Raw genomic sequence first — 72,089 nt, 5'->3', positions numbered from 1 at the left:
AGCACCAGTTCACATGATCATTAGAAGGAGTAGTTATCAAATCACTTTATTACACTATGCACAGGATAATTTACAATCTGTGTTAATTAATCCAAAAGAACTATTACACCCTCTTGTTCTGCATTTATTTCACATAACAGAGTGGCTAACTTGGCAAACCTACATATGCCTACTTAGAAGTAAATCCCATTAAGATCAATTTATGCTTCAAAGGTCAACACCAGTACCTTAGACTCATGGAAACTAACAGGCAGCCAATGTAACAAGTGTAGGTTAGATGCAGCATGAGCATCTTGCTCTCACAAACATTTCAGTTGCTGTGCTCTGCACAAACTGTAGTTTCCAAACCAACTATAATGACAAGTGCGTACAGCACATTGCAGTAGTTTCATCTGGGTGTGGCTAAAGCATGCATCACAGAGGCAAGACCTGCCTGCTTCTGATAAGGCCACACTTGGTGAATGAGTCAAATCTGGTAAAAAGCACTTCTGGCTACCAACACATTTGAAGATGAGTCTTTTGTTCCTCAGTCAGTGGCTGTGTTGGTGTAAAATGCTGCACATCAGTGGGCTGTGGAATGGACCAAAGGCCTTTTAAGCACCACATACGTCGTGTGGAGTTCCTATGCACTATCTTTTGGCAAATCCTTTTGGTGGCTTCCAATTAACATGCACAGGATTTGGTTGCATGTCCATGTACTTAATATGTGCTGTAAAATTCATGGCACATTGTTTGTGCAATTACTCCTGACATTTCTAAAGAGAAGACTGACACACTATTGCCTCATGCTAATAAGCTGGGTAACTATTTGTACACATCACAGAAAGCTAGACAGATCTGCATCATTCTCTTTCTTATAAAAAAGTAATCAGAACATGATTTGTGCTATCAGTTTAATAGATTGCTAACTTGATATGTCTCCACACAGCTGTAGACTAGAGAACATATATACCCAACAAATCACTCTAACTTGTTCAATATCAATAAAAATTACCGCAGTGTTTCCTGGCACAAGTTCCTTCCCTCCCACCACCAAAAAAATCAAGAGCATTATGCCCTCACTTTACTCCTTAATTTTCTGTTCTCTTTTAAAGCCATTTCAGCGTCAAGAGATAGGGAAACCTGCCAGATTGCAATGTTGTAAAATGTGTTCTTCGTGCAAATGATCCCAAGAACTTTCCGAGAATGATACATGTTGTGGCTAATGGCTATATGTTCCTAAGGAACATCAGGTTGCTAAAAAACTATCAGATAATAGCTCCAGGCTTTCACAATTTGCTGCATTATCTATTAGCCAGATCAAGATTCAGCTTCTCAACTCAAGTAAGTAGTTGTAGATAAGGTCTCTTCTCTCCCGCTTCCTCATCCTTGCGTAATGGCTTTATAGCTTCCCAACAACTCTGTATGATTACTTTCTAAGGCTTTAAGATTAACTCTTCATATCACAAAACATTTCAGATTTAGCCCAAAACACGGACGGTGGGATTTTCTGGAATAAGCATGCATTTGGGAAGTGAGCAAAGTAAGAGAAAACAGATACAATCCTAGTCACTTGCTCATCTCCCAATCATTCCATCGCCCCAGATTTGTATTTACTTCATGTAAGCGTGAGCCTGGACCTGAGGCATGCATGTTTGGGGTTGATTCTTGGATAATGTAATGAAGTCAGTATGTCTGAAAATGGGGTTGCACTTGCAAATCCCTGCAATGCGCACAAAAACATAATATAGCTACTTACTAAGCAGATTTTCATTCTGGGGCCGGATTGCAGTACCTGGCAGCTTGTCTGCTGATGTCTCTTTCATGATTCTGTGAGGGACTGGAGAAATATGCATAGGCATATATAAAAACCAACAGGAGAAGAGGAAACCTTTGAAAGAGCAATAGGAGAAGACTACAACTCCCATCAACCCTAACCATAGGTAATGCTAGCTGGAAATGACAGGAGTTAGAGTTCAACAACATTTAGAGGACCAGACATTAGACACCCTGATGTAGATTGTGAGATCAATAAATAATGGTGAGGATTGGTGTTTATACATTCCAACCAACATTAATGTTGGCATTAGTTGAGCTATACAGTGGTACCTCAGGTTACATACACTTCAGGTTACAGGTTACAGGTTAAGTACTTAACTAAAGGTAAAGGGACCCCTGACCATTAGGTCCAGTTGTGACAGACTCTGGGGTTGCGGCGCTCATCTCGCTTTATTGGCCGAGGGAGCCAGGGTACAGCTTCTGGGTCATGTGACCAACATGACTAAGCCGCTTCTGGCGAACTAGAGCAGCACACGGAAATGCCATTTACCTTCCCACCGGAGCGGTAACTATTTATCTACAGTGGTACCTCGGGTTAAGTACTTAATTCGTTCTGGAGGTCCGTTCTTAACCTGAAACTGTTCTTAACCTGAAGCACCACTTTAGCTAATGGGGCCTCCTGCTGCTGCTGCTGCGCCGCTGGAGCAGGATTTCTGTTCTCATCCTGAAGCAAAGTTCTTAACCTGAGGTACTATTTCTGGGTTAGCAGAGTCTGTAACCTGAAGCGTATTTAACCTGAGGTACCACTGTACTTGCACTTTGACGTGCTTTCAAACGTGCTAGGTTGGCAGGAGCAGGGACCGAGCAACAGGAGCTCACTCTGTCGCGGGGATTCGAACTGCCGACCTTCTGATCGGCAAGTCCTAGGCTCTGTGGTTTAACCCACAGCGCCACCCGCGTCCCTTTTAACCCAAGGTACCACTGTACAAATGTTATTGTGTTAATGGTTATTAGAGGAACTTTTCTCATGAAGCCTACCAGGAAATCTGTAAGAACTTCATCCTCCAGGGATCATATGTTTGCAGGCATGTCCAAAGTCCATTTCGGGGGCCTAATCTGGCCTGCTGGTCGGTAATCCAGTCGCTGTGGCAGTTTATTTCCTGGGGTAAAATCCTGAAAAAAACCTCAAGAACTTCAATCCTAAAAGAAGCTCAACAACTGCAACCCTTAGAAAAGCTCAACAACTTCGGGGTAAAATCCTAAAAAAGGTCAACAACTTTGGCTGGCCCCATGGCCCTTCACTTTATCAAATCTGGCCCTCTTTGAAAATAGTTTGGACACCACTCTATGACTACCGAATGTCTAGAGTCTAAAACTCACCCTGGAGTCGTCTTGAGCTGAAAAGAATTTGGACATGCAATAACGCACTAAGACTGTATGTAGAACAAAATCTTTTGGAGACACACAAATAGCTGCACTCGTTTCATATATAGTAAACCTGCAATAGTTTCCTGGTCTGGGCTTGAGCCATGCAGTTCTATACCCTCCAGTCCAGTGTGTTGACTTGTTCACAACTGCTGCTGCCCTTTACAGCACAATCCCATGCTGTTTGCTCAGAGGTGAGTCCCACGACATCCAAAACACATTAGTCCCTAGTAAGTAGGTATAGAATTGCTGTCCTGGCACTTACTCCAAAGCAGCATCAATAAACTTAGTGCAATGAGTAAAGGGCAGTGGTTAAGTGACCTTATACAAGCCATTCAAAAATTGTATGTAGCAGGCTTTTCCCATGCATTAAAAAGTAAAACTTCCTGTGCAGATGACTGTAAACAGGGTCAATCAGTGTATGCGGTAATTGCCACTCGATGGAAAACAGACCAAAATGTTCCCATTGGCTACTCTAAGTATGATTCTCTGTATTTTAAAGCTCCTCCAACCATCTTTTACTGAGCAAGAAAAATAATCTGCTATCTTGTTTGAAACTTGTAAGGAGTGGGGGGAATCGGTGGTCCATCATAAGTTGCTGAACTACAGCTACCATCAGCCCTAGCAAGCATTGCCAATGGCCAGGGATGATGCGAGTTGTATTTCAGCAACATCTGGAAAGCCAAATGTTCCCCACACCTGTTATAAGTAGTTTCTAACTAAGCGACAATTTGAATAGTTCCCTGCAATAGAATAGAAATGAAAGTAAGGCTCCTATTGTGTGGTCCTGAACATGCCTATTTAGAAGTAAACCTCCCTGAGGGACGTGGGTGGCGCTGTGGTCTAAACCACAGAGCCTATGGCTTGCCGATCAGAAGGTTGGCGGTTTGAATCCCCACGGCGGGGTGAGCTCCCGTTGTTCAGTCCTTGCTCCTGCCAACCTAGCAGTTCGAAAGCATGTCAAAGTGCAAGTAGATAAATAGGTACCACTCTTGCGGGAAGGTAAATGGCGTTTCCGTGCACTGCTCTGGTTCACCAGAAGCGGCTTAGTCATGCTGGCCACATCACCCGGAAGCTGTGTGCGGACAAATGCTGGCTCCCTCAGCCTATAGAGTGACATGAGTGTGCAACCCTAGAGTCGTCTGTGACTGGAACTAATGGTCAGGGGTACCTTTACCTCCCTGAGTTCAATATACTCTAGAAAGATTGCAACCATCATTTTCCCATCGCAGCAGAAATGAAACCAGGCTCACATTCTTGGGATTAAAACTCCAGGATTACAAAAATAATCAAGCAAACATCTTCCTCTTATGTAGTACTAATATTGTCCCAATAGTATTACAGCTCATATCATGCCAGAAAACCTAGTTCTCATTTCCTGCTGGTCCCCTCGGGGCAAGAAAGAACATCCTGTTCTTCTAATAGCATGAGCCAAGCAACAACTATTTTTTAGGGGAGAGGGGGAAGGAATCAAATCAATTTGAAAGTATATGAAAAGACAAGACAATGCTAATCCTGGATTCAGATTACATAAATGTAATAAGAGCAAAACAGATCTTTTCGAATCCATTATTTATAAACTCCAGCCTCACAGAAGCTTAGCAGGGAGTTCATATCAGTTCAACAGTGAAAATATCCAGGTGTTATCATATGAGCGATAGCTTATGATGCAGAAGGAAGGAAACACCCAAAGTTTAGGGTGTGTTTTATGCAGTCCTTCACCCAGGGACCCATTTTTGTCTTTTTGGAGAGGGAGTACATTACAACTTTAAGTGGGGTGAAGGAGGTGATAACAAATACTGTTCCAGTGTGAAAGGTTGCAGGCTGGGTAGTCAAATTCATGCTATTTCAGTGACTTCGCAGGGGAAGTGTTAAAGTTCAATTTAAACACTTTTGTTTTCTATATGTTTGCAAAGAAAAGGGTGAATTCTTTGGAGGCTACATTTGTCTCTCTTACACACAATATGATTCTTTAAGGGTACTTCCAGTCATGAGTTTATTGAGGGAAACACGCTGCTCAGGCATGCAAGTTTTTCACAGTGTCTTCACAATGTTGGCAGCATAAAAATGACAACCAGTATTTCCCCACACCACATTTAATTTGGATTTACCCATTCCACGGACAATCCGATAAGTTTTTTTATTAAAAAAAACCTGTTGCCATGTACAAGAAGTATGCTAGCTAAATGGTCTGTTAGCGATTTTATGCACCATCTGGAAGCACCCTAAAAAGATAGACTAAATCACTCTTAATTTTTGCCAGCTACATAGTGGGAGGGTGGGAATAAACTGTTCAAGGAATAGGTCATCTGGATCCTCTGGCCAGTTCTGGCCTCACCATAATTTGAGGATGGAGGTGATTAGCTATTCCAGGTTGGGAAAATGCTCTTCCAGGAGTTTGCAACAAGGTAAGTAGCATGGTTTGGAGGTGAGGGGTTCACGGCACCTGTGTAAATATGTGAGCAATGTTGGATAGAAAATGGAAGAGAAGTTTAAAATAATTTACTATTTGAGCCATTATGAGATTTACATTCAGATTACATAAGCATGAAATTCAAAAAGCATTTCTAGTATCATTTGTAAACATGCCCTGGAATACAGCTCTAAGCTGCTTCCTTGGGAACTCAGCACATTGAAAGCACTGGTGTATACTTCTACATATTAAGTTCAGGTGGCAGACTGCAAAATGAAGTTCTAGATTATTCTAAACATAAATTCCAAATTGGCAAGTATTTAGATTATCTTTCTCCTTAAATATGCTTAAGTATTTGCACACAATCTGCTAATCTAAGTATATTTATAAATATACATGTAGACAATTACTGAGAGAATAATTCTCTGTCTGTCTACATACTGTATTTATAAAGAAATACCATTTTTGTTTATCTTGCTGGATTTCACTTCAATCAATAAGGTTTGTCTTCCAAGAAGAAATTACCTCACGCCCTACTATAAAGCAACACTTGCTGTGGATTTTTTGCCTCTGTAACATAGGAGGCATGGTGTACTTCCATGTTGAGTTGAGTTGTATTCTCTGGGTGCTTTCAGGGGAGCGGTTTATTGAGCATTCATCTTGATGCGTTTGCAGGGAGATTAGATGATGTGGGCTGCCTAATGAGCCTAGTCACTCTGGTGTTTTGTTTTGTTTTGTTTTGTTTTGCAGGAAGGCTAGATAGCCTTGCATCAGAGCAAGTGTTACCCTACACTTTCCAGTGCATTTCCCTATCAGTTTCATAACTGCAGAAAGACCAATATCTTGAGGGAGTGGATTTGTTTCACAAGACCTCCCAATCAACTATAACTGCGCAACCTTAATTTGCTGGTACATGATTGAATCCCACCCCAAAATAGCAACAGCCTACAAGAGTCCTATTATTATTATTATTAATGACTACCGATTATTGTTAGCAACAAACCTTCGACTCTTGATTCATCAAATCATTTGAATACAGTGTAAAAGTTACTCTTTATGTAATCATAAACCTTGGTGAGGCAGGCAAGGGTCCCTTCTCTGTAAAACTGACCAGTATGAGGAGGAAAAACATTTAACTGCACAGATTACTAACGGACATACCCACTGCCACTGTGAACCTGGTTATATGAATCCTGAGCACCTTGTCTACCAAGCTGGGATTCTCTTATCTTCCATTACTTTGGTTATTTCTTTGCAGAATCTAGTCACATTCTTGGCTTTCACCACAATCTCCATCAACGGGTCTTAGAGATCAGTTTTGCTTTATTTGTTCCATGATTTCTTTTTCTGTTCATCCCATGAGTTCTAGTCAGGGGTCCAAGGGGTAGTATTTTTGTCCCATCGCTTTATCCAGGAAAACTTGTGAAATCAGCAGTTTCAGACCTAGAGATCCAGGCTTGCTGTGTTTTCTAATGCTGCAATCCATGTTTACCTGGAAGCAAGCCCCACTGAAGTAAATGGGTCTTACTTCTCATTAGATATTATAGGACTGCATCACAACTTTCAGTTTAATGTCATCCCTTGCTAATTAAAACTATATTGCTTTTCTCTACTGATTGATCTACAGACTGAACCCATTAAAGCTTGCAGAATGTGTTTATAGTTAGCACACAGTATGACATATTTCTTCCAACAGGATCCATAGAGCTCCTTTCAATACCAATATCATCTTTCCAGTTTCAAAAGTTACCACATTTCAGACGAATGAGGAACATTACACATTTTCCTTAAAGGGTTTACATCACCTAATATCTGCCTAGTCTCTGCTTTCTTTTCTCTCTTGATAAAAAATCCCACCTCATTTCCTCCTCCCATTCCTGTTATTGCTCTCTTTTGATTACTACTTCTTTTAACACTTCTCTTTCCAGCCGGCTAGATGGTACTGTCACAAGCCATCTGTGGTATTCGTTTCAGTCAGGTCTAGCCTTCTGTTGCATTGCCTTGGCAACAAGATTTTGCAGTGAGGCAGCAGCTTTGAAGTTCTCCAGGTTTATAACAATATGCACCCAGCATGTTTTACTCACTAACACATCAGGTTGCCATGACAACTGTTCACAATATAACCTCACCTCCCTTGCTGCAGCATTTACTAGTTAGTACTGAGATGATCTCAGTCTGCAGACTGTCAATTCTGAGTTCATTAGTCTTTTCTAAATGAGACCAATTGCAAAGTTGCCAAAGAATCAGGAAGGAGCTAAACATATAATGTGGCCATCATTTCAGCTGATAGAAAAGTAATGTTCATAGAAGAGGAATGAAGAGTGGAAGGAAAGAGCAAATATTTCAAAGTCTAACTGGGTATTCATATGACAGAATGTGGATTGGTTTCTTTACCCTTGCCTTTACCTTCCTGGTATGTTTTAAAGGGCAATCCTTAAGCCCCATTGTGTCCAAACAGGCTTGCTCTTAGATAAGTCTGTATAGGGTTGAGGCTTAAGTTTCCTTTTAGGGAACACTCTTGGGGCATTTTAAGAGTCATGAAATATTGGATTTACACCAATGGATATTCATTAAATTATGGCTGCAATGGTAACTTTAATATGTTATTTTAAATATGGGAATTGTGCTTATTTATTCAGATGGATCAATCTGGAACATGAAGATGTTGATTTATGGGAATACTCCAATTGCCTTTCAGACAGATATAACTGTGGTCCAATCTCTCCAACCATGAGACCCACTTCAATTTAAAAACAACCAAGCAGCTTTCTTCTCTTTCGCCATCTTTCTCCTACTTTCCTTCTTACGCAGATTAGCCAAGATTTACACAACAACAACAGACACACAAGTCTCCAACAGCATCCACATTAGATCTGATATGTGAAGGATCCTGCTTTGCTTTGTAGCTTTAGCCCTGATAATGGTCTAATCCCCCTTGTGCCTTTGAACCCATAGCTGCATCTAGCTGGCAAATCCTCCCAGGCTGACTTACCACCAGCTTTTCAATCTTTTTTTATTGCCGTATATGAAACTCTATTGACTTCTCTGCCTTGAAACTGCCCTTCATGTCTGCTATGCAATCCTCACAAATTTCAATGAATTATGGGAATGTTCTAGGAGAACTTGTCCACCATTCCTGATCATCTATTTGTGGAGTTCTGAAAAACTTCAAAGCAGCCTCTGGATTCCCTAGAACCCAGAAAGCCATGGCTTAGAGGATAGAACAGGTGTAAACAATGTGGTATCGTCCAGATGTTGTTGCACTCCGAACTCCCATCAGCCACAGGAAAAATTGTTGATACATTGTCAAGGATACTGGGAGCTGTAGTCCAATGGCATTTGGAGAGCATCACGTTGGCTATCCCTGGTATAGAGGATATACAGAAGTGGAACCTGAAACCAAATGTTGATATGTGGAATTCTCTTGGTCATAGTTTCAGCCAGCTGCAGACTTTTCTCAATTCCACCTCCACCAGTTTTCTGTCCCTGCTCCAGAGACATTAGTATTCTATGGTCATTGAGGCTGTTCAGTCTTCTCTCAGCTGTTTTGAGAGGTGGGGTGGTTTTATTTGCCCCATTAGAAATGTTTTCTACTGCTGCAAACCTTAGGTTTCCCCTCTTGTGCACTGGTGGTACTGTTCTGGTTGCATAATAATTGGCACTCACCCTACCTAGAACACCTCCAATAGAAGAAATGATGGCTAAGGTTCAAACTGGCAATTCCATACATGCATTGGAGGTTTGGGGAAGTACTTATTCCCTGGCAGTGGCCAACAGCAGAAGCACTACCCTACCTGTGGCCCCAGTTTTGCTGTATAAACCTGAGCACACACCTCTCCCTTTCACTAGGAAATAATAGCTCATGTATGGCTCTAGTCTTCTGCATCACAGCCTGGACAACAAAGAAGCTTCTTAAGCTCCTCTCTCTCTCTCTCTCTCTCTCTCTCTCTCTCTCTCTCTCTCTCTCTCTCCTTTCATGGTCTTCCTGTGGTTTTATTCACTTGAGTTGTATAAAATAATGCTTTCACTACTTTTCATAATGGCTAATCCTTATACTTATTTTCCATCTCGATGACCACAGTCAGACTTTTCTTCTAGGGAACATAATTCAAAGGCCAAAACGTTGAACAATGGGGAAGTTTGTTTCAAAATGTAAGGCACTAGCAGAAAGACAGGATGCAGCATGTTTCAAGTGCAGCTTGTGCTTGCAAACAGGAACAGGAAAGAAGCTACAGTTTTTCCTTCTTACTGAACTAACTTATCATCATCCCCAAGGCAGGAAACATCCACAGCAATGGGATAATTTAATGTAGGTTTATAAGGACAGATTTCCATGTCAGGCGTATTGCCTATAGGAGCAGAAGTATAGGAGCAGTACTTCTAACATCATGAGCCACAATGTATCTACAATTGTACCTTGTTTTGCGGCTGGGATCCGTTCCAGAGCCCTGGCCTCTAGCCGAAAAGAACGCAGGACAAAGTGCCACGTCTGTGCACATGCATGGAGCAGTTTGCGCTTCTGCACATGTGCGAGTGGCAAACCCGGAAGTAACCTGTTCTGGTACTTCCGGGTTTGCCGCGGACGTTCATTGGAATGGATGGTAGACAAGGTGGACGTTCGCAGAGGTATTACTGTACTTGCTATAGATGTGAATGTGCCATTGAATTGAATAAAGCTGAATTCTTTATAAATATAAAAGAAATGGAGAAAATTAATGGAGAAAAATCTTAGTACACTGACTTGAAATGTATGAGAAAGCCAGTAGGACTTACATTTAAGTAAACATGTTAGGACTTAGTAGATGGGATTCCCTTAATGTGTATAAAAGTTAGCCCACCCTAAACTTGAGTGTACCAATTGGCTCCATATGATTAAAATTATAGGTGATGGGTCATCTCTATCTGCAATGGCCATCAAGCACACACACGTGCGTAAATTTCTCACCTTCAGATGTTCTCATTTACTTCTGCTTATTCTTTCCATGGGAATCCTCACAGGAGATGAAGGACTACAGACTAGTTTTGATCTCACATTTTCCTGCTGTAGAAGAATATCCTTGGAAGACTGCAAAACCATATGGGCTATGAAAGAAAGTGCCATGAATAGAACTTGGAAATCATGACACACAAAGCAGTGTCACATAATGGCAGTGTGACAGAGACAGGCCAAAAGAATCAGGTGCTTTCGGGAAATATTGGAAACAAACTAGCACAGTGACAGTACTTTTGTCATGAGAAATGCTAAAGAGCCATACTTAAAAATTACATACACATAAGGATGGGGAGAAATAGATTCAATTCATGTTTAAAGCCAAACCTAAATAATCCACACTTTATGAAATAAGTGAACCAAAGCATAGGCAGCTTTCAATATTCACACTTCACCAAAACTAGCGTGTGCAAACATGCATATGCTGCGGTAAAGTGTGCATTGAAATTCATATATTAGTGGCAATAACATAAAAATGCATTATATTATGGAGAAAAATATTTCCAAACTTAAAACCCTTACCATAGAGGTATGATGATCTGAGGATGTCAGGATCTGCGGATGTTTGAACCTATTGTCTATTTTAGCTATCTACAAAGTGCATGGTTAGCATTAATGACGTGTTGAACAGCTGTTTAGCTTTCAGTGCTAATCCGCTGTTCACATCTGTCAGAACTAACAAGTTAATTGGCCTTGAAAGCTCTAAACAGGCTATCATTAACAATATTGCAGGTCTGCCGTTCTGCAAAATGACATTCTTTCTAGCTGGGCCCTTGATAGTGCGTGCTAATGCAATACGAACAAATGTATCAGGAATATAAATCATATCCATGTACTCAAGCCAGGTGGTTTGAACCACTTTCTTACCTGGTTAGAAAGTGGCCAAGGGGAACGTTGGTGGACAAAGCTTGGATTTGGGTAGAGTGCTGATGCTGCTTTTGGACTTGCAGCACTTCCTGCCTGAATGCTCGCTTCTGCATCCTCATAATACCTTTTCTGCCTCTAAATGTGCTACTGAACAGATTGTCCTGGTTCCCACTCTTGAAAACAGCACTCAGGCTCTCTGCTTGAGGAAACCCAAAAGCTTAATTCATGAGATCAGCAAATGAACTAAGCATTAGCCCAGAGTACAAGATTTGTAAGTCTACAACAGAGTTCCAAGATACATGACGAAGAAGCACCTAAGACAATGTCCCAGTACTTGACATGCACCCCCCACTCCACTTTTAAAAGAGCAGGGCAGGACCAGCCTTCATGATGGTGAAAAGTGAGAAGACAGTGCTTCTAAGTGTGTACTTCTAGGGGTGGCGGCAGCCAGATCTTTCCCTGGTAGCAGGACCTGAGTCTATTCCCTCTGATTCTACCAGCCCTGCTGGTTCATCAGCCACCCCCTTAGATTCCTCTCTGATGTGAAGCCTTATTCATTCTTGCTGAGAACCAAGGGCTCAGTATCATATAGTTATGGATCCTTTATCCTCTACTTTGAAAACAATCTTGAATGTGTTGACATACAGAATGGCTTTTGAACTTTGACAGTTCCTCATAAACCCACAGTGGTGTGATAAGACCATGACAAGCACATACCTAGCAAGAGATCAGGGATCTTCCTCGATAATAAATCATCTTAAGCTCCATTTTGCTCTTACTCTGAACCATTTACATTTTCCAAGTTCTTTCCCTTTCCCACTCCTTTGTGTGAACAGTTGCAATAACAAAACAAAATCCACAGTAGGTCAACCCAATGGGAGTGTGTGTGGGGATCTTAACCTCAAAACATACAATTTCGATTCAAGAGGCCTGATTTTGCTTTATGTTTTGAACAGACAAAAATCTGCCTGTGTGCTACAATCCTATCCCAGAGGTTTTGTTTTGAGGGCTGGGGTTCAGAGCTCTAAGTATCCTGATATGGAGACATAGAACAGAAGCAGGTTCTGCAACTCCTTTCAACAGAATATACATACATACGTACATACACTCCACTGTGGCATGGTTCAATTTACAGTTGGCAAAAGTCCAAAATCAGTTTCCAAAGACGTGTTGATAAGCAACTGCATAGAGCAAGGAATTGCTTGTTTTTATTCACACAGTGTGCATTTTAAAAAGAGCTTGCAGGGCAGAATGGAGTGGTGGCACAATGGGGCAAGGAGGAGGGTATATGTGATTCAGGTGATCAAAATCTATCACTTGAAGGAGGGCTCAGATGGGGAGCATCTGCTTTCTATGTGGAGAGTTCCTGCATCTCCAGGAAAGGCTGGGAAACCTGGAAAAGCCTCTGATAGTCACTAGAGTCAATACTGAGCTGATGGACCAATGGCCTGATTCACTGCAAGGCAGCTCCCCATGGTCCATACTTCTGAACAAGTCACACTGCTTTTTCTTTTTTTTTAAGGTGGCTTGGTGCTATGTTTTGTGTCTCATGAACAAAAAGGAACTGAAGGCTAATAAAATTGCCTGGCCTCTTTGAATGCAGCTTGAGCATGGTCACCTAGCAGCAGTCTGGATAGAGGGCTTGAGTGTTTACTTGAAAAACAATATACAGCAACCAGATGCTGCCCCTCATGGGAAATAATGCTTCTGAGGCTTATCTGGAATGAGAAGGAAAGGAGCTGATCTAACTTTTTTTTTTTTTAACAGAAGCCTATTAAAAAAGAGGACTGGAGATACTGAATATATCATTATTTCATTAGACATCCAAGTTGAAGTTTTTGGATGGATGAAGGCAGAAACGACTTGGAAGAATATAAGGTTTCTCTTTAATATATGCTGCGGAGAGGAAAGAAAAGTAGGAAGAAATCTTGAAATTATTAATGGCGTAGCAAACAGTTCCCTCCCCCACACCGCCCATTAACTTCTTGTTTGGTTTCATGCATTGCATAGTAAAATCTCTTCCTTTGCAGTTTGGAACAAATGGAAAGAAACAGGAAGGTTATCTTGAAACCCTTCCCTTTTAACTTCGTATCTGTAATGATACTCTGTAGTGAAAAAGGTTAGGGTATTGGGCTCATTCAACTTATAGGAACATGGCAAGTTTATAATATATGAAAACATAATCTAGGGCATGCCTATTGTTTCTTAATAAAAGGTTGTTTTAAAATAGGAAGAAAATATTTGGGTGTGTGATATCTTCAAGCTTGATCGTATAGTAAGGTTGCTAGGCAACCAGGGGAAAAAATAACACCACAAAATACAAGTGCTGCCTGGGATTTTCATCTTTTTTACTCTTTTTCTGTATAAATGAGGAACAAGCCTTTCCCCATCTCTCTTTACCGTGACCATTAAAAAAAAAAAGATATATATCTCAAGTGATTTTTTTTTGTTTTAGGCTGTTTCCCCAGACCCACCCAAACTTCTCAGCCCCACCTCGTGGACCTATATAGAGAGCAGCAGCAAAGTATCTCCACTTCTCAGTGTCAAATTGGCACCCCTTTCTTATGCATCTATAGCAGGAATGGTGAACCTGTGACTTTCTGGGTGCTGTAGAACTCCAACTGCCATCAGCCCCAGTCTGAATGGGCAAACATCAGGACTGAGGGGTGACAGTCCAGGAACACCTGGAGGCCACAGTGTCCCCACTGCTGATCTACAGAAATCAAATAAGGTGAACAGCTCACTCTCTGATATTGAACATGCACTATCTAAAAGGAAATGGTTTTATATATTTAATATTTAGGGTGTGTGTGTGTTATTAGATCAGTTGGGAAGAAGCACATGAAGAGCTGATAGTTTGAAAAGTAGATGAGGGATAAAAATATTTCATCCTTTAATAGTTCAGTAGTTGTGGGGTGAAAACCCATAATAAGGTTCCAAGGCATACAGATAAATCATAGGCCATGAATAAGACCATTATTGTACCCACATCCTGACAGTCATAGGCATCTGGTTGGCCACTGTGAGAGCAGAATACCTTACCAGATAGGACTCTGGTTTAACCCAGCAGCGCTCTTATGTTCTTGAATATGTCTCATTCACATGAATGTGCTTCCAAACAGAATTGTGTTTTGTGTAAGCTGGGAAAATTACCCTTCACAATGGTTCACTCTAGCAGCAAGCAATGGGATTTGCTGGTGTTGGGTTGTTGTGAAACAGGTAAGTTAAGACTCTGGAAATTCATGACATGATCATATTTCAGAAGGAGTGTTATTGTTCAGTGCATAAACAGAGCTGGGTAGGGTACTTAAGGGGCCTGCCATCCGCCCCCCCAAAGCTTCACAAATGGTAATTTGCTGTGATGAATAAGCTCCAAACCTAACCAGTTAACACACCACTGAATAAATTGTCTCCTCCCTGCAAATTGTCACATAAGTGTGCTCTCACATTTCACTTTCTGCAGTAGAAAATATTTTTTCCATGAAAAATAAGTTGACAGGCACTGGGCAGCTGACAGTCTTTCAGTATAATTCTCCTCAAAGGGAAGTTGGGAGGATAATGTGAGGTAATGTACTCATGCTGCTTTGAGCTCCTTAGGTGGAAATAAATAAAGCTAAAATCTTGCAAACAGTGGCTGCAAACGGGGAGAACTGCATATGCAGCTGAAGTGATGGTGGTGGTCTTTGAATTTTCCAAATTCCACAAACTATTCTGGAGTTTTGGCAGATCAGAATGGATTTATTGCTAGCTCTGTTAAACTAGTGGAACATCCTGCTCATCCCTAATTTATTTATACCATGCCTTTTACAATGGCATTCCAGCTGGTATACAAAGGGTTGTTTTCAGGCTAGTACAACCTTATGAGGTAGATTAGGGTGAGAAACCATGATCTGCCAAAGGATAGCATGGTCCCATAGAATTCAATATGTTACAGACCACACACTGTGGCTGGTACAGTGTAACCAAGTGTCATTTCATCCTCTTTTGTAATTGACAATCCTTGTTGCTTTAGTGGTTCTTGCAAGGAAGTAATATTTTGCTGGGACACAATTTAGAAAGGGCAAGCAGGCTAGAGGCCTCAGGGGATGGAAGCTCCCCCCCCCCCACTGCATGCACCCCAAACCTTCCCCATTTCTGCTCCAGGTAGAATAGATTGAGGGGGTACACAGGGGGAGAAGAGGAAGAGAATTGTCCATAGTACAAGCAGAAATCCTTGCACAGATGGGAGAATTTCTTTAGTGCTACATTGGATTCCACCCTTAGCGCAGTAGAAGCTGAATATGCACCTATCTCCCATACTATTTCACTGAACCGGCAAGAACATCTAGAAAAAGACAAGTCCTGAATCTGTTCCCAAAGGGCTTTCTAAAATCCCAGCTAGAACTCATAGGTCTGGCCTCAGCTGACATACAATTCCACCTCCGTCTCACATTTGTTATATTACTGATTCACCTTACAGGTAGGATAACGAGACAATGTGTATGATGTTATTAGACACTCTAAAAGAACTCTTTGAATGCCAAGTATTGTGAGCAAATAAAAAAAATGATGGCAAATAGAAGGGGAAGAAATGGAGGCAGTGAGAGATTTTACTTTCTTGGGCTCCATGATCACTGCAGATGGTGACAGCAGTCACAAAATTAAAAGACGCCTGCTTCCTGGGAGAAAAGCAATGACAAACCTAGACAGCATCTTAAAAAGCAGAGATATCACCTTGCCAACAAAGGTCCATATAGTTAAAGCCATGGTTTTCCCAGTAGTGATGTATGGAAGTGAGAGCTGGACCATAAAGAAGGCTGATCGCTGAAGAATTGATGCTTTTGAATTATGGTGCTGGAGGAGACTCTTGAGAGTCCCATAGACTGCAAGAAGATCAAACCTATCCATTCTGAAGGAAATCAGCCCTGAGCGCTCACTGGAAGGACAGATCGTGAAGCTGAGGCTCCAATACTTGGCCACCTCATGAGAAGAGAAGACTCCCTGGAAAAGACCCTGATGCTGGGAAAGATGGAGGGCACAAGGAAAAGGGGACGACAGAGGACGAGATGGTTGGACAGTGTTTTCGAAGCTACGAACATGCGTTTAACCAAACTGTGGGAGGCAGTGGAAGACAGGAGTGCCTGGCGTGCTCTGGTCCATGGGGTTACGAAGAGTCGGACACGACTAAATGACTAAACAACAACAACAATTGTGAGCAATGACCATGTTCACTTCCGTAATTCTCCCTGCAAGTCGTAGGCAATGTAATGAACGGTAAAAGGAGGCAGCAGTTTTAGAATGGAAAGAGGATGTAAATACTAGCCTGGAGGACAGTGGAAATATGTGGGATATAATGGGATATGATGGCAGACACATTGGGTTAGCTGTGAGAGAGGTCTGAAGACATATGACTGCAACCCATCTGCTGAAGTCTGGCCTTGGGCAGTTTCTGGATGGCAGACATGCAGGCAACCGAATGGAAGCTGTTCTGAGTTCTTTGTAAGAAGAGCTGTGCTCAGGTGTAATAAATAATTAAGACAGCATGACAAGGATCTGTGTGGAACACCAATTCTTTTTACCCTCTGGCCCAGCGCAGCCCTTAGTCTGGATTCTGCATATCTCTAGTGATATCACTGGTTGCATGTTTTCAGATCTCTCTTTGAAGTAATAAAAGGGCTATAAAAAAAGAAAAGGGAGTAGTGTCAAAGTCCATCTGGATAGATATATACAATAGACATATATAGCCTTGCTACATGATAAATCTTTAGTGATTTCTCTCCCTAGCACTTAAAAAAATATTTGTGAATTCTCTCTCTCTCTTTCTCTCTGTTGACTTTGGAGGGTGGTGTTTGGAAACAGCCTGCATCAGATACAGAGATAGGGTTGGGATATATACATATATATATTTAAAAACATATGTTTGGAAATGTGGGAAATGAGATTTGGAATAGTGACGAAGGTACAACATTTAGGAGTCGTGATAAGGGGGTGTTTATTTCCTGTTATGGGTAGGATAACAAAAGGGTAACATCCTCTGTCATATGACAGGCATTAGTACCTTCTGATGTCATATCCTGTTTTCTTAAATAATATGATCCAAATGAAATGGAAAAAGTGCAGCTCCAGATTCCAAACCCATGTTGCAAAGGTGAGGAATCATGTCTTTCAATTACTGAACTAAAAAAATAAAAAATAAAAATGAGCCATCAGGCATAGTCAAGATCAAAATGTTCTAAGTAGTAATTTCCTAGTCTAAATATTTAAATATAATAGGTTTGATAAATTAATTATTAAATATTTTACATTATGCACAGAGGATGGCTTTTAGATTATTGAAGCTCCTACTAAACACCCCAAAATTAATATCAAATTATCCTTGGCTTCATTGCAAATCTCATCCCACACTCTGGTATTTAAAACATTAACCATACATTATTCAACTATAACCAAGAATAAGGTCACCAGGAAGAAAATTAATCTCAGCAAGCTTTCGAATAGTTCTCATTTACAGCTATACAAATCATTCATGCCAATTCTAAATTTTGCTCATTCTAAATAGGACTGTAGATTGAATGGGCTCTTCTGCTCATTTATATATGTTCGTGCATCTACTGCTCCCAGTAGGTGCATTCCTTTAGTTAAAGCAGACAATCCAAAATCCAATTTAAATGGTGTGTGTACACCATGTTATGTGATTGATTATGTGGAGCAGGTATAAATAAAAAATTATTATTATTATTATTATTAGAGAAGGAAAGGAAGAAGGCAAATGGACAAAAGAGAATACTGAAACATTTGAGCTCTGTGGATCAAACCTGACAGATCCTAAGCTATTTACTTACAATACAGTGTTCTGGCCTCCTCAAAAGCAAAGCAGCAAGCATAGTCAGTTAGTTGCAGGCTTCCTGATGGTCAGTGATGGATGGTGGACCCCAATGGTAGGATGGTAGGAAGGAGACGACAGAACCAGATGTGAGAGTCTGGGACAAAGTCTTGTGTGCCATTGTTTTCTTTGAAGGACTCTCCCACCCACATTGGGTTGAGTGATACCTGGGTCCCTCTGACCCACCTTCTGAGTTCCTCTCATGTTTGGCAGGTAAACTGACTCCTTTCAGGGAGTGGAGGGTGAGTGGTAGACACCCTCCAGGATCAGAGGAAGATGGTGATGTTGATGTTAATTAATGCCTGGATTTTCCCTGAGTTTCTTGTGGGGGTTTGATGGGAATTATGTACTGACCTCACGTGAGAAAACTAGAGGACAGGTCTGGGCCTCTCTCAGGCTTCAAGGAGGGCAAGAATCACCTTGCTCAAGAAAATGGAGGCTCAAGAGACTGGACTTTGGTCAGAATATGAAACAGCAAAAAGGTTAGTTGTTCCAAGTTAATACCCAAGCTACACATACCTATGTTGGCTGGACCATTAGCTTATGTTTACTCAGTTACTAATACAGAGATAGAAGCAGATGGAGAGTGAAAAGTTGCCTTATCTGGAGCAGGGCAGGTGTGTGGAAACTGGCAGGACTGCTGATGAAACCTAAACACACAAGGGGGAATTCTTGTATGCAAATGACTGGGGATTAGATTATGTGAAGACAGGAAAATTTGAGAAGTGAGAAAGGTACAGAAAGGAGCAATGAATGAGACGCCAATAATTACGAGTCCTGAGGAGGGGAGACTAAGGAGGTTCTTGAGTTTCACTGTGACCTGCAGGTGTGATGTTATGGCTGTATATGGGTTCCTGGCAGCAGTTTAGTTGATTAGATGGTTGGCTCTTCCAACACAAAGAGTTGGTTAGCGCTGCCTCTGTTTTCTGGGAAATACCCACAGGGTCAGGCCCTTAATAAGGCATCCATTCAGCCAAATTCCAAGGAACACCCTGGGTGCTTTAGAATCTTTCTCATGCAGTTCAAAGATAGAAAGAGCTTTCCTCATAAAAGAGGTAACCAACATGGTGTCCTCCAGATGTTTTGGACTACAACTCCCATGATTCCCGAGTATCAGCTGCACTGGCTGGGGCTGATGGTTCCACAGCATGTGGAGGGCACCACATTAACTACCTCCGCCTTGTAGGACAACATATTGGCTTGTGCTCCCTGCAAGATCCTGACTAATATGAGGAAAACAGGAAATGTGGCTGAAAAGGATAGGGAGAGAAGACAAGGGAAAGGAAGCTGGAGAAGTCTTGCTCCTACAGGAATCCACAGGGCTGGAGTAGGCTTGAAGAAGAGAGAAGTGGGGACAAGCTCAGCTCCTATTGCAGACATAGGTCAACTAGAACCAAATTGTGCATATATTTTTTTAAAAATGTTTCCAATAAAAACCATTGCCTGATATGCTGGTTCGAATGAACAGGGGACACACAGGTCACAAGAGGGAGCAATATCAATTTACTGCTTTCAACTGCTCTGACCAGAGGAGAACTATCCAGACAGCTTTATTTCTAAGTATTTGATGCACTAGGGACATTCCAGTTTTCTTCTAAGCAACAAACAGTACAGACATTTAAAAGAAACGTCAATTTTAGGGTGTGTTTGGAGCTATCTGTTAGCCATAAAGACTGCATCCAGCAATCATTTAGAAGCTTCGATAAAATCTAACATCTGATTTGACCAGCTGTCCTGAACATTTCCCTAAACCATGGAGATCCAGAATTCCTTTCACTGAATCAAGGTCATGAGCAACATGTCAGAAGAATAAGGAGAGGGGTGATTATGATGAAGAATAATGAATAATGAAGAAGAAGAAGAAGAAGAAGAAGAAGAAGAAGAAGAAGAAGAAGAAGAAGAAGAAGGAGGGAGGGTCAGCTACATTTATTTTAAGTGACAGTCTTAATGCAATGTTGATATAAAAGGCGGAACTCCACATTAACTTGCATATGCAAGTAACAAAAGCCAGATGGCCGCAATTCCAGGAAAAAGCAGATTTAGGAGGGGGATTTAGGCTGCAATCCTATACCCACTGGAGAGGTGTGTGTGTTTGGGCTGCAGCACTACACACACGGAACTCAGTGGGGATTTTTAGTAGGCAGAAATAGGATTGTATTGTTGAGAGAGGAGAAATAGTAAAAGAATGTGATGCTTTGCCTCCCTTGCCTCTTATCACCTGCCCTCATCTCCAAATGCATTCGTGCCATCTTTGTTTTCTGTGCTGTGTATTCCTTTGGCGTGAATTTTTTTACGAAGCATTGATTGTGTTTTTGTGCTGAATTTTCTTTTTTTCTTTTCAGCTGCCTGTCTTGAGCAATGTTTTATTGGAAAGGCAGGGTGTGTGTGTATTCTTAACAACTAAGTACTATACGTAAGAAGTACATTGTAGTTAAGCCCTGCTGTAACTGTAGGGCCTTGGGCTGCAATACTCACCTCACTTACCTACTGAATTCACGTCACAACAGCCATGGTTAGGCTTGTGCTGGAAATCTGTAGTGTATCCTAATATAGTTCACACATTTCTAGCTTCATGTAGGAGAGCGTGCTATTACAAATCTGACAACAAGACCACAGTGGTCCGCAAGGTGTTTTATGTATGGTGGGTCACAGGGAAAAGCTAAAACTAGCCAGAAAGAGGTGGTGTTTGCCATGTACCTCTTCCTTGCCATTCAACACTGAAAGAGCAGAAGAAGGCCTCCCCATACATTCTCAGTTTCCTGATTTGACCATCATGAAAACTGATCTGGAGGATCCATTGAGGAGAAACTTGAACTCCCTTCTCTATCCCCTAGAATTTGAGAACCGGAGGTTTAACAGGAACTGTTGCGTCCTCCTTGCCTGGCTCCTGGATCTGATTCGCGAGAGGAAGGCTTCCATGCATGGGAAAAAACTCCTGTTTATCAAGGGGAAAACAGAATTTCTACAGGCATCATAGAGGGGCTGTTGCTATTCTAGACAGCCAGGATATGCATGGACAGAACTATATAACTGCATTAATAAGAACAGTAACTTGAACTTGAGCTTTAGCTTGCTTTTCCTTCCTTCCTCCTCTTCCTTTTCCACAAGTCTTTTGTCTGTTTTAGATTATGGACTTGAGGGAACTGCTTTAGAACTGATATCCATAAGCTACCCAAAGAGCCTTTTTGGCTAATGGGCAGCATCTAAATGCCTTAAATAAATAACAGCCAATAGGCAATTACGGAAATCTCACTTCCTGCAAGGGTCTTACCATGCCAATTGCCCTTTGCTGCTGTGTGGGAGAGGGACTAAAACTAAGGCCCTTCCCTTCACAAATAGCAATGGGAGCCACAGCTCCTTTTATTACCGAAGGAAGGAGAGAAAACAGAATGTTTCCTCCAGGAACAGAAAGCTGTCCTATCCATCTCTCCATCTGCTACAAAGAACTCAGACCCACAGCTCCCACTTGTGCAAACCCAGCTTGTGACCTTCCGAGTGTAACTGTAGACTTGCGTAAATAGCATTTCTGTTTAGATGAGCAGTTAGATTTCGGAATCCAAATGTTTGAGATGTCCGTGAGACCATTAGATACATTGCGGTCTGCATTATTTATAGAAATGTATAAGATATTTCCATATTTGTTTGGGTTCCCTGCCCCCCGTCTGGAGAACATGAACTCATAACATGGTTCACTGGCTGTTCCAAGGAAATGGGCTTGCATAGTATTGTTATTTGCTGCACAAAAGTGCTGTACATTGAGAAAATGAATCACGTTGAAAGCTGCTTACAGACATTGTAAGTAGCCTTTTGTATCCATATCTGTTTCACTTCATTTTTACTGTGAATTCTGTTAAACAAAGTTGTAGAACAGGGATGGTTAGTGTTTGGACACTAGCTCCCATCAGCCCCAATCTAGCCAATGGTCAGGAATTATGGGAGTTATAGTCCAATGGTGACTAGGGGACCACAGGCTCCCCATCCTGCATCTAGAGACTGGATGAGAAGTAGTGCCAAGACCAAAGTTAAGAATGCAAGGTTGTAGCCAACTCTGACTCAGAGTACACCCATTGAAATTAATGGCTTTGGCTCACTTAGATTTATTGATTTAAATGGATCATCTCTGAGTAAATGTTGGTTGATTACAACAAAGTGTAAGAAGTACTAATCTAATGTTTTCAGTAAGACTCCTTCCTCAGTTGTTTCTTGTGGTTTTGTGCATTTTAACTATGTAATTTAAGATGATTTCATTTGTTTCCACTAGATAAAAATTCTGCATGTCTCCGGTTGTTTCTAGGCTGTCACTATTTTGCAGGAAGTATTCAAGCATGTAGGGGAAATTTAGGTTTGTGCCCTTAAAGTGGATTAGTTGTACCAGGGCAAAATAATACTTTAATCCACATTTTTTTAAGGCAATGAAACAAAACATCCAACTCATTGCAGTTAGGAAAGTGATGAGGAAATGCACTGAAAACTGTGGGACAAATGAATGAGCAACATGAAGATGTATAAGCAACTCAGGGTCAGTGTTGTATAATCACCTTTCAAACAAACCAGAATGAATGCTCAAATAAGGCTGGAGATAATCTAACCTCTGCGTATGTTTTGGGTAAACAAGTCAGGATGAATGGTAAGTAAACAGGTTATTTGAAGGAGCCCTTAAACTGGATTTGGGATTTCTTCCTTACTGTGGAACTACCACAGTTTCCAGATCTGGTGTTTCATAAGCAAAAAGCTGTATTGCTCATGGAACGGGGATCATATTCCTCACTCCCAACTATTTGTGAGCAAGCATTAGTTACTTCCTGTTGTTGCTTAAGGGTAGTGAAGTTTTACCTTCTTCTTGCCTGGGAGTTTGAGTGATCAGAAAGCATGATGTCCTGACACTATCATGCAGTGTGCTGGTTTGTCTTTTCTTTCCAACTCTGCCTGTAGAGGAGCAAAATCTGGTTATTCATTTTAGACTTACTGGGTCCATTTTGACTTCACTATGTCCTGTTTCCTGACTGGACTAAATTTAGCAGTCCAGAGAAGAGGGGCAGGGATGTCTGATTTCTGGGGTGGCCACATGTTCTACTTTACAAAGGAATATTCTCTCTTTGAAGGTGTTTTCTACTTGAAGGGCTGTCTGGTCCAAGTCCAATAAAGAACTACAAAAGAGCAGGGGCTTTGAAGTAGCCCATCAACAGCTAGCATCTGAAGAGCAGGTTGAACAGGTACACAGATCACCTGCCTCACTGTGTTGAGATGAATTGCATTTCCATTTAAATTACAGTAATTATTTCCATATTTGCATATATACATACAAAGTAGAATAAGCAACTTTATACAAAACTGCATATAACACTCGACTGGAAGCCACCCAAAGTGGCTGGGGAAACTCAGCCAGATGGGTGGGGTATAAAAATAAATTATTATTATTATTATTTTATATATATATATATATATATATATATATATATATATATATATATACTGTATATATTTTGGCAATTATGTCCTGGTCTTGTGGTGATGCATTTTCTTGAAACTGAGCCCCTGTCTTTAACCTTTGTTAAGCAGCTCCAATATTAACACTATCCATCAAATTCGCTGAAATTATTAACAATGGAATTGTTAAAAACTAATAAGGTAACAAATATTCTCATATTTTGCAGCCCCATACAATTCTTTCGCAGTATTTGTGAAAAGCACAGTTCATAAATGTATGTAACTTCATTAATAATATTTAGCTGTGACTTCAGGTTAAGTCAATTTTTAAAACAAAAACACAAAAACCAAATGAACCACCCCCTAGGCATCAATAGATCAAACTTTACAATCATAGTACCATAAAATTCTCTTGCACTTGCTGCTCACTTGATGGATGAAGGGAAATTCCTCCCAGATTTAGCCTGTTAGCAATAAAACCAAGCAGATGATCTGCTGTGCCTTCCCTTGGCAGTTATAAACTGGGGGCTGCTGCAAGCCACATGATTATATTACTCTACAAGCCATGCTGCAACTCCTGTGGGTAACCCCAGACTGCAGCAAACACGCTCTAACCTGGAAGCAATTATCCAAAAAATCCTGCACCACAAATCCTTTTACCTTCAGTCATAGCAGTTCCCTTTGCAATCCTATAGCAGTGGTCATCTGTAACAAACTCCCTTTTTTAAAGGGGGCTAAGCAAAAAGCCACCTGTGAAAATGTGCTCGAGGCTAAATAAACTGGCAAGCTCTTATACTTGAGGGAACAATCAGGGGAAATATATCAGATTTTGCAGTAATTATGCCTGTCATTTTGAGGCTATATGGATTTGGATGGGAGGAGAGGGCTGAAACTGAAAACTGGTATCTGCTGAGATGCAAGGAAAACAGTGTATCCAATGTAGCACTAAGTTGAAGTCACTTAGCAGGACGTATTCTGCTGCCAATTTTTTTTACTCCAGCAGAATGTTGTTAAGCAAGATAATGCACAAGCAGGTTCCTGGTAGCTTTGTTATAGGTGAGATGGCGCAACCTGCTGCACACAGTTCTGCCTGTGCAACTGTTGCATTGGATATCTCTGTAGTGTAAAATTAAAACTCCCCAGTCTGCTAGTGCAAGGGTCCTTGCACTAGTGGGCAGGGAATGCTGGATACATGCCTATGGCTTCTATACTTTTATTAGAAAAATAAAATGACAATATTTGAATGAACATGTAAACATTAGATCAGGCAGCATTATAGGTCCTTGTGGGGCATCAATACTAGGAGCAAGATCACGTCCCTGGAAGTCTTGCAAGTTGCTGCAAAATGAGATGTCATTACAAAATGAGCGGGATGCTTCAGGCTACTTTATCCTACCCACTGCCTTTGGGTCTTATAAGAAGCTGTTGCAGGAGAGAGACATAATAGGAGGGGTGTTTCTGGGTTCAAGTTGAAACTGTCAAGCTCCCTTGTTATTTGTTGCTACTTCTATCCTGTTAATATAATCTTGTTATATTTATGGTGCTGAAAATTGGTTTTTTCATGTTTTTTTCATATTTGCTATTATGTTGCTGTTTTGTCCTGTTTTGGAATTGTTTTTGCAATAGTTGCTTTAGACATGTATCTTTGCTTTTTTTGTTGTTGCTTCGAGCAGGAATCATTTTGTGGAAAGGCAACATACAAATAAAATTGATGCTGGTGGATAGGAAGAATCTGCAAACATTTGATTGTCATCAAAGGCAAACCAGGTCTAAGTTGCTTACTTGATTTTGAACTAGCAGCAAGGCCTGCTTCCTGTTTTGCACTGCCCCACAAATATGTCCATTTGCAGCAAATTATGAGGAGCAGACACATGGGGAAACATACAGAGCAGCTATGATTGGTTTTTTGCTTCCTTACGCCTATTTGGATATTTATAAACCAGACAATGCCAATCATGGGGGGGGGGTGGAGTCATGTTCAGTGCCCCCCTCTGCACTGTGTGTGTGTGGGAATCCCACCTCTACAAATTCAAAGAAACAATCAGGTCTATTTTTCATTTGCTTCAGACCAACACAGCCACAACTGTAGCTTACAAAAATGATGGGTAAAAAAACATCACTATGTGCAGGCTGCAACATTAATCCTACACGTTTGCTCAGAAACAAGTTTCATCCAGTTCTTGAAGGGTTTAGTCTCATCATCTTCTTCTTTGGCAATCACTCGGAGCTGAGTAAGATTGTCTTCCATGAGCACGGTCTTAACAGCGAGTCCGTAAGGACTGTGGAGGCCAATTCTGGATCCACACATCCTTCCACAGTGGGGACATAGGTTTCCGGGTGGGAGTTGATCACAGTGAGGGTTTGCCAAACATGTCTTCTTCTTAGCTTGTTTCTCCTTTTCGCCCTGAGTTCGTGCTTCTTCAAAGTTCATGACACCTTTGGTAAAGGCTCTTCTCCAGTTGGAGCGCTCACAGGCCAGTGTTTCCCAGTTATCAGTACTTACGTTACATTTTTTTTTAGATTTGCCTAGAGAGCATCTGTAAACCTCTTTTGTTGTCCACCGGTATTTCGCTTTCCATTCTTGAGTTGGGACTAGAGCAGTTGCTTCGGAAAATGATAATCAAGCATCTGAACAACATGACCAGTCCAATGAAGTTGATGTTGGAAGAATCATTGCTTTGACACTGGTGATCTTTATTTCTTCCAGTACACTGGCAGTGGTTTGCCTGTCTTCCCAAGTGATATGTATTTTTTTCCAGATAAACACCATTGATGGAATCTTTCAAGGAGTTGGAGATGGCGTTTATAAGTGGTCCTTGTTTCACAAGCATACAGTAAAGTTGGTAGTACGATAGCTTGGTAAACAAGCATTTTGGTTTCCCTGCAAATGTCCTGGTTCTCAAACACTCTGCATTTCAGTCAGGAGAAAGCTGCACTTGCAGAGCTCAAGCAATGCTGGATTTCGGCATCAGTTTCTTATATATAAGTGTAGGACTGCAACCTTAGGTTATAAAGTAATGATAGTTTTTTTTTTTTTAAAAAGGTTGTGGATTGAGTGCTGCATATGGACTAGAGAAACCCTATTATATCATGAAGATCATTGGGAAGGCCAACCACTGGGTGATATCCAACATTTGTTTCACTCAGGGTAGACCCATTATTAAGTGTATTATTTCAATGGGTCCACTCAAGAGTATTATTTAGTTAGCTCTCACCCACTGTTTCTCAGCCTAACCTGCTCTGCTGGCGTGCTGTGAAGGTAAAAGAAATAGAACTTCATGTAGTGCTAAAAAGTGTAACTTTCAGGGGGCCTGACTACCAAGATCTTCCCAAGGGAGCCCCTACCATCTAAGGCATGGTGGGGAACAATGAGGAGCAGGGCCTTTTCTCTAGGAACTCCTCTCCCTATTTCTCTAGGAACTCCTCTCCCTATTTGTCTGTCAGCCTCCACCATTTTTATGTATTGGAAGCAGGTAGATATATTTTTGTTAAATAATATTTGGTTTTAATGAGGCTGATTGCTTTATCTGTTCTGTTTTACTGTGGATTTTGTTACATTATTGCATATGTATGTACACGTCTACAAACACGACCGAAACCATACAGCTAGCCATCTGTGGAATCACAGATCGAGAGGCCGTGTATTCATACATAAATAAACAGACACTGATTTGAACTGCTTGGTGAGGGATAAATGCAATCTTTATAAGGGATAAAAATTCAAATAAACTGATTGCATTGCTTTGCATTGCAATAAACAGTCCAATTCTGAGCAGCCCATTTCTTTCTCTTCCCATTTGCCTGGTACATATAAGCTTTAATGAATATAAGCCACTGCTTCAGAAATGCCCTGGGCCTTATCTTTTGTTCTAGTGTGGCAGGCAGAAATTACAACTTTACAGATAATCATGGGTAAACTTCACCACTCAAATGTCTGCCTTGCCAAGGGGGAAAGGGTTTCTACCATAACAAAAGCACAGTTCATTTTTGCATGGAAATAAATGAGCCCAACATCTCTCTTGCCCCTTTCCTTTTTAAATATATAAAACTTGAATATAATTCTCCAATTTATTTTGAAGAGGTATACCTCATATCCCAGTCTATTGTTGTTTCAACTTTTCAAGTCTTAAATTATTATTTTTCTTATTTTATTGTCAGGGTGGCTCACCTGCCACCTTCATTACTTATCATTAGGCGCAAGCTGAAAACATTTCCCCCCAAGCCTTGGACTAATTAAACAATCAATGGCCTCTAAAATCAATGGCCTCTGTATGTGTGTTTGTGGGGGCTGTGATTGTCTGCTAGATACTTTTGTGTATTTTTGTGCTTTTACAGTGCAAACCTCCCTGCGTTCCTCAGATGAAGAGCGGTGTATTATATCATGGGCGTAGCCAAGGGGGGAGCAGGGAGGGGCAGCTGGCCCCCAAAATAAATAAAAAGCAATAAAAATACATAGCAAGCTGAGGTTCTGAGCCCCCCAACAAAAGACCTATTAAAAATATTGGCTACGCCCATGTATTACATATAGCAATAAACAGTGTTTTTTTTCTGGGGGTACGCATACCCCTAAACATTTTGTGAATCTTTGTACTTTTGTCCATTTACTGTATTTGTTTTCCTCGATTTTCTTGAGTCAAAATGAGAGTGCCCCTAAACTTTTTTTAAAGAAAAAAAGCGCTGGTAATAAATAACTAAAATTATCCATTTATAACAAATTTGTTTTTTTGTTTGTTTTGTTTTGGTTTTTTTGTAAGCGGCTTTGAGGGGTGTTAAATATCAAGCGGTGTGTTAGATCTTATGAAATGGCTAAAATAATTTCCCCGGGCGACTTTTCCTTCCTTCTGCCTCGCACACCAGCTAACAACTGAAGAAGCTCAGAATGCCAGAGCCAAGGGAAAACCCCTTCCTGCTTTCCTTCCCTCTTGCGGGCGGCGAGCATGAATGGGAGCCGCCGCCGCCGCCGCCGCGACGTCACTGGCGCGGAAGCGGAGGTTGCTCCGCCCCTTCCCTTTCCCCGGCCTCGGTGGCTCACGGGGTTTGGAGACGTCAGATTTGCATGGCAGCCTCCCGGAAGCGCTGAAGTGAGGGAGGCAAAACAGTAGAGGCGGCCAGGTGAGCGATCCGAGGGGCCAGGATGGCCGCTGGGTACAAACGGGGTGGCGCGCCCGGGAGGAGGGCAGGGGAAAAGAAGGGACGCGGAAACTGCAGCTTGATGCATTGCAGGGGACCTCTGGGAAACAGAGGACCCGGCTTTCCAGCAATCTGAAATAAACTAATCAAATAAAGCATTTCAGGCTGTAAAGAAAATGGCTAGGCTTTAATTTCCCCCTGTTCTCTGCGCAAAGCCCAAACGAAGAGTCTTGTGGCATCTTAAAAGAGCAGCACGTTTTTGCTTCCTTGGAGCACAGCTCATTTCATCAGATGCACACCAGACTATTAAGTGTGTGCATGCATATGTATGAGTGTGGCGTGGTGTGCATCTATCGGATCCAGTGTATTTTCATTGAGAAGGAATTCCCCATAGGTTCACTGAGGCTTATTCCATAGTACAGTAAATATGCAATAGGACCCCAGCCTTCAACGGATATATGCTGCATGGGACTTCCTGGGGAAAAATCCCCCCCCCCCAATGTTGCTCTGTGCTTTCACTTGTTAGGAAATGTTTTTTAAAAAGCAGCTGATGGAGCCAGAAGGAAAATATGAGCTCTCACTCTTAAAAACAATTGTTTTATTAATGAAAGTGAAACTGCATTTGAGTATGACTGATGGGCCAGATGAGAAGCTTTCTTTTCTTTTACAATAATGAGCAACAAGAAAGAAAGAAGAAGAAGCTGTTCTGTCAAGGTTATAATGCAAGATTTCAGGTGTGCATGCACCTGAGAGGCAAACAGAATTTTAGACATACTGACAACACATTGTATTCTAGCGTTGGTTTAGTATTCCTTAACTAGTCTTCTAACAAGAAAAAACAACACTTGGCTTGTATGAAGTCAGCACTTCTAAACTCAGGGCGCCAGGTACTTCACAGAGTTCCCTGAAGTAGCGAACCTGCAAAAGGCAGGTTGTTCGATGAAAAGCTTTATGCCTCAAGCTAAAATCCTGTGAACACCTGCCTATTGAAACATATTGAACTTAGTGGGATTTATTTCTGAAGAAGCATGTATGGTTGGACTGTAAGTTGCTTATGTAGGCCAGAACGTGTCTTAATGGCAGAACTCTCTAATGTACAGTCCTGGGGACCCATTTCCTGCATGCCCATGTAGTAGCCATAGTAACAGTTTCATAAATAAGCTATTTTACATACTCTGCATATTTTGTGGAGAACTTATTTTCCCAGGGGCTACTTAAAGACCCTCAGTGCACCCTGAAGGAAGGTGGAAGAGGAGAAGCTATGAACAGAGAGCTCATTTCACCAGCTCCTGAAGATGTCACCAGAAAAAAAAAATCTGCTTTTTGTGGCGTGTGTGTCTTTTGAACCTTATTTCTGTTATTACTCATTTATAGGCCTCCCTTCCACCCCATTTAGTATGTTACATTTCATTGCAGGTATACAAAGGCGGTAGATAGGTAGATAAATAAATAAAATACAGAAATAATATTAGTGTGTAGGGCTATTTTTAGCTACTATTTATTCTATTTGATTTGGTAGACTAGTAGAATTGTAGAGTTGGAAGGGACCATGAAGATCATCTAGTCCAACCCCACCCACAAGGCAGGAAACCCCTAACAATTAAGAATATAAATAATCAAGCCATTATTATTATTTTGGTTTGATTAGTTATATTCTTGTTGAAAATAGCTTTGATGGTTTTTAATAAAAAAGCAGGGCACACAAATTAAACAGGCGCACTGCTATTTTAGCTTAGTTAGCCTATGTGGCATAATGGTTAGAGCACTGGACTAAGACTGGAGAGATCCAGGTTCAAGTCTTGCAAAACTCCCGGGGTGGTTGTGTGCCAGCTACTTCCTCAGCCTAACTTGCACGACAGGACAAAGAGGTGTAGCTCAATGATAGAGGATGTGCCTGACATACAGAAGACATCAGGCCTGGAGGGAAAGTCCTGCCCAAGCCTCTGCAGAGTCACTGCAACTCAGGATGAAGACATTACTGAGCTGGGTGACCCAGTCTTTTAACCAAGGCACCTTCCTTTGAGGGTGTTACTTTTGTGGGGAGGCCCTTGTAAGTCTTCCTGAGCCGCTTGGAGGAAAGGCCTGATAAAGAAACAAAAAAAAGGAAAGAAGTATATTGCAGAAAAAATGTGTTCTTTGTAGCCATTTAAATGTGGTTATGGTGTGAGAGCCCTGGGTGCAAATTCTGCCCCTGAGAAATGACTCCTTTCTTTTTTGAAGTTCTTCCTACAGACAGAACGCCAGGTCAGCGCTTGTTGGTACATGCTCCTGTAACTGAATGAGCAACTTCTTGTACCCCTGCCCGCCCCCAACAGCTCACATATGTGCACACAACTACAATGTACTTTGTCCTCCTTGCAAGTGTTGCCATCCCCCATTATGTTTTCTAATCTGTAGCCGTTCCAGAATTAAAGTCTAAACTGATTACATATGGCCTGGACCTTGCTGACATTTATCACAATTTGGATCCATCCACCAACCTAGCAGTCTGAAAGCACGTCAAAGTGCAAGTAGATAAATAGGTACCGCTCTGGTGGGAAGGTAAACGGCGTTTCCGTGTGCTGCTCTGGTTTGCCAGAAGCGGCTTAGTCATGCTGGCCACATGACCTGGAAGCTGTACGCCAGCTCCCTCGGTCAATAAAACGAGATGAGCACCGCAACCTCAGAGTCATCCGCGACTGGACCTAATGGTCGGGGGTCCCTTTACCTTTTTACCAAGCAGTTCAGAGTAACATAAATGGAACCATCTTGTGTATCTTCACAGCAGCTCTTTGAGGAAGGGGCGTCCCTCTTGGGAGTTCTATCTCCCTCAGAAGTTTGGGTGTGTGTGTGTGATGGCCTGGTATCCTCTGTGGCAGCCGCTAAATTGTGGAATTCCTTTCCCACAGAGGTGTGCCTGGCTTCTTCGCTATACGACTTTCCTTTCTTTACCCTGGCTTTTGACCCCCGACTTGTGTGATTAAAGGGCCCACCCTAATCCTCTGGTTGTGATCTGTTTTGAGTTTCAAATTGTAAATTGTGGTAACCCACCCTGGAGCCTGCTGGAGTTTAATGATGATGATTATGATAAAAATCATCAAGTTTCACGGGGCCTTGAGCCAGCTGACTGGTTTGAGCCCAGATCTAATTGCAGCCCTCTCCTCTCCACTATGGCACAATGCTTTCTGTTCTGGTGTTGTGAACTGCAACTAGAACAATCCTATCCCTGCAGGGATCGCTGCTTGAGATTAACCATTGAGGGAAGAGAAGGGTTATTGTGGCAAAAAGTCTCTGAACCTTTGAAGTTTTGCCCTTTGCTTTGTCAGGCACTGCTGAGTCAATGAAGAGCAAGGAAGGAGCTGAATAGTGTTTGTGCTGTCCAAAGCTGGGGAACCCAGGATTCCAAGGAAGGACTAACCAGGACAGGTATTTTTTTGGGGGGGGCATGTATAAACTGTGGTTCTGTCCTTTAAACTGAGGCGGTATTTTACACTGATGAGAAAATGTCGTTTAATTCCAGCTTGTTTGTCTTTGAATACCACAGGCGCAGATGATAGCAGGGAAAGAATTAAAACTTACTCCTTGCCTATAATTTAGTGTTGTCAAAGTGATGGAGGTAAATGGCACCATTGGGAATCTAGTGAAATTGGATAAATGACCACCCAAGGAAAATGGAAGGGAGGAGAAGAAGAGCAGCCCCCCCTTCTGTTTTGCTAGAGTAGGACTGTGCCAAAGATCTTATGGACACACAGTTTGAAGGTCTGGTCTTCTCAAGTCAGGAATGAGGCACACAACACAGATAAAATGAGAATGAACAAGTTTCTTTTTTAAAACAAAACCAAAATGTACTTAGCTATCCATGGAAAAAGTAAAATTGTTACTGCTTAGTTCTCTGTTTCTTTATTTAGAAAAAAAGAGAGCAAAACAGCTTAATATTGTGAGATACATTCCCTTGAGTTCTGAAGGACTTGTTTCCTTAAGACTGATTTCTTTAAGAGGGAAGCTAATATAGGGAAACATAAGTGAGGACTTGTGGAACTGGGCAGATCTAAAGTGAGAGAGTGATTTGCAGGCTGTGAGGAACCCTGTGAGGAATCTAACTGTTTTAGAAATATAAACCTTCTAGTCCTCATTGCTGTAGGTTTTTTTTTTTTTAAACTGGGGTATTAAGGGGGGCTTTGGCAGTAGAATTTTGTCTTGGCAATAAGGATATAAGGAGCTGGTTTAGGACAGTATGAATAATAGTACAGTATTGGCCAGACAGGCCACCAGAGGCTCTTCAGGAAGTTCTGAGACAGTGACCTGTCTCATAAAGATATTTTACAGACAAGTGGGCTAGGAATAAACTAAATGTGTGACATGACACACACTGTTAAAAGCAGCTGGGGCGGGGGTGGAAAGAGGAAAGCATTGGATTGGGAAAACAGTGCTGGCGAGGCAGGGAATTTTCCTGATCAGAACTGCCTCATCTAAAGCTAGCTGCTGTTTGCCCTGTGGGAGACAATATGCACACTTACCCTGGCAATATTTTCATTACAGTGTTGGAGCGACAATTTAGAATCATAGAATCATAGAGTTGGAAGAGACCACAAGGGCCATCGAGTCCAACCCCCTGCCAAGCAGGAAACACCATTAGAGCACTCCTCACATATGGTTGTCAAGCCTCTGCTTAAAGACCTCCAAAGAAGGAGACTCCACCACACTCCTTGGCAGCAAATTCCACTGTCGAACAGCTCTTACTGTCAGGAAGTTCTTTCTAATGTTTAGGTGGAATCTTCTTTCTTGTAGTTTGGATCCATTGCTCCGTGTCCGCTTCTCTGGAGCAGCAGAAAACAACCTTTCTCCCTCCTCTGTGTGACATCCTTTTATATATTTGAACATGGCTAACATATCACCCCTTAACCTCCTCTTCTCCAGGCTAAACATGCCCAGCTCCCTTAGCCGTTCCTCATAAGGCATCGTTTCCAGGCCTTTGACCATTTTGGTTGCCCTCCTCTGGACACGTTCCAGTTTGTCAGTGTCCTTCTTGAACTGTGGTGCCCAGAACTGGACACAGTACTCCAGGTGAGGTCTGACCAGAGCAGAATACAGTGGCACTATTACTTCCCTTGATCTAGATGCTATACTCCTATTGATGCAGCCCAGAATTGCATTGGCTTTTTTAGCTGCCGCGTCACACTGTTGGCTCATGTCAAGTTTGTGGTCAACCAAGACTCCTAGATCCTTTTCACATGTACTGCTCTCAAGCCAGGTGTCACCCATCTTGTATTTGTGCCTCTCATTTTTTTTGCCCAAGTGCAATACTTTACATTTCTCCCTGTTAAAATTCATCTTGTTTGTTTTGGCCCAGTTCTCTAATCTGTCAAGGTCGTTTTGAAGTGTGATCCTGTCCTCTGGGGTGTTAGCCACCCCTCCCAGTTTGGTGTCATCTGCAAATTTGATCAGGATGCCCTTGAGTCCATCATCCAAGTCGTTGATAAAGATGTTGAATAAGACCGGGCCCAAGACAGAACCCTGTTGCTTTTGCTTAATTATTATTAGCTTTTGCACCATAGCTTTTCAAGGGTCAGAAGTTTAGGTTAGAAAAGAGATGTGTGTCTTTGGGGGGAGGGTTAACCCCTTCTCCTAGTCCTGCTTTCTGTCCAATTCAGCCCCCCCCATGCAGCTACTTTTACCTTTGGGAAAAACACAGGAGATCTGATTACAGGTCTCCCAATGTCACATGCAGTTTGGCCCTCAAAAGCGAACCACACTGGAGAAATGCTTGTGACATTTTTGAAGCGTTGCAACTGTGAATGCATTAGCACAGGAACTAGGTCCAGCCTCATGGTACTTACACTTGATTTTTAATGGGATACCTTTCCTCCCAAAAGCAGATGTGCTTTAAAAAATACCCACAAAAGTGGGCTAATGAGAGCAAATTTGTTACTTGTGTGCACTCCTGAACTATTTTTTTTTCAAAAAGCTACTGTCATGCGTTACCCAAGTTGTTTTAATTCTTGCTGTGTCAAGTTCGCAATTTTGGAGTATGTCATTGCCTTTTGATCCCAAATCCTCCTTTCTGGTTGGACAATTGAAGTTAAATGCCTTGGTCTGATTTTTGCTTCACAACTGCACTTCAGTCACATTTATTGGCCACGTGCCGTACTCTTGCTGAGGGTTAGTTAGCATGCAGCAAGCATACCCCATTTTTAATACTGGGCTTTGGCTGCTGAAGGCCCTTTCTATTTTAGTGGCTAATCAATGGCCATGGAAGATGGTGGCCTGGTGACATGCAGGCAAGGCCATCTGTTATTGAATTTCTATCGACAGAGGAGGCCGGTCCATTAGGGCAAATGAGACACTGCCTCATCCCACCTCGCTGTGTCCTCAGCAGTCCCACTTCCTTATTACAAGCAGCCCAGGGTGGGGGTGGGGGCACTACGCCCTGTCCTCAAAAAGGATATTGTCCTCACCACAAAAAGAATATTGTGCAGTTGGAAAGAGTAAAGGAAAGGCATCCAAAATGATAAAGTGACTCTCCTGTGGGGAAAGGATGCGGCCTTTGTGACTACAGTGTGGTGTAGTGGTTAAGAGTGGTAGACTCGTAATCTGGTGAACCGGGTTCGCGTCTCTGCTCCTCCACATGCAGCTGCTGGGTGACCTTGGGCCAGTCACACTTCTTGAAGTCTCTCAGCCCCACTCACCTCACAGAGTGTTTGTTGTGGGGGAGGAAGGGAAAGGAGATTGTTAGCTGCTTTGAGACGCCTTCGGGTAGTGATAAAGCGGGATATCAAATCCAAACTCTTCTTCTTCGTTTAGAGAAAAGGCAGGCAGGAGGAGACATGATAGATGTTCATACATTTATGCACGGCACAGAGGAAGTAGATAGGGAAAAGTTTTCCTCCCTCTCTCACAACGCTAGAACTTGCTGACATCCAATGAGGCTGAATGTTGGAAGGTTCAGGACTGATAAAAGAAAGCACTTTGCACAGTGCATAGTTAAACTTTGCAACTCACTCTTCCCTAAGAGGCAGTGATGGCCGCCAACTTAGATAGCTTTAAAAGAGGACTGGACAAATTCATGGAGGATAGGGCTACCAATGGCTGCTAGGCCGTGATGGCTATGCTCTGGTTGGAAACTGTAGGAGGGGAGAGTGCTCTTGTTCTCAGATCCTTCTGGCATCTGGACGGCTACTGTGAGTATAGGAGGCTGGACTAAATGGACCATTGGCCTGATCCAGCAGGCTGTTCTTATGCCAGCTCCTCCCCCTCAATCGGCCTTTGTAGAACTCAGCAGGGAAAAAAAGGGGGTAAAACTAGAATTAGTTGGCTCTACTCGCCATTGACTGATGGCCTCTCTGTTTTCTGTCCTATGGATCCCGATGGGCACCACCCATCATCGTCAATCAGCAATAGCTTCATGCCCTCACGCCAAGGCAAGCTGCAAGTTCCAATAGAATCCCCATGGAGGGATTCAGTAAATTGGTGATATGGTAGTAGGCTACAGTGTGGTTGATCTTATTCCAAAAGAGCTCCAGTTTCTTTAAGTGGTGTAAAGAAAAACAAATTTCCTCTGGCACAGTTCACCCCGCCCCCATCACAATGTTGGAATAAAAAACAACCCTGCACTCACTGAACATTGTTCCGCAGAATAGCTCTTCCAAAGATAGAATCTTGGTGCCTTTTGGAAAATGGTTACCCGCCCTGACCAGATGGTATGTTCCTAATTAGAAGTATGATCTTGTAGCTTCTGTGTCGTGCTGAATGAATATTAGTGAGTCAGTAGCAGCTGATTCAGGGCCAATTCCAGTGTGAAGTTGCTTATTGTATATGCCAGTTTCCCCTTTCCCCCATTTCAGATGTTAATTGACATATCTGAATGAGCACCCACTGTTCTTTGTGAGTGCCAAATTAATAATGTAGATGTGAGCCCAGGTTAATCTGCAGATGGACCTGCATGATTTTGTATAGTGACTATTCCACCAGCACTGGAATAGTCCAAAATAACCTCAGTCTTCTGGGTAATGAAGTCATTTGGGAATGCACAAATGGTGCCAAAAAGAGTTGTAATCCTGAATTGTAATCTGGGATAGAGATGATCAGCGTGTGCTGCTTTCTGGGATAACCAACCCAAGACTGTTTTGGCATTAAGTGGCATATAAATAAATGATAATGATAACTAGAAAGAACGGGTTTTACACCTGCCAGATCATCTTTGATGAGAGGCAGGGTGTGAATTTTATAAAAATTAATAAAAATATAGACATATCTTCCAGTAAGATGGTAGCTCTGGGGATTCTGTGAGACATGAATTGCCCAAAGAATATTATTAAGCTCGTCTTATCTAAATACACTCCCCCAACAAGCCATGTTTCTTATTTCTCTATTTATTTTGTTTATATCTTGCCTTTCCTCCACGGAACCGCAGGGCAGTGCACATGTTTTCCCCCTCCCCATTTTATCATCACAACAATCCTGTAAAGGAGGTTTGGTTGAGAGATAGTGGCTGACCAAAGGTTCATGGCTGGTCGGGGATTTGAACTGCCAGTTCCCCACATCGTAGCCCAAGATACTAACCACTACACCACACTTTCTTGGATTTTGGGAAGGAGACATGGAAAGTTGCAAGGATAGGGCTGCCAGATCCAAACTTGGAAAAATGAAACATTTTCTTTCCCTTGGGAAACGTGTTACTGAGAAAGGAAGGATTGTGGAACCTACTGACTGTCCTTGGCAGTAAACTATTATACGATGGCACATAGGAAGCAGTGAGAAGCTCTAGGAACATTCCCCACAACTGAGAGCAGCAGCAGCAGCTTGTGAATTGCTTCCTTCCTGTTTGATGTCCTTGCCCTTCTCACATGCCTCAGAGCATCTGTTGTGCTTCGTTTCCTAAAGTTTCCCATGCACAGTACTTCCTCCAATCTGCCACTCATGAGGCATCCATTGCCAAGAGATTCATCATTACAAATGCAGGGTCCTGGAAGTTGGCCGAGTGCGGGTGGGGGTCAAACTGTACTACAGTAAAGTTGACTGTGGGAGAAGAAAGGGAGGGAGGGAGGGAGGGAGGGAGGGAGGGAGGGGAAAGAGAGTTCACTTGCAAGTTCTGGTTGGAAACCATGGGGTTTCTTTTACATATTTGAAATATTTAGGTATGAAATCCACAGGACTCAGACTTTTTAAAATATATATATAATTCCAAATAGGAATATGGCTCCCAAGAAGACTACAGAGCTGCTTCATCTGCTTCGACAAGCAATGAGAAACTCCAAATATGTTCCAGAACCGATCCAAGCCTACATTGTACCCTCCGGAGATGCACACCAGGTATGGGTTCAGCAGAATTGTCTTCTGTCGGTAGAATTCTTCCCTCCCCCGTGCTCCAAGAGCTTTAGCCAAGAGCTAAAGATTAAGTTTCTTTAGCCCAGCGTGTTTAATATGTAGAGGTATCCCTATTCTATGCCACCATATCCTAAACCTATATCAAGGTGATGCACACTGTGAAAAGGTCCAGTGTTCTATTCTCACAGTGGGAATGCTTATGGGAGCCCACAAATAGGCTGGGAACACAGTAAGATTCCTGTCCCCCAGCAGCTACTATCATCCATTTATTAATCACCTTCTGAACAGCCGTCTTAAGGCAATTTACATATGAGATTATTAAACATTTAAATACCGTATTTTTCGCTCGATAACACGCACCTGACCATAACACGCACATAGTTTTTAGAGGAGGAAAACAAGAAAAAAAAATTCTGAATGAAACAGTGGATGTATCATTTTTGTGCTTCATGCTGCGGCCACAGACATGTGATTTGACGGTGAGTTTGGGGTAGCCCAATGCAAAGATCCTGAGGATCCATGTGGATCCATGCTTTGTAACCACGTTTTTGCACCATTGCAGCCCCAGGCAACAGTGGGTGCGTGATTTTTTTGATGCAGGCTGTAGCCATGGACATGCTATGTGATCTGATGGTGAATTTGGGGTGACCCAATGCAAAGATCCTGAGGATCCATGTGGATCCATGCTTTGTAACCACGTTTTTGCACCATTGCAGCCCCAGGAAACAGTGGGTGCATGATTTTTTTGGTGCAGGCTGTAGCCATGGACATGCTATGTGATCTGATGGTGAATTTGGGGTGACCCAATGCAAAGATCCTGAGGATCCATGTGGATCCGTGCTTTGTAACCATGTTTTTGCAGCATTGCAGCCCTGTTTTTGCATCAGATCATTGCTATGTGATCTGATGGTGAATTTGGGGTGACTCAATGCAAAGATCCTGAGGATCCATGTGGATCCGTGATTGGAACCACGTTTTAAGTAGGGAGGGAAGGAAAAACATAGAAGCGACAAGGAGAGGGGTGTGCAGAGAAGCAGCTGGCTAAGAATGCAGGAGAGGGGTTTTACCGGAGGGAGGAAAGGAAGGCAAAAGTCCCCCCCCCACAAGCCAGCCAGCTCTCTCTCTCTCCCCCCCCCCCCAACCTGCATGTTGCCTTCGAGTCCCAGACGCACGGAGAGGAGCTTTCCACTCTGCTTGCCTGGAGGGGAGGGGTTTTCTCTGCTCTTTGTTCCGTTTGAGCAAACACAGTAAGGAAACAGAAGCCGGTGGGCAGTAAGACCCTGAGGCAGAATGCAGGAAAGCAGCAGCTTCCTCTTTCCTCCCTTCTCCGGACGATTTGATATTTGCCTGATTTTTGCATTCACTCGCGCTTGTCAGCTCCAGGGACCACACATTCGCTCTATAACACGCACAGACATTTCCCCTTACTTTTTAGGAGAAAAAATCTGCGTGTAATAGAGGGAAAAATACGGTACATTTAAAACAAGACTGAAACCCTAGGAAAGCAGACACTCATGGTTAAGACCCATTTCTTTGACTGGGAACAAAAAATATCTTCTGTTGTTTCCGGAAGGTGCAGGTAGTGGGGCAAAAGGGGGGCAGCCACGTGGAAAGCCCTGCTCCAGGATGAATGGCTACTCCATTGTCCACGTTTTATGCTGTATGCAGAGAACACTGCCTCCAGCTGCCAGTGCGCAGTGTTCTTCATCTAATAAAGCAAGCAAACCAAACACGCACACAGCTATTCTGCTCTCAAGTTGCTGCAGGCAAGGGGGTTTTATTTTTATTTTTTTGCAGCTGCTACAGGTGCTTCTTTTCCTGCCTGAGCCTGCTGCTCTGTAGCTCTGGTTACACTTGTGAGACTTTTAATATGTTCCTGTGGATCTTGGAATATGACCTGCAAGATTCTTTATTTCTTTGTGTCGCTTTAGGGAATGCAGTAATGCAAAGACCTCGCATTATGCTTTTCCTGCTGGGCAAGTTTATCAGGTTTATTCTGTTCTGTTCAGAGAGCTGAATGGACAGGAAGAAACCCACCCCTCCTTATTTTGTATCGACTAGATTTGCTGCATACCATGACTTCAGCAAAACCATGTCCCCCCATGTACATGGTTGAAAGCCTTGATTCTCAGGACACAAGTACATGCGTGCTGAAGTAGACAGAGTGACCAAGGAGTCCTGGGTTCAAAACCCCACTTGGTCACGAAACTCACTGGGAGATCTCGCAATCTATTAATCTACCCTACCTCGCAGAGTTGTTGGGAGGATAAAAGGGTGGGGCTGGCAATGCATGTCTCCCTAAAACTTCTTAAAGGAAAGGTGTGATAAAAATGTAATAATGAATTTGGGGGGGGGGAATGAACTGCCTGACTGATTTTCTACCAGTGTTCCTTAGCAAGGCTTCAAGTGGGGGTGGTGGTAGGGCTGCCTACCATTTCACAGCGTCAAAGTTATCTTGTGCAAAGTAAGCATATATACTTAATTTCATATATTATTTGTGGAGCTGGAAGGAAGCTGACGGTGGTTAGCCGTGGTTAATTCTAACCAGAGGTTCCATTGGATTCAGGGTTTGATGCACTTGTAAACCTCGGTTGAAGGGTACCTGGCTAGGTTGAAACATGATTAGCATTGATAAAAATATCACCGAAAACCATGATTCAGGCCAACAAGAAAATGGAAAATAGGAAGAGTAGGAAGGATGCATTCCCTAGGCTGCCTCAGTTTGCAAACCACTGTTTGCATGGAGCTGGTATTGTGACTGCACTAGTCTGTGAACACCAGAGCTGAAAAGCTACCTTTCTCATAGTTTTAGAAAAAGTAGATTCTGCCTTAGCAAATTAAGTTCTGAATTGCATGGGGTACATGCCGGCAGTGGAGACTTCTAGGCTTCTTTGCTTTGAGCTTATGATCAAGGCCAGAACAGCTTGTTGTCAGTGGGTGAAATTATTAACGAGGAGATTTTACGCAGACACCCATTTTTGAGTACTTCTCATAAAATCCAGTTAGAGGATGCCAGTAAAATAAAGCAAAGGTTACAGATTTGAGGCATATCGTCTATTACAGCTTCCAGGATCAGAAGATATTGGGGGCGTTTCTTCCGCTTGTGTTGCCACATCAAAGGCCTGACTTGTTTGGCTGGACAGTGGTGTGGTCAAGAGTGAAATAAACATGAGCGCTGGGAGAAATGTCGGAGGAAAAAGTACTGCAGAGCTGAAGTAAACAAATGAAGAATAAACATGGAGGTTTAAATGTCTCAGCGGAATAATTATATGAAGGCAGCCTTCCCCAGCCTGGTGCCCGTGTGATGTTTGGGATTTTCACCAGCCGCAGCTGGCACAGCTGTGCAGTGGATGAGCTTGTTCAGATTTTTAAGTATTTCTTTGCATCTGAAGAGCACCTGATAGGGGAGCACAGCTAACTCAGGGAGCTTGTTCTGCTGCTCTTGGTGCCTCTTTCTGCTGTTGTGCATCATTAGGCTCACTTTCCCCTTTTTCTTTTCACTATTCATTTCTAGAGTGAGTACAGTGCGCCTTGTGATTGCCGAAGACAGTTCATCTGCGGGTTTGATGGCTCAGCAGGTATGTTCCCAGAACTATGCTTGACCCCATCACATTTGACAGTTCTTCAGCTTTGAATGCCAAGCTCCTCCTCTGAGGTTCACGGGCCAGAACATGAATCTCTCCAACTTCCTCTAAAGCTAAAGTGCTGTATGGTTGTTGCTGTTATTTTACATCCAGTCTGGATATGGCTGTTTAATAATCTCTGTGTAATTTGCAAAATGTCTTGATACACCCACCGCTTAAGACAATCTCTAAGTGGTTTACAAAATGCATTCAAGATGTATTGATAACCCAACACCGAAACTGCAATATAATACAATGCAATAAAACAATAGCATTCCTAAAAACATCAACATAGCAGCTCATTTTGAAACACCATTAGAGTCAGCTCCATTCTCTCTTCTTCCTTCCTCTTGCCAAAGCACATCCTGACTCACAAAATACAACACACATATACAACACTTGCGGGGTGAATCGGGAGCAGAGAGAGGTGTGGCATAGGGATATAGGGTGTGGTCTGAAGAGGGTTCTGGGAGCAAGGCAGGGACACAAGGCTTTATGTTCTCTACCCCTGGTGTGTAGGATTGCAGCCTTGATCATAGTGGCCTTTGTCGTATAAATTAAAAATGAAATGGGGAAGGTGATGTCAGCGTCTGTTTCCTGATGCTTTTATATACTAGAGAGGAGTAGAGACTGGTCCAAACCTGGCTGCTGTTGTGTGTAACTTTTTGAGGGGAAGAAATCAGTCCCTACCATGCAGCATAAACTGTTCTCTCCACCACATTTAAGGCAGACTTGGTATATATTCCATATTACCTGCTCTGGGCAGATAAGTCCATAGCAATGTTGCTGCTGAACTTTGGTATGTGCGTAGGGGTGGGGTGGAGAGAGTTGGCTCAGCTCACTTCTGGAAAAACTGTTGTGCTTTGCAGTTTGCGTGCTGGGCTGAAAGAAAAACACGAAGGAAAAGTTTGACTTGTCCCTTCCCCTTTCAGCATTGACACCAGCTGGAATGGTGACGTAATACCCATGTAGTAATGAGCTTTTGCCGACCCCCAGATGACCCTTCAATAAAGTGAAAAATCCTGTTAACTGTTTCATACAGTGATCGCAGCTTGCCTTTCTTTTTCCCTCTGCGAAGCCAGTGGAAACAGATTTGCTTGTAGTTTGGCAGATTGGGGGATTAAGCGGTAAACAGTGTTGGTTAGCCAAGTTCAATCTTCTTAAAAAACATTTTTTTCTGCATCTGAAATCTCTGGGCATTGAAATTCGGCTAATGGGCGGGAAAAGCCTTGTTTATCTTTCATAGGGACAGTGTGTTCTGTATAGCAGCATGTCCTGTGGTAACACGCATTAAACTGCAGCTATGAGATGCAGGTTCTATTTCAAGCTGCGTGCGTGATATATATGCATTGCAAGCATTGTCAAGCCAGCCATTCTGTGTGGCTTTGTTTACCCCTTACTGTAAAACAGCCAAGTCCAGGTGTCAGCAGCCTAACTATGGTTTATGTCCCAGGAAGTGAGTATTTTAGCTCAGGCCTTCTCAAGGTAAACTCTACTGTTCTGGCCTGAATTTCAGATGCTTCGGAACAAACTTAATTTAAGTTCGATTGTTTTATTTCCCTTCATTTATTCAACTGGCACCACTGGCCGTGTGTGTGTGTATAATATATGACCGCCTCTCCCTTCTTCACTCTTTCTCAGGAACCGCCATAATAACAGCACAAGATGCTGCCATGTGGACCGACGGACGCTACTTTCTCCAAGCTGCTGAGCAAATGGATACCAACTGGACACTCATGATGATGGGTGTGTGAGAGCCCAAACTAGTGCTTTGCTTTAGGTCTCCTCCACGGTTCCTTTGGTTGTGCTTCTTAACCCATTAACGTTCCCTTGTCCCTGTTGTTACATGGAGAAAAGAACGTTTTCTTGAACATGTTACAGGAGCAGGGCCTCTTGCTTTCCCTTCCTAGTAGATCTGCCCAAAGTCAGCGGTTATTTGCAGGCAGAAAGCAAGCAAGCAAATCCTAGTTGTTAGGCTGTACCCTTCACCAAGTGTGAGTGTTCTCTGGAAAAATACAATAGCATTTCTTGTGTGAATGGTATAAAAGCGAGTTGCAGCTTCCTGTACCAACCCTATGAGAAGAATATAATGGCGTTTGCTTGAATGCAGCCTGAGTGATTGACAGCTGCTGAGCACAGGCGATAAAGGTGATGTGACCTTGCCCCCTAGTGACCTCTTCATTTTGTGATAGGTCTGATTACTTCCAGGCTGGCTTGAAGGTGCAGCTGAGGGCCTGTGAATTGGGCACCCAGCTTTCCAAATGCCACAGTAAAGAGCCATACTGTGCTTGCAGAAAGTCTGCATTTAATATCTGGACATGTAACTCAAAATTAAGAAAACTTTTGTAAATTTTTTGGGGCATAATTCTAGCTATGGAAATTGTACTGAATTGCTGTTATTTATATGGGCGTGTAGGGGAAAGATTGAGGAACAGAAACTGTGTGTGTGAGAGGCATGACATTAAAATGTTGCAACGTTCAGGGTACCCTGAACCACAGAGATGGTTTCAGCTTCCCCAATGGAGGCACTAAGATAAGACATCAGAATTTCTGACTAGTCCAGCATTCCCCATTCTCCTCCTTGTGTTGACCCCCCTTTCACCATTGGGCTTCTTGAACATACCAGTTCCTTCTTTATTGCTGAACTTGTTGCCAGTATTTGCAACTTGTTGTTCCTCGGCCCATCCCTTGGTTGCTTAGCAACTGCAGTGCTTTCTGACCTTAGTGAGAACAAAGGCTGATGAGGGAAGGGAGATAGGAGAAGGAAAGAGCTTGCATGGGCACCACTTCTCTTTTCAGTAGTACTCAAATCAGTGGAGGCAGGCAGGGAAAGGAAGGGAGCACTGTTTGGCTGCCTCCTAGGTGCTTTGCTCTTGGGGCTAGCAGTAGCTATAGCTGAAAGGAACCATGCTTCAGTGTGAGGAGCGCATGGTTTGCGTGCAGAAGGCTTCAGGTTCAAGGGTATCGGTTGGCAGAAATGGAAAAGTTCTGATATCTCCTAGGTGCTGTAGGCAACACTGGTCCATCTAGCCCAGGGTTCTGACTCAATTGTTCTCTGAAGCTGATTGCTCATATCATTTCCCAGGGCAAATAGTAGGGAACAAACTGAGTTATTAAAGGGGCAACATTCTGGGCCACACTGCACTGTATCACAGTGCTCCAAGCTCCAAGTCTGGAGTGTTTTTAGGAGTATGGAAAGGAATCCATAAATGGGGTTTGTTTTGGGAGCAGAGGGCTTCTATGATAAAGGTTGGTGAGGGGTCATGGTTTTGGAGTATCTGTTCCTTGGGATTTACACATGGTTTGTTTCCCCAAAATACTATTGGGTATTCCAGGCATGGGGAAGTAGATCTGACCTGTGTGCTGGGTCCTTATCTCCCTCACAGGGCAAGTTTGACAGGGGAGAGGGCACTAACCACCTGTCGGTAACCTGTATTGCAATTATGTGTGCAGCACTTTGAAGTCCTGACAATTAGTCGACGGCTGCAACTTCAAAGAGCCTTGCACAGCTCTGTGTAATCACAGCTCATCAGCCGATTGGCAAGGCTTTCAAAAAGCCACGGGCAGGGCTCTATTGCAGTGTTTCCCAACTGGGTGCCATATGGCTCCTGGGGGGGGGGTCTAGGATATTCCAAGGGGGCCACAGGTGAAAATCGTGTGAATGTGGGGCCGCAGCACAAGGCTAGGGGGCCACAGACGGAAGTGAGCAGTGAAGAAAAGAAATCATTTTTTAGCCTTTAGCTGCCCAAGAGGTGTGTGGCTTGGCCAAAATTGCATTCTGGCCAAATAGGGAGGCCTGGTGGGCTGGGGTTCCCCACCGCTGGTGCTAATTCCATCTCTGGCACTGCAGTCTTACTTGGGGTTTGGGTATGCATTTCTGCACTTAAATTTGGTTATAAACCGCTGTGTTGAGGTTTACTGCTCCCTGGTCTTGTGATCAAGGTCTCCATGCTTGTGTTCCTTTTCGTTAAACTTTGCAATCTCTCTTGAATTCTTTCTTGTCTTCAGGTCTGAAGAACACTCCCGCGCAGGAGGACTGGCTTGTGAGTGTTCTCCCCGAGGGTTCCAAAGTTGGAGTAGACCCTTTCATCATTCCAGCAGGTTAGTTTGCCCTTAAATGCCTTCTGATTTGTGTAAATGGTTAGATTCTCCTGACCCGTGCTGCTTCACCACGCAGCATCAAGGGGTTGGCTCTAACCAGGGTAGTTGAACTTGTCCTTAAACCCTTTCTTTGCAGCAAGGTAGTTGGGGGTAGGGAGGCTGATGTTTTTCCAAGGAGGCAGTGAGATATCCTGATTATTCAAGAAGGAGGTGGATTGGTTGCCCTATCCAGTTTCAGCTGCAAATGAATCTAGCAAACTTTTCGGTTGGGAATTTGAAGAAGGTCACAGGAATCTGTTTCCCCCAAATCTGGTTAATGGCAATATTTTTACTACTTTCCCTCTACAATCCCACAGTGGTTTGTAAGCTAACCATTCATCTCCAGTTTCTTCTTCAAAACCATAAGGCGTAAAAACTTTTGAAAATGGAGAGCGATAAATTGTCAGAAATGTGATACGTTTCTGGTCCAAAGTTTTCTGATGAAAGTCTAGGGTTTAGTTGACCCTAACAGGAGAAGTTCTCGTTCCCTAATTCTCGTTGTAATGTACAGAACATGCACACACAATTTTCTTCAGTTTTTTTTATTGATTTTATATTTCATGAATGCAAATAGTGAGGTTCTTAATAAAATACTTTTTAAGAAATGCAGTGGATAAATGATTCTGTTACCAACCCGTGTGTTTAGTTGTGTACTGTATCCCCCACCTTTCTGCTTACACAATGTCGCTTCACAGGGAAAGCTAGCAGGCTGGGAATCTCAACAGCAGCATCCTTCTTACGTCACTCTTTCTGTCATCCTCAGATCAATGGAAGAGGATGTCCAAAGTTCTGAATAGTGCTGGCCATACTCTTGTGCCTGTCAAGGACAACCTAATTGATGTCATATGGACAGATCGACCACCACGGCCTTGCAAACCCTTGATGACTCTAGGCTTGAACTACACAGGTTAGCGGGATCCCAGTCACGGCCGTAAGAATGTTGTTGATAATGAAATGACAATCTCGACAGGCTCCCCGTTGAATTGCATATTGGGCGGAGGTACTGTGTGCGTGGAAAGGATGAGACTAGTCCGGCCGCAACCATCATTTAATATCCCTAAAAGCAACTGAGATGAATTGGGCATAAACGGCACCTGTGTGTAGATAAAAGAACTGCTTTGTTACATTAACCCTAGAGAATTTGGCCGGATTAAGTTCTCGCTTTCATTGCATGATGCAGGGATCAGCTGGAAGGACAAGATCACAGCCCTGCGGGGGAAAATGGCTGAGAGGAAGGCTCCGTGGTTTGTGGTGACTGCCTTGGATGAAGTGGCTTGTGAGTACAAGTATCCTGTTTCCTTTAGCATTGTTCAATTCCATGTTCATTATCTACTCAGGAATCTCTACGCAGCTGGAAATGAGAAACCCTTCAGCATCCCCAGGGGTCAGTAGGACTGTGGGCCAATTTGGACAATAGAAGTCTGTCCCGGTGTCATCTTTGGAACGTAGAGATTTCAGTTGCTGCCTGTTCACTGGTCAATGGCAAGGAACCTTGTGCCATTTCCAGGAGGGCTGCTGCTGGGCTCAGTATTACTAATTACCACGAATGGTTGGAAAAACCACCTTGTGTTGCACTTGTGGGTAGCTGCTGCCTGCTTACAGTCTGCTACCACTTAGTTCCCAAATACCCACCAAGCACAGCTGAGGAGCAGCCAGGAGCCCAGTAAAGTGCAAAACAGGAAGTGGCATGCTTGCCTATTGGGGGGCAATGGGGCCCAAAGGATAACGCGTTGGATTTGATCTGGGGAAACGGCTCGGTAGGCTGTGGGCTTGTCTAGTGGCCTGCTTTCTGCAGGGCTTTGCTGCGCGAGTGAATTCACAGTGGCAAACATGCTTGCACACCCTCACCAAGCAGAGTTGAACTCCCTGCCCATCATCTGAATGACTGCCGGGGCTGGTGGTGTAGCAAAATGCTTGTGTTCTCCTCTCTGGGAGCCTGGCTTGGCTTAGTGTGATATGTGAGACCGGTCTCAGTCTCTAGAGACAGATGTAATTCCTGGATTTTACATTTTCAATAATAAGGAGTGAGCCGCTGAAACACTGGATGTTCTTTTGTTTTTGTTTATAATCCCAGGTGTAGCCTGCAACCTGCACAGCAGCTCCATTACGTTCCTTATCTCTTCCTGCACTTGGTCACAAGACTGAAGCCAATGCAGACTTTATGGTTTTAATACCAGCCATGTTCCCTCTCCACCATCCCACTCCTCCTGCTTTGCTTCCCTCATCCTCCAGCCCGATAAAGCGATCTGGAGACCTTGAAAGTTTGCTCACTATTTTGTGGGTGGTCCTAATAAATACAGGGTCCCGCTGTGGATTTTCTACTTTTTCCTTATGGTCCAACTTGGCTTCCTTTGTACTTCGTTTGTCTTATTTTCTTGTTACCAAAAGATCTTCCTTGTGCGTAGTCTGGACTTCTAATGCCATCTTGTGGCAAAAGCCCCTTATTGTTCATTTAAGTGGTTGTGTTGCATCTCACTATGGATGGTGCTTCCCCACTGCTTTCCTAAAAAGAAAGAAAGTATGGTGGTACCTCAGGTTACATATGCTTCAGGTTACAGACTCCGCTAACCCAGAAATAGTACCTCAGGTTAAGAACTTTGCTTCAGGATGAGAACAGAAATTGTGCAGCAGCGGTGCAGCAGCAGTGGGAGGCCCCATTAGCTAAAGTGGTGCTTCAGGTTAAGAACAGTTTTAGGTTAAGAACAGAGCTCCGGAACGAATTAAGTACTTAACCCGAGGTACCACTGTAATGTTGAATTTTAACCAGGTTTGTGACACCGTCTTCTCCTTCCTTATTTTTTTAGGGCTCTTTAATCTCAGAGGCTCGGATGTTGAGTACAACCCGGTCTTTTTTGCCTACGCCATCATAGGAGCCAATACAATCAGGTAATGGAAATGGAGGCTTTCTCATTTATTTTGCTCACATTTACTCTGATGGTCAACATGCGTGTATATTTTCCTTTATGAAACTGATTGGCTGAGTGGGCAAAGACAGCAGGTCTTTAAAAGCAATAGGCTGCAGCCTCTGAAGGGGGAGGAATGGCAGTGGTGCTGGCCTAGGGGTGGCACTGCACTCACTGGGAAAGAAATAGGCAGCAGTGAAGTCTGGGGAACTTTGATTAGACAGCAGCCCCACAAGGCAGGTGTACCTGCAGAGACATTACTGTCCATCTAGATCTCCCCTGACCTTGGTGCCACCTCACTCTGCTCCTTCCTATGGTAGCACTACCATATGTTTTTCACCTATAAGAAAGTCTGTGCCCAGATTACCAGTACCCTGCTACTGAGACCTGGAGAGCCAGCCAGTGTGGTGTAGTGGTTAGAGTGTTGGACTAAGGCCTGGGAGACTGGGGTTCAAATCCCTACTTGGCCATGAAGGGTGACCTTGGGCCAGTCACTTAGGATTGTTGTGGGAAATGAATGAGGAGGTGGAGAATCATGTACGACACCTTGATCTCTTTGGCAAAAAGATGCAAATGCAATAAATAAAACATTGTTCAGTCATTCACTCTTTATTTAATTGTGTGTCCCACAAGGCTCAGGCTTCTTTTCTCTCTCTCTCCAATATATTCCTCTAGGTTGTTCATTGATGGCGATCGCATGTCCGACCCAGGCGTGAGAGAGCATCTGTTGCTGGACTCTGCTCAGGACCCTGAGTTCAGCATCCAAGTGCTGCCGTACGACTCCATCCTGACCGTTCTGAAGTCCATCTGCGACACCCTTTCTCCCCACGAGAAAGTTTGGCTCAGTGACAAAGCCAGCTATGCCCTGACCCAGGCCATCCCCAAGGTCCGTAGGCTTTGGCAAGGCAGCAAATTCCTCTCACCCCCCCGCCCAGCTCAGGTCTGCCACTGTGCCCTTCCATTTGGGTCGGATGCTTCCAAGCTTCCTTCCATGTGGGGCTGTTGCAGGCCTCTTGTCCTCTGCTGCAACGTGGCTTTGAAACCCAAGCCAAGCTCTCCATGGGTTGCTTACAACCCCTGTGGCAGGAGGAAATGACTAACTCATTAAAAGAATTTATCTGAAAGAGTGTCAGATTAGAATAAGGCAGGGATTTGGGGAAAAAAAAATTGGCCCTGCAGCAAAAAAACTACTTTTGCGGATTGGGCTGGAAAACATTCTAGTAGAGAGGAATAAAGAGGTTTTGTTCTCATCGTTTTGTTGAGGGACGACGACACAGCAGCCTCTTCTGGCTTTCTGTGGGGAGGCTGTGACAAAACGCACTGTGAGACTTACTGTTATCCCATGTGAGGCATTTTTCTTCTTCACCTGTATGTAGAACATGAATATAGAAACCTCCATTAGCTAGAGCAGTGGTAGCTCTTGTGGTGCCTTCAGATGGTGTTGGACTCCAACTCCCCTCATCCCTGGCCATTGGCCATGGTGGTGGGGGCTCATGGGAGTTGGAGTCCAACCACATGTAGAAGGCACTCCACTGGCTACCCTGGGCTGCAGGAGCATGCCTTCTGTTTGAAATGGGCTCTCCTTTTTCTTTTTGCTTTCTGTGTTGTGTTACATACCTAACACAGAGTGCAAGAAGATTCTAAGGTACTTTTAGTTCAGTGTCACATGTATATGGCAGTGTTTTGGCACAGTCCGCAATGTTCTTTGAGACCAGACTTCGCCCTGCTTCCTGCTCAGCTCATAAAGTGGCTTGCACAGAGCTGGAGACTTTCCAGAGAGAACTATATGCAGAGGTGTGTCCGCTTTATGGAATCATAGAATTGTAGAGGGACCTCACAGATCATCTAGTCCAGCCCCCTGCAATGCAGGAATCCTATCTAAATATGTAGATCCATGGAATTGTAGACTTCAGATGGACCATCTCCTGAAGGGCTTAGAACTGTCTGAGCAGAATCGAGGGGAAATGACTGGAAAAGGTGCAGGAAAGGGCATGCAAAATGATCTGGTGGTCCCTTGTAAGGAAAGGCTACACTTTGCCTTTCATGCAGACAGAAGATGATAAAGGATGCTCTTGGCTTGCATGCATCCTTTCTGTCTGGTCCCTGAGGCTTGGAAGGATACAAAGATGTAGCTAGCCCACTTCAGTGTAGTCTTAGTAGCCAGACAACTCCAGGGTCAGCAGGCAGTTTGGGCTCCTTGCCAAATTTTATCTTTTCCTTTTGGTCTTAGGATCACCGCTACCTCACCCCCTACACTCCCATATGCATTGCAAAAGCTGTGAAGAATGCAGCGGAGTCAGAAGGCATGAGGAGAGCTCACGTAAGTGATCTGCCCAGTTTAGTGGCTCTTTTCTGTTTCAGAGCTGCAAATTATTAATTCTACTGAACTCTGCAATAGTTTTTGCAGAGTGCAGAGTGAGGTACAGAAGTTTCTGCTTGGTAGTAGAAATGTCGTCTTTTTGCTGCTGCCTACAAATATTTTCCTTCCATTAAAATGTTTGGGGCCAATTTTTCAGTGGGTTATTCCATACAGGTGTATTTCATTAATCCCTTTACCTTGTTTCTTCTTCTCCTTTTATTAACAGATTAAGGATGCTGTGGCCTTGTGTGAGTTATTTAACTGGCTGGAGAAGGAGGTATAGTTTTATAAATTTTTACTGAAAGAAGACTGTTACTGTATAATAGCAGATTGCATGAATATAAGCTTTAGTATTGCTCATGGTAACTACTGATTACTATGGCTTAGAGGGACGGAGAAAGCCACTGAGACTTTTAGGGGCTGTGAGGGCTGTTCATATTTCCACCTTGAGAGGAAATGATGACTTTTGGAGACTGTTTTTGCTTCCCTTGTGTGATCGAAAGAGGAATGGTGAACAATTGGCTTGCATACAGGAGAAAAATCATGGCAGAGATTGCCATAGTGGAATTTTACTGGAAAGCACCAAATTCTCTTCTGTTTTTTTATATGCTATATTAGTTTTCTCACAATGGCCATGTTCAGATATCACACTAAACTATGGTGCTTAGCACTACGTAAATGGGCCTGCGTTAGCCTAAAACACTTTCCCCTCGCTCTGCTTTTCCAGTGCAGCCACATGCAGGGGATCAGAAGCTTTTGCTGCTGTTTGCCACCAATTACAGCTTAGTGGAATGTCCAAACTCAAACAAACTGTGTCTAGTCTTAACCATGGTTTATTGAAAGAAGTCAACTTAGGAAATCAAACTATAAAGCTGGTTTCAATATAGCATAGTTAAGATTAGCCACACTTTTAAGTTTTCCAAGGTAACACTAATATTCAATAGCTGTAGTCTACTGAGGAGAAAGTACCGTTGGTTTAGCCACTGCTAATGTCATTGAGCCCTGATATTGATGCCCAAGGATAGCATGGAGGGATGGGGAGTCAACAGTGGCCTCTAAGGGAAAAGAGAGGGTGACTGGGCAAGATCCCATGAAGGCTACAGCATGCTGTGTTTCCATTGTTGTTTACCAGGCTGCAATCTTTTCTATTAGGTTCCCAAAGGGAATATTACTGAAATAACAGCAGCAGACAAAGCAGAGGAGTTCCGTAGGTAAGAAGAAAGATAGATGTGGGCAATCTCTGGGTCATTATAGTCACTGAGGTTTTATATAGACTTTGGGGAAAACAGGGTCCATTTGTTTTATTGGGAGGCTGCGGAAAGAAGGGGTCCGACTTCCAAGGTAGGCAGTTTAAAGAAGAACAAACCTTTAGGAACATAAGAGCATCAGAAGAGCCTGCTGGCTCAACCTCACAGTGAATAGCTAGATAACTTTGAGGAAAGCCACAAGCAGGACCTGAGCATAAGAGACTCTCTTCTCCCTCAGTTTTCAGCACCTGGCATTCACAGGTGTGGCTGCCTCCTGGAGGCAGAGGATAGCCATCATGGCTAGGAGCCATGGATAGACTGATCCTTCATTAATTTGCCCAACCTTCTTTTAAAGCCATCCAAGATGGTGGATGCTACTGCCTCCTGTGGGAGTGAGTTTAACTAAGTGCTGCATGAAAAAGTACAGTGGTACCTTGGGTTACATACGCTTCAGGTTACAGACTCCGCTAACCCAGAAATATTACCTCGGGTTAAAAACTTTGCTTTAAGATGAGAACAGAAATTGTGCAGCGGTGGCGCAGCAGCAGCAGGAGGCCCCATTAGCTAAAGTGGTGCTTCAGGTTAAGAACAGTTTCAGGTTAAGAACGGACCTCCGGAACGAATTAAGTTCTTAACCTGAGGTACCACTGTACTTTCATTTGCCTGTCCTGAATCTTCCAACATTTGGCTTGATTGGATGTCCACAAATTGTTTTGAGAGAGGGTCCATGTCCTACATAATTTCATGATCAAACTGTTGCCTTGTCTTCTCCTTGTTTGTCTTGCCTGGTTTCATACCTCTGTCTTAGACAAGCTCAGAACAATATTATGCAGTTCTTGGCCTTCAGGCTTATTCATCACATAGAATACTGTGCATGTCATTTTGGGCAAGCAAAGTGAACCCTGTATCTAAGACCAGATTGGCAAACTTGGCTAGGGAGTCTGCCGTGCATGATGTGGGGAAAGTACACCAACTCAATATGTTTCAGTACTCCAGCTGAGACCTTTTTGGATGAACCAAGCAGAGGGTATAGAGCAAGTTCTGGTTTGAGATCATCACTAGTCCAGTTCCCAATCTTCTTTTTTGGGTGGTAAAATAGGAAGCTTCTTTATAACACATCATCACACCATTGGTCCACCTAGCGCAATACTTTCTATACAGAACTGCAGTGTGTCTCCAAGTTTTTAGAGGGCATTCCCAACCTTACGTGCAGATGCTGGGATTGAACCTGGAACCTTCTGCATGAAGAGCATATGCTCTACCACTGAGCTACAGCCCTTCCCCATACTTTAGGTTTGATGTTCATTGTCTTGCTAGAACAACCTGAGCAAGTTTTGGCCCAAATGGTTAATCGAGACAAATTGCAGGAAGACTCGCCAGGGTGATCATGAATGATGAAATCTCAATGAAGGGCAATGGCAGAAAATGAAAACCTTTGTTCTCATCCTTTGAGAGGCAGGATGTCTCCTTGCTGTAGAAGTTCTAAATGACCTTTGCTCATGAAATTTCTCTTTTTTCCAGCCAGCAAGAGAACTTTGTCGACTTGAGCTTTGCTACAATATCAAGTACAGGCCCAAACGGTGCTATAATTCACTACAAGTAAGTAAGAGCAACAGAGTCCTTGCACTGGACACTTCACTACATAGTTGGAAGAACCTAGAGCACCATCATGCTAGTGTATCGCTGCTTAGTCTAGATTAGGAAATGTTCGCTACTGTTAACCTTCAAGTTGGCTTCTATGACCAAATCTTTTCTCCAGGATCCCATTGCACTTGGTGTGGTCCCCATCTGAGGCTTAACAGAACTTCAGGGAATCACGTCAGTTGATGTTATTTTCCATCTAGTGATATAAAGAGAGTTTGTGGCTGAAGCAGCAGAACAATGTATCTTGTTCCATAACCATCTACTGTGGATGTCCAAATTGTTTTCAGGCGGTTGGCTTCATGAAGATCGGTTGTCCCTGTTTGGCTAGCTTCCTGTTTTTTCCAAAGTTACTAATGAGAGAGTTTGAGGGGTGGAGTCATTGTGGAGGGCTGAGGTTATTTGCTGCTGCAGAATGCAGAGACTAGAGGTTTTCCTTTTGTCCTTTACAAGTTTCTCAGGGATTGCATGATGTTGAGGCTGGAAGTAGTTTTTTTTTAAAAAAAGAAAAGATCTTGACATCCACTGATTCAGTGAAAAATTTAACCTTGTCCCAAAGTGCAGCTTTCAGTGCAAAAACTGATAACTGTGCAGAATTTAGCACAACCCTAGTTGAAATAATGGTTGAATGAAGTGCAAATACATGCAAATACTTTACTTTATCTATATTTTTTTTTTTGAAGTGTTGGAATATTTCTTGGTGGCTCATAGACCTGTCAGCTGTAGAATTTTCAATAGAGAATCATGTGATCAACAAGTAGGTGTAGAAAACAAGCTCTTCCAGCCTTTTGATCGTCATTGTGAATGTGCTTCCACCACCAAATATTGCGATTCTATACAGCCTCTTATATAAGTTAGAATAGTAAACACATGCTGTACAATGCTGAAGATGCCCTCAGACACATGATGCTGACCTAAATGGGCAGCTGATTTGATCCAACAATCCATGAAAATTTACTAAGGACAAATACACTCGGCCCAGAGTTCATAATTTAATTGTATAATTGAAGGAAGAACTTGTAATTCAGTCTGTTTTCACTTGCTGGTTTCAATGAAAAGGTGAGACAAATCATTTTTCTTTTCTTGAATAGGCCTACACCTGAGACAAATAGGACTTTATCCATGAATGAAATCTACCTCCTGGATTCTGGGGCTCAGTACAGGTAAATGAAGCTTATAGGCTACTTCGCATTGGTGAACCTACACTAAATCAAATCCCACCTCAGATATAGATTTGGTATGGAAAAAGACACAGCCTTATACTATACTTGTTGAAGATAAACACCATGGAGAAAATATGAGTCATAGCAATGTTATTCTGGCAAGTTGGGGGCTGTGCAGTTGCCTTTTGCTTTGAAATAGTGCTATTTCACATACAGTATCATTTTTTATTTAAGCTTAGAGTGAGTGGCTTGCTTAAGGCAACCTAGTGTGCTTGCAGAGGTGAGATTCAAAAGCTGGGGACTTACAGAAGCGCATAATTTCTTAGCCACAGCAGCATTAAGATGAAAACTATTTTGTTCAGCAAGGAATGGAGCAGAACTGATCTGTGGTTGGAAATTGCTTCTTTAGAACTGGGATGGGCCCTCAAGATGTTGTTGGACTACAACTCCCATTATCCTTGACCATTGGCCGTGCTGGCTGATGGGAACTGGAGTCCCATAGCACCTGAAGGGTCACAGGTTTTCCCTTCCTGGCTTTAGAGGCTTGGCATTTTTGTTTTTTTGAAATTTTAATGGCCCCCTGAATGAGAACTGTGTGGATAAAACTTGTACAATGAGAGCCTTCTTCTCAGGCAGCCTAATTATCGGCTTCCTCAGTGCCACATTGTGAAGCAGCCACTTGAATATAATGAGTTATGCATCCATGACATTCTCTAGGCTGTGGGGCAGCAGTGAACTGGCTGATGTTGCAAAGTTAACTCGAGTGTTTTTAAAGTCATGTGCTAGGGCAGAGTGCCTGGAGAGAGACTTTGCACAAATCCTGTCCCCCCAGGGGGAAGTTCTCAGGGTCCTGCTTAACTCCTGTTAATGTCAACAGAGGTTGTGGAAGAGAAGTTATGTGTGAATTGTGCTTTTTATTTTCAAAAGTATGGATAATTTGGAAATTCTCAGAGAGATACAGATCCCTTGACTTTTTTTCAGCATGGTACATATAGCTAAATTAGATGCTTGAGCAAAGCTCCATGACCTGTAGGACCATAGAGATGAAGGAGGCTTTCTTGGTCAGTGATCCCAACCCATTAGATAGAATTTCTTGATGAACTTGAAAACCTACTTTGCACTGGGGCCATCTAATGAAATTAAGTGTGCATTGCACTTTCTGAACTCCCATCTTTCAGACTCTTAAGGATTTCCCACTGTACCTGCCTTTTTCTTTTCTTCCCCATTTTTTAAAAAAGTGTCGCTTAACACCCAGCCTGCAGAAGAAGTTCTGGAGAACTTGAAATATTTGCTCACTCCTTTGGGACAGGGTAGAGGAGTTATGCAGGGGTCCTGATAGCTTCCAACCCCCATGGATCAATAGAAATCCTGCTTGACTGGCTTTGAATACTTCCCCAAGCACTGCTCACATGCTCTCCAACTCGCTTTCCCTAGTGCTGTCCTCGGAAGGTTTATTTTCATTCTGTTGTGCTTCTTGCACAGAGCTGCAGGATGCACATTTTGCCCTGAATTTTACTGGTTTGGCAGGATTTATTTCCCCTGTTTTTGTTGGTTTGACGTAAGGAAGTGTGTCCTGCTTTCTCATCCTCTGAAACATGCCCCACAGTACCAAATTATGTATCATTTATGAAACATAGCATCCCAGAGCCTTGAGTTGCATCCAGTGACTTCAGTTTGTATGCTGGCAGAGCTAGCCGGGGGGGGGGCGGAGGGGGGCAGAGGTCGTTTAGTACAATCTCTTGTGCTGGAGCCAAATCCTTTGTACCTCAGCTTTCCGAACAGCTTGCCCTGTGCAGAGACAACAATGCAGATGGTTATCCAGATTGGAATGTTCCATAAGCAGAGAGCAGGAGGAACCAACGGACACCAGGGCCGGGATAGCTGGAGGGATAACAGAATAGATTTGTTGGAAGAGAGTTCATTTCCTCTGAGCTACAGTTACAGATTCCGCTTGACATCTCTCCAGCGGCCTTGCAGTCTGTGAAAGCTTACTTCAGCATGCATTAACTAGAGAAAAGTTGGGATAGGGCTGGAGCCAGCTTCTAGAAGCTGCTCCCTTTAAAAAATAGCATAACTAAATAGATTATACTTTGAGGTGTGGCAGAAGACACCTGGGTGTCCATTGGCTAGCTGATACCTTATTTCAGGAGTGCGGGAGAAACCATCTGCTTTGGGGGTCTCTAATTGGGAGATCTCTTGCTAGCAGGTTTGGAAGGTCACAGCTGCCACAACCAATTACCCGTCTTGTTATTCCACCCTCTGTAGGCATACCTTGTCCTTCTCCTGCCCCGTGAACTTCTGTTCGTTGATTGCTATTTCTGCACTTTCGATTCCAGTAAGAAGGACAAGGCCCACAGAATATCTTGCTGTGTGAGCTGATTGGTGGGCAGTGGTCTCCTGGCATTTCCATGAGGAAATCTTGACCTGTTTCATAGCCTATTTCGATGTGACCCAGCAAGACCAGCAATGCCCATTCTTGTTATAGCTGAGCCTTACCCACCTCAGAACACTTGGAAGAAGCTCACAAAATTTTACATTGGGCTGGCTATAGCTTAAAGTATATTCTTTCCTTTTCTGGGAAGTGCCATAGCTCAGTGTTAGAGAATCTGCTTTGCCTGCAGAAGATCCCAGCTTCCGTCCCCAGGATATCCAGGCAAGACAGGGAGAGATCCCTGCCTGAAACCCTCGGGAGTTGTTGCCAGTCAGTGTAGACATCACTGAACTAGCTGGACCAATGCTCAGACTCGGTATAACGCAACAGCCTATGCTTCCACCTTTCCCTTTTGATAGTTAGAATATGTTTTTCTCTTTCTCTTTTTGGAAGGGATGGAACTACAGATGTGACAAGGACAATGCATTTTGGCACCCCAACAGCTTATGAAAAGGTATGCAAGAATTCGGTTTTCATCATTGATTCCCCCAAATGGGAATTGCCTTAGGCAATTTTAGATACAATAAGCACTGTAGGTTTGTATGTGTGCAGATTTCACTCACTACAATGGACCGTGAGATGATCAAGTAGCTCTGCTTGACACCAACCCCCCCTCCCCCGAAAGTCAAGGGTGGCCTTATTGTCCCTGGGCACCTGCAGCAACTCTCCTTCTTTATGGGTCCTGGTTTCACCCCCCCTGTTGTATCTATCCATCAGGAACCTTTTGGATATTCAGTTTTGTGGCATTATTTTTTCATAATCAAAACCACCTGAATATTTATAGAAGCAGCGTTTTCTCCAAAAGGGGGTGGGGTGGGGCAGATGTTCTGGATGCCAATGTGTACAAGAGCCAATTAAAACATCTGGGATATAGTCCATATGTAAGCTCTGACCACTGCTAGAAATTGCCCTTTATTTCACCCCTCCCTCCCTGCACACACACACATCTTAGGCAGATGAGATATACACTGGTCACTTTTACTATCAAACTGAGCTGCTGCTTCAAATATATTGGCAGATCCCAGTCCAGAATTCTTTATGCACTTGCTCTAGGTTGCAAGTGACTCATGGGCCAGGCCTTCCAATGCCCGGCTCTGTTTTGCTCATCGTCTTCCCTTTCCTTCCAGGAGTGTTTTACCTATGTGCTGAAGGGTCACATAGCTGTCAGCGCAGCCATATTCCCCAACGGGACCAAAGGTTGGTCAGTTTCCCTTTCCTCTTCCTCAGCTGCAGTGGCGCTCGGAATAAGATTTGTGTTTTCTTTGTTATCTAGTCATCAGGCCTTCATGAGGGAAGGGTTTAACAATGTGGAACTACATACCTGTATAAAAGTAACTTAGGATGAATAGAATTGCCACAGGTGCAGATAAAGCATATATACAAACTAAAGAAACTTAAAACTAAAATTGAATATTTCCCTAGCAAATCACAATTCACCTTTAAAAATGGGGTTCCTGTTTTAACATGTTAAGTAAAATAAAATTGACACCTGAAATTTAAGCCTGAATAAAATTATATGGAACCTGAATATAAGAGTGTTAAGAAACTTAGAACATAGAAAGTCACCTTCTTTCTATGGAGTCAGACTATTGGTCCATTCAGTTCAGTATTGTCTGCTCTGACTGGCTGGCAGCTGTCTAGGATTCCGGGCAGAATTTTCTCCCAGCCCCGCCTGAGGATGCCACAGTGCCAATACTCAAGCCCTGAGCTATGGCCTGTTTCCCCTCAATTTACAATTCTGAAACTCTCAGGCAAGACACAACATTATCCCTTTTAAAAAATTAATAAATTCTGCAAGATTGCAGATAAAATGGGTATCTGTATTGTTCCCTCAGCACAGTACACAAAAGGGAAAGGACACGATTATCTACACATCACACAATGGAAACAGAACGTGTGGTCAGTTGCTTTATCTGAGAAACTAACTAAGAGAGTACATGCCCCAATGATGCGACTGATACGGATGATTTTCCTGAAATATGGCATCCCTTTATAAAGTATCCAAACGAACTCTCTGATGACTAGCATCCACTAAATATGCATATAGATTTATGGGGAAATTTGTTGTATGAATTAGTTTTTGTTCTGGGGGAGTGGGAAACCAATTGTTTGTATAATATTATGGTCATGCTAAAATCCTGTTTCCAAAGGTGGTGTTTTTTTTTAAAAAATCATAGTATATAAAAGACAGTATAAAATTGTATGCACATCTTTTTCAACCTGCAAGTTCAGGATGTGACCGCCAGAAATAAGGCTGCTTGCTTTCTGCTCAGCTTGTTAATATATTGTGGATCTACAACTTCCTTTTGTGTCTTGTAGGTCACCTCCTGGACTCCTTTGCACGCTCTGCACTGTGGGACCAAGGCTTAGACTACCTGCATGGCACAGGACACGGAGTTGGGGCTTTCCTAAATGTCCATGAAGGTCCATGTGGCATTAGCTACAAAACCTTTGCAGATGAACCTCTGGAAGCTGGGATGATTGTTTCTGATGGTAATTAATTTATTCCCATTGACTCATGACTCTTGTTACATGAACTAGTGTCTTCTGCCTCTTTGGCTTTTAATAGAAGAATTTCATGTGATCCTCTTGGCTCTCTAGGTTGTTGTTTCTGGGAAACAATGGGAGGGTGGCACCTCTCTAGTCCTTAAATATCAACATTGGTTATATTAATACTTAGCATTTATATAGTGCTTGCAAGTGTCCAAATATATTTGAATCACAGACTCATAGAATTGTAGAGTTGGAAGGGACCACAAGAGTCATGTGGCCCAACCTCTTGCAATGAGGAATTATTTGCCCAACGTGGGCTCAAACTCATGTCCCTCAGATCAAGAGTCTCATGCTGTACTGACTGAGCTATCAGTTAGCATGCATTGATCTCAATAACCCTTACATTCCTGTATGGTAGCTCAGTATTATCATCATATCAGGAGCAGCTTGCCCAGTGGGGCATCAAACGGGCTTTTAACACCTCCTAGCCACCCCACTCCTGGTAAGCACCAGTAACTCCATGATGAAATGAGAAAAAAACAGTTAAACAAACAAGAAATTAGACCCGCTTTGAGGAGGAAGGAAGTCTATTAGAATAGAATAACAATCAAAAATTGAAAATAGGGTAACATAAGTCTGTGTGTAAGAGCTTTCAGCTTTATGGTTATTTGTTTGTCATTTGTTTTGTATTTTCTTTTTAGTTTGTTTCTTAAGTATCATGTTTTTATGTGTTGCAGTAAAAAGTTAATAAAATAAAAAAAAATAAAAAAGTAGCTCCATCTCCAGGAAGCTGCTGCTCTGAACCACTCTTGCTTCATTTTATAGATGAGAGCCTGAGAAATGGTGCCTGGGCTCACCTAGCAGTGAGTGAGATTTGAGGCAGGGATGTCCCTTGGCTGTTACGGCAGTTATTTGTCAGCCCAGGATGTATGCATTAAGGTCTGATTTTACTGGCACAAGCATTCAGTAGATTTGGTGCACATTATCTCTTGTCTGCCATGTGAATTTTGTGGGGTTTTCAGGCAATATTGCTGTTCAAGGGCTTTGGTTCTGCTCCTGCATAAAAAAATCATCCATCCTGGTTTCCTTTATTACGGTGCTGGTATTTTCACTCCCAAGTGCTGCCTCACCAATGCAGCTTCTGTGATCAAGCCATAGAAGAAGCCTTTACTGCCTTTCTCTACGAAAGATGTAGATGTGTCTTTGGGTGTGATATGGAAGATTCTTTGAACTCCAACATCTTCAGGTTGCTTGAACAGAAAAGCTGGACCTTACTCCCAAGGTTGTTAGGGGGTTTGCCCTTTGGGGAAAATTTTTCTAACAGTGTTCCTGGCTAACTTTGTCTCTGCAGAGCCTGGTTATTATGAGGCTGATGCTTTTGGGATCCGAATAGAAAACGTTGTCATTGTCGTTCCTGTTAAAACCAAGGTGAGTGGTTCCTTTGCATGCCTGAGTCCTTGCTGTGACTTGTGAGCACAATGTCTTTCCAGTGGGGAGTGAACCTGCCTTCTTCCAAATGTTGTTGGGCATCATGGTCCATCATCCCTCACAACTGGCCATGCTGGCATGGGCTGATGGCAGTTGGAGTCCTCCAGCATCTCAAGGGCTACAGGTCCCCCACCAATGATTTCAAAGCCACAGCTTTTCCATCCTTGCAGTGCTTGGTTGTTTCTGCCGTCCTGGAAGCTGAAACATAACTTTGGAAAGTATCCTTAATCTTCTATTAACTTTCCTAGTTGCCGATGAAAGGGAGTTTTTATGTAGGAATGAGAAACGTAAGAGAACATTGGGTTGAAACATGGTGTTTGGCACAAGATGGCCAACCTTCACATTAGGACCTTCAGTGGTGTCCAAACTTGTTTCAAAGAGGGCCAGATTTGATGAAGTGAAGGGCTGTGAGGGCCGACCAAAGGGCCAGCCTTTTTTTTAGGATTGAAGTTTTTTTTAGGATTTTACCCCAAAGTTGTTGAGCTCTTTTTAGGCTTGAAGTTGTTGAGGTTTTTTAAAGGATTTTACCCAGGAAATAAACTGCCACAGGGGCCAGATTAAACCAACTGGCGGGCCGGATTACACCCCCGAAATGGACTTTAGACATGCATTACGTTACTTGACCGAAAACATTTTTATAAAAGTGGTGAGAACAAATCTAAAGTCAGTTTTATGCACCAGGGACAGTTCTCCAGAGGCATGGATAACATGTCTGGATTTGCTTAGTTAAACTTTCTCAGAATATGCCCTTAATGCCACTGTTCTCCAGTTTTCTGTCATCTCATGAGAGTTGGAGGACACCAGAATGGGGAAGGCTGCATTATGGGAAATCTGTGATGGTGAGAGGGGCACTTTTACTCAGCTAGAAGCTTTCTCCAATGACTAGGATATTTTACCTCCGTAGTATAACTTCAGCAACAGAGGGAGTTTGACGTTTGAGCCTTTGACCCTGGTTCCCATTCAAACCAAAATGATAGACGTTGATTTGCTAACTCCAAAAGAGGTAAGGAAAATAATAACTATGTTGTAAAACTTGAGGCTTTTACTGTGAGGAAATGGGCTTGGTTTTCTTCCCCCTCATTTCCAGACAGGCCAGGCCTTGATGAAAACCTCCATCTTAGTACTTAGTTGTCTTAGTTTTTACATCCAAACCTGTCGTGGTCTATTGCCAAACCTGACAGGATACTAGTACAAATGGCACCGTGGTTATTTTGAGGATAGAAGGTGGGAAGGGGAACTCCCAGATTGGCAAATATTTCAGAAACTGAGTATATATCAGGTGAAATGCCGGGGCATTTTGCCATTGAGGTTGTTTTGTTGTGATGCATTCATAGATGCATTCTTATACTTGCCATGAAATCAAGAGCTGAAATTTAAAGACAAAATAGAAACATGCTTGCTGGTACTTTTCCTGCCCAGCTTTTCTCTGCGCATCCCGGTAGAGGGCATGGCTAGCTGCCTGGAACACTGAACCTTCCACGCTGCAACATTTTGCTGCGGGTTCAACTTGCCCTCGCAATTGCCTTTGACCCCCCATCCCTCCAAAAGGGATGCACAAGGGACTATTGTATCCAGCTGCACTTCCCCATAGACATCAGTACACAAAGGGCTGCTCTTCACTTCAACTATTTGAGCTTTTTAGACATATATAACCCCTTCCCCCCTTGCAAGTAGCATTCACAGTGGCTGGAGATCAAGGTGCTCTCCTTTCTCTTTAGTGCGACTGGGTGAACGAGTACCACAGAAAATGCCGCAAGGTGGTCGGGGCAGAGCTCGAGCGACAAGGACGGCAAGAAGCTCTCCGGTGGCTCATTAGGGAAACGGAGCCCATCTCCAAGATGCACTAACAGCAGCGCACGTTCTCTTTGTGTGTCTATGTGCGTTTCTGCGAGAAAGTCATTCCCTTTTACAATTGCAAGTGCAGTATTGGTTCGGCTTTACAATAATATACCATGCCTGGGGAGGGAGAGTGAAGTGGGGGGAATGTGAAAACCCTTTCATATCGGTCAGGAGAGAACTTGGTGCTGGGGCTGGGTGGGATTGAATATTTTTTGGGGTGGGGAGGGGATTTCTTTCATTGTGATTCTTTTATTATTATTTTCTTGATAATGAGCAAAAATAAATTGGGAGCTATGGAGTCTGTATCTTACGGAGAAGATGGGTCAGTGGAGAACAGCACGAGGTCACTGAAAACTTGCTGAATCACTGGATTCTATTGTTTATGCAACTGCCAAGCTTATGCAGCTGACTGAAAACTACCTGGGAAGTGTGCAACGTGATGCAAGTTAATTGTTGCGATGTCCTGCCAAAGCACTACAGAGAACAGGGCTATGCATCAGGTGGAGATGCGTAGTAAAATGGGTTTTCTGTAGGGGCCTGAGAACAGGTGTTCCCAAGGACTCTGTACTGAAAACTTCCAAAGCCTTGCTTTTCTGCATTTTGCCCCTCTCAGAAATGCAGCTCAGAGCAAGTTCACATGTACACAGTGACTGCAGCATCGTGTTATCTCTTGGCTGCTGTGAAGTGCCCCCCCCAGCTCAGTCCTGTGCATGTCTACTCTGAAGAAAGTTCCACTGTGCTCAGTGGGTCTTACTCCCAGGTAAATGCACTAAGATTTGCTGCCACAGAAGAGAATGTCCAGATAGTCCTGGCTTACCTTGAGCAAAATTATTTTTCAATGGACGCGGTTGTGTGTCATTGAGCAATAAGTGATGGGGAAAGGTACCTTCTTCTACAAACCAGCCCCGACTTGCAGTGTCTGTAAGTTGTTTCTTGTGATGAAAATCATTTTGGACACCTGCAGTGTTTAAGCATGCAGTATAATGCAATGGTAGCCACTTGGATTTTTGTTTCCCCCCAGCTCTGAGGGTGTGGGCTCCTGGGTGTGACCATTAAGCAAACGTTTAGTGTTGAGGATGGAGAATGTTCAAAAGCAGCCTTGATTGTTTTGAGTGAACCTTTTACATGGCTAGGAACATGTTTTGCTCTACCCGCATTCAAAATCTGGAAGTGCCAATAAACATCATATACTTCTTTACTGCTGTGTCCAATTTCACAGATTTCTAAAACCCCACAAATGCATCCCAAATTTCTGCAATGGGAGCAGGCTGTGGACTCTTAGGCATTTTTCTTCTTAATTTAATGCAGTCTGATTGAACAATGTGAGAAGCTTTGGAGGCAGGAGTAAGGGTTTTAGTCTTCCCTAGGATCAGAGATCTGAATGTGGGCTGTCTACTCTTTCACTCACGGATTAGAGTGGACACGTAAAAGTTAGATCTAGTTTATTTGTTAACATTGTTAACTCACCATTCTCCAAAGAGCTCTGGGGGTTCTGTCAAGTCCACCCTTCAGTCCAAAGATATAAACAAGGTAGCTCTTAATATTTCTGCAAAAAAAAAGTTTCAACTGGGAAGTTGGTGCTGAATTGCTCTTGCCTTGGGCCACTGAACAAATATTCAACATCAAAACTCTACTCCATTCCAGCAACCAGGAGTACCAGGACAGAGCACACCCACACACATGCGCACAGGTAAACAAGGGAAACAACTTGCTGCAAAAGATAATTGCATACAAGGTTCTTTTTCTTCTATTTTATCTTCACAACAACACTTGAGAGGTTGGATAGGCTGGGAGAGGAGGACAGGTCCAAGGTCATCCAACCAAATAGGGTCATTGCTGTATGGGAATTTAAACTTGGGCCTCCCTCATCCTATTTAGACATTTTAACCACTGTATCACCTGGGGTCTCTTTGTACTCCAGACCATGCACTTTCTATATTATTGAGTCTGAATCTTTAACAGGAGGAATTGCTGCATGGGCACTAAATAATGAAACAATGCTCCTAAAATAATGGCATTCCAGACAAACACTCTTCAAGCAAATCTTTGTTAAGGCTCAGTGTCATTAATTAAAAATGGAACAGGCTCTCGCAGTCCTTAAGAAGTTAACAGCAACCTGTCTCTTGCTGTATTTCATCTGATTTCTGTTCATGCAAATCCTCTTAACTGTCCCTCACGGTGGCAATTTGCTAGTGCGGCTGCCATAGTCAGGCCCATATTGGTTCCTACTAATATTAAAACACGTCACTCTCTGAGGCAGGAGTTTGATGGAATTAGACCGGGTTTTGCAATACGAACGCAAAGGTGCCACACGATTAAAAGAATCCTTCTTAAGAAGTGCTCAGTCATTTTGTGCGAAGAAACGGACACACCAGGATGAGACAAGACACTCAAAGGCATGCTGACGGAGTGGACGGAGGCGGCTGCTGTGGTTTCCATTGCAGTGGTACCAGACATTGCAGCCTCTTTATGCTGCAGAGACTAATGGGAGCCATTTGTGTGTACAGGAGAAGCAAAGGGTTCAAGGACAAGAAGAACCTCACTAGATCCTGACCCAGAGACCCATCTAGTCCACCATTCTGTTCCCACAGTGGTCAACCAGGTGTTAATAGGCAGTCCACAAGCAGGACATGAACACTATAGCACCCTCCTGTTTATGTTCCCCAGAAACAGATTCAGAAGCACACTGCCACTGATGCTAGAGGTGGTCTCATGACTGGTGGCCATGGCTATTTTCCTTTTCCATCAGTGTGTGGAATCCCCTTTTAAAGCCGTCTTAAGTTGGTGGTGATCACTAGGCCTTGAAGCAGCAAATTCCAGTGTTTTAATGATGTGCTGCTGTGTTATTTTTTTGTCTGCCCTGAATCTTAAGAGCATTCAGCTTCACTTGCATGACCTCAGTTTCTAGTACTGCGAGAGAGGGAGAAAACTGCCACAATTCTACTTTTTCATATAAGCAGAGACTTTTAGGGAGGCTTTTGGGTCTAGCTGAAGTTACGGTAGCAATAAGAAAAGCACATAATAAGAACTTCACAGGCTATGAAAGGCACCGTGTTGGCATTTTAATTAGCTTGCCTTTTTAATGCTTGTGTACTAGCTTGGAAGAATTTTAATACAACAATTAAAGCCGGGGCCTATCTCTTCGCTGTTCTGTGTCCTTGGGGGATTTCCAGTGGAAGCTTCTCAGACTGGGGGAGGGGGGGAACCCACTTTGCTTTTCTCATTAAATTTTTTCAAAATGTGGGTTGCTGCAGCAGATGCATACTGATATAATAAGATGGTGGAGTAGGGAGAAGTTCTGAGAAAAGGAACTTTCTCTGCCATTTTTTTATATGGATTCATACTCGAAAGGAAATCAGTGCCATGAACAATATTGGCTTATATATCTTTTAACTGCAAGAATGAGTGTGCCACATATAACCTTAGCTCAGACGAAATTCTAATTCTGAATCTTTAGGGATACACCTATCCTATCAGAAAGAACCTTCTAGAACCTTCTGTAATTATTATTTAAAAGCCTGCCAGTTGAATATCAGATTTAAGACTAACTCATATTGGCCCAAGTTCCCAAAAGCTGGGAAACTGGAAACTAAGGCTGACGCCTTGTGCTCATATGACACAAATATGTAATATGTTCAGACCTTCTGGTCAATAAACAATAATCTGGCTGCTGCATTCTTTACCAGCTGTAGTTTCCGAACTGTCTTCAAAGGCAGCCCCAGGTATGTAACGCATCAGTGCAATCTAACCTAAATGCATTTGAAGATGCTTTGCAATTTTCTGGCATCCCCCCCCCTTCTCATAGAGGCCCCTTTCTTTAGTGGGCCTCAGAAGGACAGTATATTCAGAACTGAAATTTTGATCTGAAACCTTGTTTAGGCTAAAGAGTTTCTGCTGCATTTGAGATTTGAATAAATAATCCATTCAGCAGTCAGAAAGACCTGGCATTTGTTCGGCACGCCTAAGGTATCTTTGCATGGCTTAGAATAGTTGATCCAGCAGACAAGCGAGCAAGTCTATCCAGGCATTTGGGCTAAGTGCAAAGTTGAATGAAGCATCCTCTTGTATCTTATTAATATTTAGGATCTTCTATCAATGATTCATTTCTCCAGGGTGTTTTTTCCTCATCTCAGTGCCATCAGCTTAACTTGCATAACTTCCCTGGGTACTGAGATAAGAACTTTACTTCTTGCATCTGCCAAGGCTTTTTCTGAGAGAACTTCCACAGACATGTCACATATTGTCTGATGTCAGGGAATGAAGGATCAAGGAGAGAGATGTAGAAGAAGCTTCACCACTGGGATTTCACAAAGTAAAAGTAAATCTACTTTTTAGAGTCATTCCTAATCCTGATGAACAACAAATTTCAAAGATGAATAATAATAAGCCTGGTTGTTTTTTTAAAACAAATATACCTAATAATCAAGGTACAAAAAACTATAGAGTTCTATGAGGCCAAGAGGATCTTTCAGCACCGTCTTAAGCATGTTTACTTGGAAGTAAGGTCCACTGAGTTCAATGTGTCTGACCAGTGGCGTAGTGTGGGGGGTGCAGGGGGGGCCGGCTGCACCGGGCGCAACATCTGGGGTTAGGGCAAATCCACGGGTTAGGGGGCACAAATCCACGGGTTAGGGGGCGCAAATCCACGGGCTAGGGGGCGCAAACTACTTGCCTTGCCCCGGGTGCTGACAACCCACGCTACGCCACTGTGTCTGACTCCCATATGCATGGGATCACAGCCCTAGCCTTGTTTTCATTAAACAATAAAACAAAACTTCACTGCACTGCAAACTGCTTTTGAAATGGAAAGGGGTTTCCAAAGCAGTTTGTGTTATGGCAGGGGTCACAAATGTGGTGCCAGGGAGGTGCCAATGTGCTCACCAATACATCCTATGGCACTTGCAAAAGGTCTCAATAAATATCCGAACTCAGTTCCTGTTTGCATTGGTTTAACTATGTTAAACCACAGCCCCTTGAACATGCTCACATTTCATTGGATGCCAGGATTCGACACCCATCTTTCATTCCATTCAGCAACAGAGGAGAAATGCAAAGAGTTTTCAAGCAGATTGTGCACAAAGAACCAGGAGGGAACGTGATTTCCATTTCCTCACCAAAAACTGATAAAAGTATGCCCTTGTGGGAGAACCACTGCTCTCATCTTTCTGGAATTTGGCAGGCTTTATTGCCTCAGAACAGGGAAGCATGTCTGGAATTTGCATGTACTTATGGCAAAAATTTAAAAACTCATCGAAAAATTTCTCTGCACAACAACCCCATGAGTGAATCATCACCTGAAATTTGGCAGGCTCAAGCCATTCTTAACTGCAAATTCCAGCCACTTCTGTAAAAAAAGAGAGCCATATTTATTTTTCCTATCATTGTCAATGGGGAAAAATAGAGTTTCTGATTAAACAGGTCAAATTTGGGTCCTGGATAACAAACTGAATCAGAATGACATAAGCAAATCTAAAACCTTGTCAGGCTGTGTATTACAGTCACAAGGCAAATTTTGTGAGTGCTGCTAACTGCTTGTTTCTATTAACATCCAAATTATGCAGATTGATTAACCTATATGATTGACTAATATTTCTTAAATTGGGGGATAGCCTAATGTTTAGAGGATATGCACTGCTCTTCTGAGACATGCCAGACTTTTCTGATGCCCACACAATAAACCCTGGCTTTACAGCTGTGATCCTAAAGCCACTTACAGGCTAGTAAGTTACACAGTAATCAGCAAGACTAATTTCTGAGAAAACATGGTTTGGACTACACTGTTCCAAGCAGCTCCTTCCACTAGGAAGAACATTGGCCTGTCCCTGACCAAGCTATTATCTATCTTTATCCACTGGCAGCAGATTCAACCCTCCATTGTGGACAAATTTGATAAAAGGAGGGGAAATCTTTTAGCTCTGGTTTTTAAGTGTTGCACTCCTGTTGACAAGGTTGTGTGTTTCATTGCTGGTGTTAAAAGTGGCTGCGTTGGCATTCAGAAGCAATTGGCTCAGCAACAATAGTCAGGAAAGCTGTTCTGTATTGCTTTCAATAAGGACCCCATTATACCTCAGAGGTCTAACATGAGGGAGCTATTTTCCACCACAATGTTTGTTTGTTTTTGTTGCAAAAATACCCTCTCCTGCTGATGTAGCAGCCATTCCACACTTTAAGAATTTATAGCACTGGCTTTCCTTAGGAGTTTTTATTCTCATTGATCATCAAGAGTCCTAATACTGCACTTTCTAAGGAAGGGAAGAAATAAAACAACTTCCTTTGATCAGGTATTCTACTATATACGGAATTGAGAACAGATGCTCTGAGTATTGTCAGTGAGCCTAAATAAGAAAATATCAATTACTGGGACGTGTATCATCAAATGCATGGTCATGTTGCATCTAGTGTCTAGAGTTCTGTCTGAGGAAAGCAGTTGCAGCCAAACTAGGCAGGGGACAGGCTAAATTTGAGTACAAACTAAAGTCAAGTCAAAGTGGCCAGTGGTAAGGCACTCTGTACAGCAGTGACAGGAGACTTGCAGGCCTCCAAATCTTACTGGATTCCAACTTCCACCAGCATGGCCCCAAATACCTGCATGGCCACATGTTCCCTCTCCCTGCTGTACATAAAGTAGAGGTTAGGGTAGCAGTCTAAGAAAGTACTTGTGGTTACCAATGTTTGAACACTTCACATACTCATGATAATAGCACATTGCTACGTATCTGGCCAAATGAAGTCTACAAGCATGTTAAGGAACAGGCAGTTTCACTGTTCTGCAATCAAGGGCCCAATACCTCTCAATGGATTTCTGGCTAGAAAATGTGTGCAGACCAGGTTGTGCTAGAAGCTGTAGCACTTCCATATTCAGCTATGAGACACCCTGAGGTGTCTATATGTCAAACTTGTATTGCTGCTCACATGCATTCATTTGGAAGAACTAATCTCTTTCCCGTTGCGATTGCTAAAGCGAATATGAACCCCACCCCCACTTTCATCCCTAGGTATGCACTGAGGGCTTATCTACACTTCCTCTTGTTCTGCTACTTTCCCCTGGGGAAAACTGCTCTTTAGTGCTTAATAGGAGCAAATGGCAATTCAGTTTTTCTCTGGATTGCCATTTGTTTTTATCTATTCCTAAAGAGCGGATTTTCCTTTGAAAAGAAGCAGGGCAGAATAAAAAACTGCCCAGACCTATGCATGGTGTGGATGAGCCCTGAAAAGAGTAGAAAAGTATACCTTTGCAAAACAGCGAATGCGGTCCATTAAAGAGTATTAAGCGGAGTAAACAAGCTTGTGTTAGGTGATCTTCAGTGTGTGCCTTGAGTCCTAAGGGGAAAATAACAATGACATGTCCCTATGGGGGTGACAGGGATAGTTTATAGTAGATTTTCTCTGACAGGAAAGTGAAATGTGTGGTCACCTGCGTGTCTCTGACTATCAACATCACAATATGTGGAAGCTTGTTACGCGTCTGCAGCAAGAACACAGAAAGTGGTGGTGATTTGCTGCTTGCACATGCCAAGCTGGTCATCTACAGGGGAGTTTAATCCCCACAGGAACACTCACTCCCAAATGGAAACATGGGAGCCAGCCTTATTTCTTGCAAGCCACCTGAGACCCTGCTCACCAAGCAGGACTCTCAAATTTTCAAAGAACAACGTCGGCAAGTGTAAATCTAATGGCTCACAAGAGATGCCAACGCCTCACTCCCAGAAGCAGGGCGTGGATGCTGTTAAAAGCAAGTCGGAAGCCTGATGCAGTTTTAATGCAAAGGAAGTGTATCAAATAGCAGCTTGTTTTTTATTTTTAATGTTCCAGTTCTTTCCTTCCCTTTCTTTCTCTCCCCAGTGTAGAATGAGAGGAAGAAATAAACAGGCCCTAAATGCAACCAAATCAACAAGGCAGCTAGCAGACCCTACGTATATATTTTATTTATATACACCACGACTAGCGACCTCGTAGACAATAAAATGGAAAACCCATCTCCAGCGAAGTGTTTTTGACCTTTCTCTCGGTGTGAGAGAGCGCGAGAAAGCGAGAAAGATTTTAATGACAGAAGTGAAGAAACTGTATAATATGTCCTAAAGACAAAGAATATGCAGTGAAAGCTGGCAAAAAAGGTGCAAAGCCTAATGAGAGAATTAGTCTTCTTGGACATTCAATAGATATACTGCATCTAGCTCCTCACCCTGGAGGCACCTGAAAATTAGGGCCACCCTGATCCACTCTGTCATCTCTGGATCAGACTGATTCAGTAGGTCTCTTTTTCATGGTTTCTCCTTTTTCTTGCTCATGCCTTCTTCTCATTCCTTCTTGATGCCCTGCTCTCTGACAGCCCTGGATGACCCAGGCCTCCTCAACAAGTAGTGATCCAGGGTTGTTTCAACCCAACCGAACTGAGGCCCAGATCCTGCTCTGATCCTTGGCTCAATTTGGATTAGGATTCAGTCTGGTGTACCACCCTGCTGAAAACCCATTGAGCATCAAGAAGATGATAGACCATCAAATGTTTGCAATGACAGTCGTACCTTGGATCCCAAATGCCTTGCAAGTCAAACATTTTGGCTCCCAAACGTCGCAAACCCAGAAGTGA

The 72,089-nt window shown here is 43.0% G+C and overlaps 1 protein-coding gene across 1 annotated transcript; it reads left to right on the top strand.

The window, feature by feature from the left end:
• The first annotated feature begins 28,730 nt into the window (after positions 1-28,730).
• XPNPEP1 (X-prolyl aminopeptidase 1) lies at positions 28,731-64,700 on the top strand. The gene is made up of 21 exons (XM_083616639.1): positions 28,731-28,854; positions 32,178-32,277; positions 38,040-38,160; positions 41,690-41,753; positions 43,440-43,544; positions 45,807-45,899; positions 46,702-46,845; positions 47,119-47,214; positions 48,743-48,824; positions 49,517-49,727; positions 51,072-51,161; positions 51,427-51,477; positions 52,353-52,411; positions 53,969-54,046; positions 55,180-55,251; positions 58,076-58,136; positions 58,810-58,879; positions 60,002-60,175; positions 61,527-61,603; positions 62,568-62,666; positions 63,382-64,700. The coding sequence occupies exons 3-21, from the start codon at positions 38,044-38,046 to the stop codon at positions 63,508-63,510; spliced, it is 1,872 nt and encodes a 623-aa protein (XP_083472765.1). The 5' UTR covers positions 28,731-28,854; positions 32,178-32,277; positions 38,040-38,043; the 3' UTR covers positions 63,511-64,700.
• The last annotated feature ends 7,389 nt before the right edge of the window (positions 64,701-72,089 follow it).

Source organism: Podarcis filfolensis, assembly GCF_964270895.1.
Source record: "Podarcis filfolensis genome assembly, chromosome: 5".
Taxonomy (NCBI): domain Eukaryota; kingdom Metazoa; phylum Chordata; class Lepidosauria; order Squamata; family Lacertidae; genus Podarcis; species Podarcis filfolensis.
Note: the sequence above shows the minus strand (reverse complement) of the source record. Positions and strands in the feature narration are given on the sequence as shown.

Excerpts from the sequence above, each read along its gene's own strand:
- XPNPEP1 (XM_083616639.1), top strand. The coding sequence starts at position 38,044 with ATGGCTCCCAAGAAGACTACAGAGCTGCTTCATCTGCTTCGACAAGCA. Across the intron at positions 49,728-51,071 it reads TGACCCAGGCCATCCCCAAG|GATCACCGCTACCTCACCCC; the intron begins GTCCGTAGGCTT and ends TTTTGGTCTTAG. Across the intron at positions 58,137-58,809 it reads CCCCAACAGCTTATGAAAAG|GAGTGTTTTACCTATGTGCT; the intron begins GTATGCAAGAAT and ends CTTTCCTTCCAG.